Source organism: Magnolia sinica, chromosome 1 (genome assembly GCF_029962835.1).
Source record: "Magnolia sinica isolate HGM2019 chromosome 1, MsV1, whole genome shotgun sequence".
Lineage (NCBI taxonomy): Eukaryota > Viridiplantae > Streptophyta > Magnoliopsida > Magnoliales > Magnoliaceae > Magnolia > Magnolia sinica.
Window position 1 is genome coordinate 110647404 of NC_080573.1, and position 72089 is coordinate 110719492.

The following is a 72089-nucleotide window of genomic DNA, read 5'->3' on the forward strand; positions in this document are numbered from 1 at the left end:
TGGAAGTAGGAAGTTGGGTTACTAGACCTGGGACGATGGAAGCCTAGCCGAGAAGTACCACCAAGCCTTATCCGACCTATCATATTTGGCCATGTACAAAAACATGAACTTATCTGGCGTTAGCCTTTGATTCCTTGCCCAATGCCAAAGGACAAAAGTGGAGGCGAGGATCATCCAGGACTTCGAAACCAGCTGCCCCGACACGATTCTTAGTTGTGTGGTCAACTCGTGCAAGAATGGATGGATGGGGAATTATAGCCCGCACTGAAGGGCACAGATGAAGATAGCGATCTCCCCCTCAGCTAGAGAGCCCGATTGGTTCGTGGGGGCTGGGGCTCAGATATGCACCAAGTCAGAAATTTGATAATCTTCACGGAGCTAGGCCATCTTGGACTCGACTAGGATCGAGCCCTCATAAACTAAGGGTTTCGACCTTCCTCCCGAGGGACCTGCCTTCGATTGCCTCGCAGGATCTCTGAGAGCCCTCTTCGGTCTCTTGCCTTGACTTTTGCCCCTCTGACTCGCGGTTCTTTGGACCGGGGCCGAAGTGCTAAGGGGTATAGCCTTAAAAGGACCCTCAGACTCTCCGGGTCCCGAGGTGGTAGTCTCTGGTTCGGACTTTGAACCGGCTCTTTGGACCTCTTCCACTTCGTCAAAATTACTCGACATAATGCAAGGAAATAGGCATTAAGTGTTGGAAAACTCACAGCGTTGCAGGCGATCTCCTCCGGCAGAAGTTTTCTTAACTCCGATGACTTCCTCTGAGCAGAATCCCATCTTCAATGGTCGGAAACCCTTTAGCCAGCAATGAAAATCCTTTTTCCGGTAGAGGGAAATTTTCGGCAGAGGGTGATTTTCGGCGAAGGGCGATTTCCAGCAGAGGGTGGTTCGAAAGGAAAAAAAAGAGCATGAGGAGCGAGTGAGTGTGAGAAGTGTGAGAGTGAGGACGGGAGGGGTTTATATAACCGCCTCATTACTCGGTGCCATCATTGCAAGCGGTCGTTCCCGAAGCCAAGGCGACTCGGTACTAGCACCAAGGGACACGTGGAAGAGAGTCATACGTCCGAACCCATGCTTCGAGGTCAGAGTCTTCTCAGCATTTAATACCATTAATGATGTGAGCGAATCCTCACCCTTCCACATACACGTGGCACTGTTCCTTCACTCCGCCGATTGCGAATCCCAACCGTCGCCACATGCTGTTCGCCGAAAGGATAAAAATCAAAGGGTTGTGGCAGTCGTACAGCATGCAGGATCTGAGGCATATGTATCACATTAATGGTGCCCCGATCATCCCAATCGTCATCATGAGCAAAGGCGCGGAGACGTCGTTTCATTTCTCCAGGCGTTTACTCTCTAAGTTCGGGCTCGGACCAAGAGAGTAGGGGGCTTCTGTTGTGGGGAAATCCAACTCGACAAAGTCAAGCCAGCTATGGACCTCAGAGCTCGGAGGGGAGACCTCGGGAATGTATGAAGGAGAAGCAAGGCCGAGTCCTTTCTCGGTCCACCCCGACTCCAAGTAGTCATCATTTAAAAACTTAACGGTCAATCTACTTTCTAGTCTTAGTCCGAGACGTGGTGCCAAGGTCATCTTAGTCCAAGGCCATGAGCTGAAGCAAAGGCTATGCTACCAGCCCCAACTTCTAATACTCGGTCTTAACTTAGACACGACCGAGGCTGAGGCCAGATGTGGCTACCCCGAGTGTCAAACCAGGAAGCTACCCAAACGCAGATGTGACTGAAGATCTCGCCCAAGGATACTTGCCCTTAAGACACGTTACGCTACATGAATCCATGAATTACGGATAATATCTCCACGATCACGATATCTTGCTTATTAAGCAAATCATGCCGATATTAACGGACGTGGGTCGTCCAACCCACAAGTATAAATACCAGGGGACCTCATTTCTACAGGTATGCAATATCTCACACCCTCTCTCGACATTCAACTTAGACCTACATTCCCTAGCCTGACTTAGACATCAGAGGGTCCCCCGGCTGAGCCAGGGTCTTCTTTGCTCACCCTTTTGTGCAGGACCAGGGTTCGTTGAAGGTTAAAGGCATTGAGTGGAGGGTGGTCCAGATTTTGACCTTAATAGATATCATTCCAATAGCTCTAATTTATACCATTGAACACATGTGCGCGTGGGTGCCGAGTCCGCGTGCGCGTTAGGACAGGCTGCGCGCGGGCGCTGAGTCTGAGTCCGCCTGCTCGTCACGATGGGCTGCGCGTGGGCATGGGCACAGGTGTACTCGTGTGTGTGTGTGTAGGTACTCGCAGGACTTTATTTGCGAGAATGTACGTACACTTGCGCCTTTTTGTTTAAACCAAAGAGATGCGACTATTCAGTTGATCACACTTGTTGGGTTTAAACCCAACTAATATACAAAAATCCTTTCTTCTCTTATAAAACTCTCTCTATATTTTGGTTTACAAATTTTGATTACTGAGTTTGTTGCTGAGTCAACCCAGCACTTTTGGATTAAACCGCAAGTGGTTCGAGCCCGCATACAATGAGTGCACCGCTGGGACCGGGTCATAGTCGTTGTATCCTCAAGGTCGATTGGTCTAGAAACCTGTTACACTTAGGACGCTGTCCAAGAGGAGCAAATTCGATTTCAAGCCGAGTAACTCACGTCACGCCTCGACTCTAATATATAAGTTTTCTATCTCAAATTTAATTTTCTTTTTCTTTTTGGTTCTTGATTTTAAATAGTCTATTCGATTCAACCAAATATTCCAATAATCTTGAAATCGAATTGTTGAATTAAATAGACTATGGCTACTGTAACCGTAAATGCTTTTGCCGAGTTAGCCAAAATTGAACCGTTCGCTAGACGATGCTTTAAATGGTAGAAACAGAAACTTATGTTCACACTAACCACCCTTAAAGTTTCATACATTCTGTCTGAATCATTTACTATATATGCAGCAAACTAAATTGAAGTAGCAAATGAAAATAATTGTAAAAATTATATTCTAAACTCTTTATTTAACGAACTATATGATGTGTATGCTTCTTACGAGTCTACTAAAGATATATGGACCACTTTGGAAAAGAAGTACATTTTGGAATATGCGGGCACTAAGAAACATGCAATCGCTAATTTCCCTCACTATGAAATGAAAGATGATAAACTTGTCACTAATCAAATTCATAATTTTCAAAATCTAGTTCATGAACTATCGTAAGAAGGAATTAAGTTGGATGAAGCATTTTTGTCAGGAATGTTTATAGAAAAGCTACCGCCCTCCTGAAAAGAATATAAGAATAAAATAAAACATAAAAAGAACAGTGTTTCATTGAAAACTACAATCGTACATATACAAATAGAGGAGGCTAATAGAAACAGAGACCAAAAAGAAAATGCAAATGAGATAGATTCAAAGGCGAATATTGTGAAATCAAGATAGGAAAACAATAAGAAGAAAAAAGGTAAATGTCTTAATTGTGGCAAGCTTGAACAGTATGCTAATGAATGTAAGCTTGAAAAGAAGAATGCAAACAATCAATTCAAGAAAAAGAGAAATTGCTACAACTGTGGAAAGCCTGGGTGTAACGCCCTGAAAATTGGGAGTCGCGCATACACTCGACTACCAAGTTCCCAGGTATCACTTATGCTAATGTTTACTAATTTGTGTTTAATCAAGTTTAATTACGCAGCATGGAATTTCTTGGAACATGAAACATAATCACAACTGGTCTACTGAATTGAAAAAGGTCAAATATAAATATACAGGTCCAAAGGAATATAAATGGGTTGCACGAGGCGTTGCCCAACAAAATCACAAAAAGAATCATATGTCTAAAAAAGAATAAGCTGAGCCCACTGCTCAGCGATCCAAATCCTGTCTATCAAGCTGATGGAGAGCCGCCCATCAGCTGAAAATAAGACAGCTCATCCTCCTCGTCAAGACTCGTGCTATCAGGCTCCTCGTACTCTGCGTCACCTGCATCTATGGGAGAGTTTGGTTGGTGTTTTAAAACACCGTCCTAGAGTGGGAGTGAGTGATCAACTCAGTGGGTGCTATTAGTCTTAAGTTGTAACAAGCATCAGTTATATTATGAATTTAATGAAAAATAATCATTCATAAACAACTAACTAATCTTATTAATGTGCATGCATGACGAATGATATGATGCGTACCCTCGCCACAACACTCCCTCGAGCGACTCCATCTAACGATCGCGTATGACCAACACTCCCTCAGAGCGACCTCGACTGTCGAGTTGCCACCCTAGCTAATGCGATGCAATGTGATCGTGTTAGCCGAGTTTTTAGTTAAGTCCATTTATCCAGCAAGTTGGGAATCTGATACACCCCACGTATCAATGCCCTAACTGGTTGCGAGGCCAAGGCCCCCAACGCGTGAGGCCGAGACCCCACGATCCTTGATCCCGTCGGGTTTTTCCTTCCTCGACCTCAAGCACATGGGGGTGCTGAAATATGGGATCGCTCACGGTCACTACGGGGAGGCTCGTCACCCCAGCGTAGGCCAACAGCTCGGACACAGTGTCCCATTCCACCATGCTCGGCTCTCGAGGCAGTGGATCAATTTCAAATGGTTGTCAATGGGCTCCAATGGTTGAAGGGTGTTCCAGGTTCCATACAGACGTGGGCAAATATGGTTAACGAGCATGATTGGTCAGTACTTGGGCTAGACCGTGTGGGTTCAGGCGAGTTCGTGACGAACAACATCGAGTACAAGCAACCCGTGTAGTCCAACTACTGTCGCCCATTTGCACCCGCCAAAATCCACGGGTTTAGCTTCAGGATAGTCCTACCAATGGGACCATCCTCACTCTCCTCAATTTCTGACCAACCTAGGGATTTAGTGACATTCAGTAACACTTCCATAATCCATGGTTTACCATCTAAACTCAAATAAGGTCATGCATTCATACATCAACATAGGAATCCAGATTTTCTATAATTGCAAGTACTAAAAATATTATGAAATAAAGGTGCATGTGTGTTGTGTGGGTTAGTGAGGAAGCCAAGATCTATAAATCCTTCATAGCATGAACATACAATAAGGATTAATACTAGCATAACATACATTGGGGACTTAAGCAAGCACATACATACAACAAGGTTTAAAGTAACATACAAGCTATAAGGGACCACCAACAAGAATCACGCAACAATGAACATGCATTCATCAAACACATACCCAATCATGTGAAAAACAACAAACATTGCATAGCATTCCATGTTGATTGAGAGAATCAAAGGTGAGGTCTTTCCTAGGTTTTCTCTAAATTATTCAATATATCACCCAATCAAGCATAATCATTAGATTCATACAAAAATTGGTGCTAAGCTACCTAAGAATAATAGTCCGCACTTATGAATCATTGAGAGCTCTAGGAAACGATCTAGGGTTGCCAAACTCGCGGTGGATTCGTAGAGATCCTGAGTCAAATGAACTTTGCATGTTAGGATTACATGTAACATCTAGCTCAACACAAGGGATCTCAAGGAGTTGGGTGCTTACCTCTCCAATCGGTTGGAATTCGGATTTTGAGTGGTGGGTGTGGGATCTCTTGAGGAAGAAGGAAGGAGTTGCAAGGATCGACTTCTCTTGGGCCCCACCTTCAACTACGGCCCACTTTCTCTCCCTTCTTCACTCTCCCTTCCCCTCTTCTTCCTTTCTTCTTTCTCCCCTTTCTCTCTTCTCTCTTTCCTTTTTCTAGGGCAAAATCGTATGGGGAGACGGGTGCCCAAATAGGGCTCTTTTATAATGTCAGATTTGGTGTAAATGGCCCCAAGGGCTAGGTTTTTACTATACTAGACCTATGGGAGGGTCTTTCTAAGCTCTAGGGTCCACTATGGGGTATACATATTGATATACACCGTAGGATAGTTAGCCCTATTGATGATCTACGTATGGACATGTTCGGCCCGCCATTTGGATGCGCCAATCGACAGATATGATGAGAAGTCTATTCAATGGTCACCGATAGTCGATCGGGGTTGCAACTATACGGATATGAGTAGGAAAATATCCTTACTCCACGGGTAAAGTTCGGTCATAAACCGACGGTCCGAAATCCTCAACTTTGCATCAGAGTGGACGACCCAATTCACTTAAGTTTCAGTTTATTCTTTTAGGATATTTGCATTTCTCATGCACTCGTCCTTTAGCTCAAGTTGAGCGTTTCTGGACCATACCCAGGTCCGACTCCCACGATGGATGTCAAGCCCAATAAGACGAATATTACTATATAGTTTTGGAATTAGTGGCCCACAAACGAGCGATCTAGAGCTTGTTTGGAAAACCAGGGCATTTCTGGAATGAATTTGGTAGTGAGATTTCTCGTGGGCAATGATTAAGTTTTGGATTAGTTATGTTCATAATGTGGCCTATTTATAACTAGTGAAAGTAGAGATTTGGTCATGATTACTCTAAACCATTGGTTTTAGGCTAAAAGAGTAACGGGGTTGATCTAGTCTATTATTCAAGATCCGGGCCTTATCTGACTCGGCCCAGGCTAGATCTCTAATTTAGTCATAATTGTCTTGATTAGTTAGCAATGGGTCGGTTAGATTTAGGTCCTATGTGAGTAAATCATGAGGCTACACCTGATGTTCAAGTGATCGGGCGGATTCGTTTGCTTCCTACGGTTGATTAATTGAACTTGTGCGGTTCTTTACTGGTTCCACTCATATATAAACTATCACTAAGTGTCAATGGTCAGTGAGTGGTAATATAAGTTAATTACATAAAAAAAAATTAAGAATTTTTGGAAATCCAAAATAGTGAAAATCCAGGATGTTACACTGGGCATCACATTAAAACCTACAGGCTTAAGAAAAATAAAGATAGGCCGCAGGCTAATCTTACAGAAATAGGTAATGAGTCTGGCATAGTAGTAGTTGTGGTGTTAGAAGTCTTCCTTATAAACAACTTATAGCGGGTACTAGACACTGGTGTAATTAGGCACGTGTGAAAGGATCGTAGCATATTTACCTCCTACCAAGTATTAGGAGATGATAAATAAGTGTTCATGGGTAATGCTAGAACATCTCTAGTTGTAGGAAAAGGAAAAGTATTTCTGAAATTCACTTATGCAAAGACTTTGCTATTGAATGATGTCCTACATGTGCCTGACATTAGAAGAAACTTGGTCTCTGGTTCGCCCCTCATTAAGGCTGATGTGAAGTTAGTATTTGATTCAGATAAATTTGTAATAACTAAAAGTGTAACTTTTGTTGGTAAGGGATACTGTAGTGATGGTCTATTCATTATAGATGTATCCAATGATAATAATAAGAAGACATCCAGTTCTGTTTATATCGTTGAACCCTTTTATCTATGTTATAGTAGATTAGGTCATGTGAATTTAATATCTTTGAAGAAAATGAAAAGATTAGGTTTATTACCTAATATATCTAATGAAGAATTCGATAAATGTGCATTAACGTGTAGAATCAAAATTCATTAGAAAACCCTTTAAATGAATAGAACGATCCTCTGTTTTATTAGAGTTGATACACAGTGACTTAGGTGATTTTAGAAATCACATGTCTAAATATGGAAAAAGATATTACATAACTTCTGTAGATGAATACTCTAGGTTCACTAGGGTTTATCTGTTAAGGAACAAAGATGAAACTTTAAATACTTTTTTAAAGTATAAAACTGTAGTTGAAAATCAGTTAAATATACAAATTAAAAGACTTAGAACGGATAGAGGAGGTGAATATGAATCTTCTCAATTTAGAGAATTATGTAAAAAAAAGTGGAATAGTTTACAAAACTACAGTTCCTTATACACCAGAATAAAATGGAATGGCAGAACGTAAAAATAGAACTCTTAAGGAAATGATGAACGCTGTGTTAAATAGTTCGGGCTTATCCTCAAATATGTGGGGAGAAATAATTCTGTTTGCTTGTTATATCATAAATAAGATTCCTTCTAAGTCTTCTGAACAAACGCTTTACAAACTTTGAAAGAATCATGTTTCTAGTTATAAATATATTAAAGTGTGAGGGTGTCTTGCTAAAGTAGGATTGCCTGAAACTAAGAAAAGAAAGTTATGCCCTAAAACGATCAACTGTGTATATACACGCTACGCGCAACACAGTGCAGCCTACAGGTTTCTACTTTTAAAGACTAAGGACAATATTGTAAATCCTAATACAATTATAGAAACTAGGGATGCAGAGTTCTTTGAGAATGTATTCCCTATGAAATCTAAGTCTATAGGAATAGAGGAAGTTAATGAATAAGATATCGCGTCTACTAGTAAGAGTGCTTACGAGAAAGTAGTAAAAGAGATATAACCAAGAAAAAGTACTAGAGTTGGAAGAAAAACTGACCCAGGAGATGCTTATTTCACCTTCTTAGTAGAATATGATCTTACAACCTATACAAAAGCGATTAACTCTCCAGATGCAACTTTCTAGAAGGAAACAATAAATGATAAGTTGAAATATATTATATCAATAACACTTAGGAACTTGTAGACCTACCACCTAAAAATAAACTAATAAGCTATAAATGGGTGTTTAGAAAGAAATTAAAACCAGGTGGAACTATTGATAAGTTTAAGTATAGGTTGGTAGCAAAAGGCTTTAAACAAAAAGGATGAATAAATTATTTTGATACATATTCCCATGTAACTAGGATTACAATTATTAGGGTCTTAATAACGATAACTTCTATATATAAACTGGTGGTACACCGGATGGACATCAAAATGACTTTCCTAAATAGAGATTTAGAATAAATATATATGGAGCAACCTGAGGGATATAAGATATTAAGTAAAGAAAATATAGTGTGTAGACTAATTAAATCATTATATGGTCTAAAACAGGCTCATAAACAATGGCATGAAAAATTTGATAGTGTTTTAAAATCAAATGATTATCATATAAATGATGTACATAGATGTGCATATAGTAAAAAATTTTAAAATAATTGTATTATTATATGCCTTTATGTTGATAACATGCTTATTTTTAGAACTAATATTAAATTAGTTATTGCGACTAAGAAATTCTTGTCATCTAAATTTGACATGAAAGACTTAGGAGAAGCTAGTGTAATCTTGGGTATTGAAGTAACCAGGAAATATGATGTTATTGTATTATCACAATCTCATTATATTGAAAAGTTACTAAGAAAGTTTAACTATTTTGACTATTTACCTGTTAGTACATCTTATGATTACAGTGTGACTCATGAATAATACAGGTAGTAGTATATCTCAATTGGAGTATTCCAGAATAATTGGTAGTCTCATGTATCTAACAAACTGCACTAGATCAAACATAGCTTTTGCAGTAGGAAAACTAAGTAGATATACACATAACTCTGGAAAAGAGCATTGAAATGCTTTGTTTAGGATTTTGAGATACTTAAAAGGTAGTATGGCTTATGGTTTACATTATAATGGTTATCGTACTGTATTAGAAGGATATAGTGATGCTAACTGGATCACTTATTCAAATGAGACAAAATCCACTAGCGGGTATGTCTTCACTTTAGGTGGAGGAGCAGTCTCTTGGAAGTCTACCAAGTAGACATGTATCGCTCGGTCAACTATGGAATCTGAGTTTATTGCCATATAAAAGGCTGGATCAGAAGCCGAGTGGCTTAGAAATCTCTTAGCTGATGTACCATTGTGGCCAAAACTTGTATCGGCCGTGTTTATTCATTATGATTGTCAAGCAGCTATAGTAAAAGCAAAGAGTAAAATATATAATGGAAATAGTAGGCATATTAGACTTAGACACAATATAGTGAAACACATGTTGCATGATGGAGTCATATCTATTGACTTTGTGAGGTCAGAAAAGAATCTAGCAGATTTTCTGACCAAATGACTATTTAAAAGATTAGTCAATATTACATCGAAGGGAATGGGGCTTGGCCTAATATATTAGCTGCCAGTGTCAGGAACCTAACCTATACAAGTGAAAATCCCATGAGACAGGTTCAATGGGTAAACAATAAGACACGAGGTAGACGATTGCACTGAGATATATCGAACCCCTTCTATGGTGTATAGTGCGAGCAACAACGCAGAAAGATAAGTTTTTTAGAACTCTTAATGGATCCATAACAATATATTTGGTGGTGTATACAGTTGCTACATACACTTGATGAAATTAACCTATATGGGTATGGGGTGGGAGGCCGCTTCATATGAGAATCTAAGCGAATTCTCTAGAGCACTCATGAAATCCAGGTAATGGTGTATGATCGAAAAGCACTAAACCGCAGAATCACTTGCAGAGAAAGAGTTGTATGAGTGGCGTGTACTTGCAATTTATACTAAAATGATTTAGGTTCAAGACTATGGTATTACCTAATTCTTGTAGACTTGTCTTGCTTACTCTAATGTTGGTTCAAGTCTATAATGACATCAACACCATTGCACAATTATTACGCTTCAACCCAAAAGACTTTTTATTTTGAAACATATGGGGGATTGTTGTATTTTGTTTCAAAATTAATATTGAAATTTGAATTTCAAATATTTTGGTTTCCCTCAACATTTGAAATTTCTGTTGATTTTAAGTTGTGGGTTTTGTCCCACATCGGATTTTCCAAAGAAAATCATCTTGTATATAAGATAGACTTTTTGCCTTGGGGCTTGAGCCTAATTCAGGGGGCATATGAATTTGGTCATGTGAGGGTTATGCCAATAGCTCTAATATATGTCATTAACCATACACACGCGCGTGCGTTGAGTTCGACTCCGTGTCCGTGTGCACGTGTGCGCACGCGACGGGACGGGACGGGTTGGGCGTGGGCATGGGCGCGGGTGCGAGGGTACTCGCATGGGTGTGTGTATAGGTACTCGCGGGACTTTATTTGCGAGAGTGTACTCGCACTTGCGCTTTTTCATTTTAAAGTAGAGAGATGCAATTGTTCAGTTGATCGCACTTGTTAGGTTTAAACTCAACCAACCTAACCCTTTCTAAAGGGTGCTTAATGCACCACTTTGAAGTCTATAAAAGGATTTCCATTTCAGTTTCAAATATACAAAAATCATTTCTTCTCTTATAAAACTCTCACTCTATTCTAGTTTTTGATTGTTGAGTTTGTCGCCGAGTCAACTCAGCACTTTTAGGTTAAACTGCAAGTGGTTCGAGCCCGCGTACAATGATTGCATCGCTGGGACCGGGTCATAATCGTTGTATCCTGGAGGTCGATTACTCTGGAAACTTGTTGCAGTTGGGACACTGTCTAAGGAGAGCAAATTCAATTACAAGCCGAGTGACTCACGTCATGCCTCGACTCAAATATATAAGTTTTCTATCTCAAATTTAATTTTCTTTTTCTTTTTGGTTCTTGATTTTAAATAGTCTATTGGATTCAACCAAATATTCCAAAATGTTTAACCTTGTTTTTCAGTTTAAGTAGTATTAATCACTAGGGAGTAATGAATGCATTGAATTTTTATTGTGAAGTGGTAGTCTAGCTCCAAGTGGAGGTCATGTTATTGCTGGTCATACATGTAAGCTACGTAATCATTCCGTAACTTATTAACTTAGGTACCGTTTGATAAACTGAAAAATATGCCCTGAAAATTAGGTGGTGAAAATAAGTGTTAAATTGTAATTTTAAAATATTTTAATCAAAAGTGAAAAGAAATTTTAGTGTTCCATCACTTTCACCATTCGGCCTTCAGCACCAAGCAAAAGGAAACGAGCTAAAAAGGACTAATATTTTCAGTGAAGAATAATTTAAGACTCAATAAGATGAATTTGCGAAACGATATAAACCATATAAGCACTAGAAATAAGTTTTATCAGTGTGATTTTTTTATTAGACTAATGGACAATACTCGGGTGACATTACGGATGACACCCAGGTGAAATTACGTAGAAATTGCACACGTAGCATGCAAGTGGTTAAGTTAAACGGCTCAATTTATGATAACAATGTAGATATATCATGAGCAAAGAAAACAGAAAAATTCAAAAAAATTCAAAAAAAAGCTTGGTTGATCATCTGACTATCAAATTGGTCAGCATTCATTCAGTGGTTAGAAATGGAAAGTATACAAGGATCCTATTTCGGCAAACAAATGTCTATGGATTAGAGGTTATGATTGTTCAACCAATCTGATCCTGGGATTGTGACTTGGAGACCCTGGGCTACACAATCAAATTGGTCTTATTTGAGTTAATATGTGCCACGTATACAATATTGTGCCCGCGGATAAAACATCATATCCAGCCTAACTATCACATAACTAGGGGTGACAATGGGCTGAGCTGAGATGCGCTTGGGCTAACCACAAATCTAGTCATCCCAAGCTCAGTTGGGCCCAGTTTTCTGGGCCTGAAATGCTAGCCTAGACCTGATTGGGTCGGGCTGTCTTTGTGGGAGGTGTAAAATGGTTTGCGTGCCATGCCGATTGCGAGCATATGGAATTAGAAAACCTCCACTTAAATGAGAACGGTCTAAGTCGTCTCCGGGTGGGCCCCACATGCAAATTTATGAAATATACGAAGAAGAAAAGAGAGAGAGAGAGAGAGAGAGAGAGAGAGAGAGAGAGAGCTACATAATCACGCTACATAATCACCTCCTTTGAGGATGGCATGAAAAACCCCGACAGCTGGTGCGACAGGAAGAAACAAGAAAGCACATCCTTCACAAAAGAGTGGTTTCTTGCACCGAAGATCATGACATATCATGAAACTATACACAAAATTAGACTGATTAATCATGAAATTTTATGATACTTAGCGCAACCAAACGCACCTAAAGGATAAAAATAATAAAATATACATTCAGGTGCACCTCAACCGATTCATATTATTGTACTCTTTGACTCTAAACCTGGATTCAGCTATCAGTCTAAGAGTCAATCTGCACAATCCACACGGCTCAGTTCGTGTCCCCAGTGGATGAAGCATAAGCATAAAAACCCCACTGATTTGACAAACCCTATGTTATCATCCATACTGCTAGAGCTCCAAATCATTTCATTCACTGTCCATTCAGGCGCTAGCAATTGGTTGGTTAGAACCACCAAATCACCAGACCCATGTGATTTCAAGGTAAGCACATTTCCAAGAGGCCCACTATGGCACATCACCAGTGGTGCGCACTATACTTTTGAATGGGCTAACATGATGTCTGAAGTTCGATTAGCTATTCAGCTAAGAAAGTATATAGTTCTAACCACTTCTGTATTAGTAATATGCCCGTTCCTAACTTGTATGGGCCATTCGACAATGACACAATGATAAAGACATTCTGGGTCCACTGCTAACCACTTCTGTATTAGTAATCTGCTCGTTCCCAACTTGTATGGGCCATACGATAGTGACACACTGATAAAGACAATCTGGGTCCACTGCAGGTCTTTCCGCATGTAACCGTGGTGGACGACTTTTTCTGACCATCCATTCATCACCCTACAAAGCCCCCCAATAAATGGCTAGGGCATTGGACCCATCATTTTTGAGAGTTCGAGTGCTCTCAGTTCAGTATCTGATTTGTGGCCTATTGGGCCACATGATAATTTATGAATTCCTTGTGGTGGATGGCCCACCAGAGTAGCTTGCTGCTAGGCCATTGCATGTCTGTGTCGCCCATCTTTTGGATGGATGCATCAGCCCAACTTCAATGTTCCACAGTGAGCACCAAGAGTCTGCAAGTTACCTTCCAATGTTAAAAGATGATTAGTAAGAATCTTGTGGGCATTCCAAAATATGAATTTTAACTGTCATTTGAGATGCATGTGAAGATTCATATGCTGTCCATTATTGGATGGTGTGAGATTTGTTCGTAACGACTTCCAGTTGATTGTGTACACAAGCTTTTCCCCGGGAAAATAGAAAGGAAACAAAAATGGAGGTAAAATCGGATGGATAAAATTACACCTTAAGCACTAAACAAACCACGTATACATGATTTTACATATATTGGCTAAATTTCTGATACATAATTTTACAAACATAAAAATAGAAAATAGAAATAGAAATGCTCTATAAGAATTTTAGAAAAACACTAACTTGGAGAGAGAAAATGAACCCGTGCCAGCGCATACTCTTTTCCGGCAATCCAAACACCAGTTTGCGACCACTGGACATCTTCCCAGTAAAGATTCTCCTCCAATACCTGGAAAGTCCCGATAGAAGCAGACAGTTAATTACAAAAAAAAAAAAAGAAGAAGAAGAAGAAGCTAATATTGAGTTCTACAAAAAAATTATTCAAATGCGATAGTCATACATGGAAACAGGGTGCATATACCATTTGTAGACAGGGTAAATTACAAAATTATTGAACATAATTAATAAAATGTAATGGTCATACGTTGAAACTCTTTTCTTTTTCTACTTTTTGTAATGGAAACTGAAATTTTATCAAGCAAGAGTAACAACAAAATATAACCATAAATCGAAACTGGATGCATAAACCATCCTCCTTGTCAGATAGCTACAACATGAAAATGGCAGGGGTTGAATGTTCTTGACCATCCCATGACTATTCCGCTCCAGGATGGGTGGCAGAAGTCATGGGTCCATTGATCATATAGCTAGGGTAATCAATCTCAATATCGTCAGATCATGATCAACCCAATAGGTGGCCCATCATCTGGATGGTTCAAGTGATGGGCATGTACACTGATTTGCTGGTAGGATTCTGCACACCAATTTCCAGTGCATATAACATGAGATCTTAAATTGAATCACAATAATAAAATCCCTGAAAATGCCCTTACTTTTCTCCTTTCGTTTCTTTACCATCCGATCAATAATCTTTGACCATCTAATTGATAATCTTCCCAGGACAGTTAACACAAGCATGACCTTGATTCTGTAAAATTTTCAGACCATGACCCATGGAAGAGGTGGCTCATCATCAGGACATTCCAGGTGAATGGGCATTGCATTTATTTGCAGAGAGGGATGGTTTACAGAACAAGTTTCCCAGTATAATTTATACATGGGATCTTGAACCACAATAGAAGCCCTGAAAATGCCCCAACTCTTTTCCTTTCGTTTCTTTGCCGAAGGATCTCTCACTAAAATAGAATGTTTTACAAACAAACAGCACGAGTCTTGTCATTTCTTTAAATTGGGATTGGGATGAATTCGCCTTTTACAAGAGAAAATCGCAGAATAGTAGAAAAGAAGTCTGAAATGTTATAATCAATAAGTCCACACAGGCAAAACATCCATTACAATCTGAAAGACTTCAATGTAAATCTTCAAATTTCCAGAGAGGTGTTTAGAGATGTATATGACCATGTCTGTCAATTTTATGAAATTAGGGATATTTGTCATTTAGGAATCAACGAAAGTACCTCTAAATGTTCGACAGGCAATGGGATTCCGATGGAATGCATGACTTTCTGGGGAAGGGGCTTCTTACAACGGGACCATCGGAAAACGTCGATGAGGTTCTCCCAATCTGTTTGATTTCTATCACCTATTTGGGTAGCATGTGAACTATGATTTTGAAGCTTTTCTGACTCTGATTCTGCTGCGTGAGCCATTGTGCCATTGCTTACAGCCTTCTCTCCATTAAAACAGAGCTCATACCTATAGAGAAAAAAGAAAGAATAAAAAAAAAAAAAAAGAGAGCACCAGTTGAGAATTTGGGCTATTGATTATTTTTTGGTATAAGGACCAAACTCCACTTGCCTATGTTTCCGAGACCACCCGCTCCCTCCTATTTTTATTCCAGCCTACTCCCCACATTCAATAAACAACCTCATATACTCCCTAGTAGTAATAGTGTTAATTCCTTCTTCTTTTTTTGACAAAGAGATAAAAGTGTTAATTCCAATTTGTTTTGATTTTTATGGAAAATGCTTGTGTGACTTTGTTAGTTACTCCACAGTCACATGCAGCATGACTTGCTGAAGTGGATGGAGCATCTAGATGTGTATGAGATTCACCGTCCTTCAGGCGTGCCACCATGTTTGGACCAGGCCCAAATATCAGGCCAATACAAAACTCAGGTGGTATATACCATGGGAACGGCTGAGGACACCTACCATTAAAATCATCCAAATTGTGTGTGTGGTGTCCACCCTGGTGTATATATGCCATCCAATCTATTTAACTGACGTGCCCCATCAGGATTAAGGGATGCCTAAAAAATCAGGAAATTTCAACACTCAAGTGAGCCACACACAGACCTGTACCCTCCATCTCAAACCCTCTATTCCATGCGGTGAGGCCCATCTGAGATTCGGATCTGTTTGATTTTTGACATCAGGGCCTAAGATCAAGGATAAAAACCGATGGACGGTGGATTTTACATTTACAACATGGTTGGCCCCACAGAGTTGGTTGTTTCGTGCACTGCGTAAAACCGGTGTTGCAGAGGATTCCAGTCCATTAACACCATGTTGCTGCTGGACCAGAGTCCTCTATAACACCTGTTTTACAGAGCATGTAAAACACCACACTCTATGGGGCCCAGCAGTTGTATATGTAAAATCCACTCCATCCATCAGGTTCCATCCACGATTCTAGAAGCTAGGAAAAAAATCAGCCAGATCCACAACTTAGGTGAGCTACATGACAAGGAGCAATGGGGATGGAATGCAAACCACAGGTTTGTGTGCGGGGCCAATGTGGTGTGTTTCTTTTATCAAACTTGTTAATCACTTCACTCAGCAGGATTAAGCGAAGATAGAAAAGCAACCTGGTCCAATGCTCAGGCGGGCCAGACCACGTGAACTTATAGGCTTTAAGGGCATTTTTACGTTCTTCCCATGGTATGGCCCATTGAAGTTTTTTAATGGGCTGATCTATTTTATCAAGGGGCATACCTTCAAATAAACCATAGGTCATCAAGTCTTTTCTTGCTACCTCCACCCATGTCCTTTTGGGCATTCACCTCACCCTTTTAGAGCCTTCAACTTGTACTAATTCACTCCTAACTCGGACGGTTCTTATTAAACAGTTATACTAGCTACCTACCCAATTTATTGTAGAAATTTCTGGGATCAATAATTGGACCATGCAAAATAGAAATACCTTTACTTGGGTAAAGGAATAGATGACTCGATTCATTTCCGTATTGATCATGATATATGTCATAACTTGTAGATCTATTTCAAACGCATATCCCATCTTTGCACATCTTTTACTTACTGTTCACTTGAAATAAGGGTTCTCACCTGATGGATGAGGTGGATTTACATATAAAACATTGTTGGCCCTACACAGCTTTGGTGTTTTACATTGCTGCGTGAAACAGGTATTGTAGATGGTCAATTCCCGGTTGTCATTTACATTAAAGTAGGGGGTGGATGAGGTTACTTATTAAACTCAGTACTAGGTTAGAAAGAAATAAAAGGAAAGGATCAGCCTGAGAAATATAATTAAGGAGGTATTAGGTCATTATCCCTTATTTTCTTCTTGATGATACGCTTCTATTTTATCATCAAGTGTTGGGACTTGAAGCAATTCACCCTCAAGCCATCGAGGTCTACACGAGAAATAACTTCAGGAATTGGTTCTGTATATGCTTCTGACAAAGATATGAAATTCATGCATTGCCCCAAAGCAAAATCACATAAGATAGTTTCCAATCAAGGTTTTCTAAGCAAGCCATGGACTCAAGGTTTGGTCATCTCCAATATCTCCACTGTACATGTGGCACACTTTAGGACAAAGGAACCATTGATCTGGTGGACGCTGTGTGAAGGGGCTATAGGTCAGTGCCTCTGATTGCCCTAGCCAGGTGCCACTTGACAGTGGCGATGATGAGGACAAGGAAGCCTACCCATAGTCAGCAAAACAGCATATGTCAGAAACATTACGGGAAACATTCCTGTTCAATTTTGTCTTGATCTTTAAAAAGATGATCAAATTTTGGTCAAAGAAACAGAAATACCAAAATTTTAGAGAATGAATATATACATGCACATACATGTGTGTGTATCATATATAAATAAGATTAAAATAAGACAACTTCAAATAAAATAATTAGAGTTTTTCTATGTATGAGCAATAAGCCATATGGTGTTCTTTACCACTTTTGAATCCTTTCTTTTCAAGTAAACCTTGTATAAATTGATCCATCTCCACTATTTCTTTTTATAAAAAAAAAAAAAAAAAAAAACATTCTACTCAATTACATCAATGAGTGGCAACCACTATATCTATGTTTTAAATCATCCCTAAAAGTTTTTTTTTTTTTTTTTTAAATAAAAAGCTTTAAAAGAAAAGGAAGGAAAAAAAAGTTTAACTCTGTTTGTTTAAAAAACGATTTTATTTATTTATTAATTATTATTATTGCATGCCTTCTGAAATATACAGAGTTTTAAATGCTTGTATCATATTCAAGCTTTTTTTATTAAAAAAATATGAAGTTCGAAAAAGAGTTTTGCTATCTATGAACCAGCGTAAATCTCCAAGGACATTGGTGAGCTTCTATATCTTTTCACCCCTTCCTATTATCATCGAACATTCAAATGAGTATTGGACTTAACAGAATACAAATGATCATGTAAACATTTATATCAATAAAGAGCATACCTATTTGAATGTGTTTCTAAGTACAGAACTTCCCCCTTCTTCAAGCGAGCAGACGTGTAAAGGGGTTTCTTCAGTCCCTTATCAGCAACTATGCTTAAACTATATTTAACCCTGAAGCAAATTTCCAAGCAACAGTTGGTATTAAATCATCTCATAGATGCACTGTAATTAAAGAAAACCTCACAAAGAAACAAATGAAAACCATCTAATAAAACAAGCGATCCAAATTTGAAGAGTCATGCCTAGGACAGTTTTTGATATATTCTCAGCTAGCTGCTATTAAAATTTTCTCTAGCACCTAGAACTCCTGGTTTCCAGGAATTTAAAACAGTAACAAGAATAGATACTGGTTTCAGTGGCAAGTGTGCCTATGAGTTCTTTCTTTTCAGGCCACATGTTCCAATACCTATACAGCTCAGAATTTATTTAGGTCCATATGGATAATCAATTTCATGGTTTCATCTCTTTATTTAAATTCTTCCAATTTCTCATCTTCAAACTAGTAGATTTTAAACCGAGTTTTCTTGCCCTATCTGGGTTGACCCTGGATGCAAGCGAGAACCAATGAAAAACTTGGGCATGTGAATAGCTACTAAGTAACCATAACAATCAGGAACAAAGAGTTTGAAAGATGCCACAGAAGATAACACAGAGAACAGAAGAAGTACAGAACCATGAACACAGAACACATGTTCTAGTACCCTGTGACGAGTCCTCTTCCTCTTTTTTATGGACCCTGTAAGTAGCCTACTAAATTATGAAATGTTAAAATTTAAAATGCTGCTTCTTACTATATCAATTTCTGGTAACAGTGAGGGCAATGAAAAAAGTGCAAGTTACTTGCAGAAAATATAATACGCATAAATGTGATGGTTAGCTCATACTAAGATCCAGCTGTAACTAAATAATATTTTCACCTCCAAACAAATACTACACATGCCACTTATAGCGTGAATAACTGAAAAGTGAAAGGGACGAGCGATGATTGGCTTAAACAGGGATAGAGGTTAAAGAATAGGAAATTCAACTGGAAATATCAATTATTCTTAGAATTGATCTAGGAAAAAATCAATTATATTGAATGATTAAGTTCTTCCACAACAAAAGGGTAACACAACTAGTGAGAAATATCTAGAGCAGAACATACAAGGTCATTTGGACTGGGCGCATTTGGATGCCCAGATATTTCAATTATCAGGTCTTGTAATTGCTGACAATCATAATTTCTTTGTTTAACCTCCTGTAGTAGGCCACTGTGATTCTCATAAACTATAATGCCCATTTTTGGTTGGCTTACAAGTTAAGAATCACATGCAGTGCACTGTTTATTTATTTAAAAGCGTCCAAATTAAATTAACAAGTGTAGCCCAGTCTATCATGTGGACAACTACAACTCTTGAGAAATTGGATTGTGTACTGAGTAACTCAGTACGCTTTTATTGTACTGAGCAAACTCTGTTGGGCCCATCCATTTTTCCAGCTCATTTAGGGGTTGAGTCCAAAATTGAAGCATATCCAAGGGCTTGTTTGGCATCTCTACTCTAATTCAATAAGAGCTGCTCCAATAAGCTCCTTTTGTTCTAGCTCGTTTGGTAAAATTACTTTTTCAAGTCTAAAAAAGCTCTTATTTGAAATAAGAACATTTGGTAAAACATTCAGAGCTTTTTTTAGGGGTAGTAGACGTCATTTTTAAAGATTACAACAACTCTATTATAAGAGCAATCCAAATGGTTGTTTTGGTGGATCTCACCATAGATGAACCATGCCCCAAATGACAAAAGAATGGATGAGTACAATCTTCATATTTTAAGACAATTGGGCAATCCATTATGTCGTACATTAGATGTGGATCAACCATCAAATGGAGCCCACCTTAGATGTGGACCGTCCATTGTGTGAGCCAAACCTTCAAAGTAGGCCATCTATCATACAAGGCCCGTCTTGTATGTGGACCATTCATCATTAGGGGCCCACCTTGATGTAGGTCATCCATCATGTGCGGCCAACCATCAATGCTAATTATCCTTTATGTGGGGCCCCTCAATGTCCACTACCCATCACCCATCACGTGGAGTCCACATTTGATGTGTCCATAGTGTGGGCCCTACCTTTGAAGTGGATTCTCTATCATGTGGGACCCACTTTTGATATCCACCATTTATCGTGTGGGGCACACCTTCCATGTGAATCATCAATCATGTGGCCCACTTTGGATCCATCATGCAAGACCTTGGATGTGGACCGTCCATTAGGTGGGGCCTACTTGATGTGGACCATCCATTATGAGGGGCCACACTTTGATGTGGGCCATCCATCATGTGAAGCCAATCTGCCCATTATGTAGGCCCGCCTTCATGTGGACCATTCATTGTGTGGGGCCCCACCTTCAATATGAGACGGTCATCATGTGGGCCCACCTTCATGGACCATCATCCATCATATGGGTCCCACCTTTGATGTGGACTGCCTGTCAAATGGGACCCACTTGATGTGCATGTTCCGTCATGCCGGGCCATACTTTGATGTAGACTATCTATCATGTGGGGCCCACCTTTGATGTGAACTGTTCACTACGTGGACCCACCTTGATATGGGCCCCCCGTTCAATACGAGTCATTCATCATGAGGGACCCACCTTTGACGCCCACCATCCATCATGTAGGTCCCACCTTTGTTGTAGACCGTCCATCAGGTGGGGCCCAACCTTGAATATGGGTCATTCATCATGTGGGCCCACCTCTAATGTCAACTTTCCATTATGTGGTCCCACATTCAATGTCCGCCACCCATCATGTGGGTCCCACTTTTGATGTGGACCATCCATTAAGTAGGGCCTGATGTGGATTGTCCATCATATGTGGCCACACTTTGATGCAGGCCATCCATCATGTGGGGTTCACCTTTGATGTGGTCCATTCATCATGTGGGGCCCACCTTCAATATGGGTCGTTCATCATGTGGGCCTACCTTGAAGAAATTATAAAGCGAAGAGAAGAGGGGAAGATGGGAATTACTTGGACAGTTTTAAGGACAAACTTGTCTAAAATGTCTACCCGCTTAAGCCAAATAAGCTTTGTTTCAAAAAAGTAACCCCTTCCCAACTTATAAAATCGGAGCTTATTTGCTACTTTCTAAACAAATAAGCACTTTGATTAGACTTTTACCAAACAGTCTAAAAGCTTATTCTTTTAGAAATACGCCAATAAGCTCTTATTTGTAGAGATGACAAACGCCCCATAAATCTCAAGTGGACCACACCACAAGAAACAATGGGAATAATGATTTCCACCGTTGAAACCTTCCTAGGGCCCACAATGATGTTTCTTTGTCATCCAACATGTCCACAAGATCACACAAACATGGATGAAGGGAAAACACAAATATCAGCTTGATCCAAAACTTCTGTGGCCCCCAAGAAATTTTCAATGGTAGAAGTTCAATTCACATTGTTTCCTGTGGTGTAGTTGATGCAGGACAATTAACCACTTGCTCTAAAAGCTCGAACTAATAAAGCATGTTGAATTAATCCCTTTATCGCATAGCCCAGGCCCCACATCGCATGAATTAAGACCTTGTACAAACCCCCCTCGTGGGCCCCACTTCACATGGGTTCCACCTCACACGAGCCACCTGCCTCACACGGACAGCCAACCCCGAGTGTGCCCTTGCATCCCACAGGCAATCCGACTCGAGCCCGGTGTGAAAATGCCCCTGCATTAGCGGTCCGCTTAAGCTTAGAGATGCTTCATTTTTGGGCTCAAGTCCTAAAATTATTTGGTAAAATGGATGGACAGAGTGGATAAATTGCATAAATCACGATGGGACCCACGGAGTTTACTCAATACATAACTTTAGGGCTTGAGAGCCATTCTTCTTAAATTTGGGTGGGTGTTTGGATTTTAATTTGTAATCCAAATACTTCCTAATTTCCTCTGAACTCCCTTCTAATTTCCTTCTCTTGTTTTCTTTTGGATCAAAGGCCGAGGTTCCTCGATTTGTTGACATCGTCAGTCCCACCCTTGATTGTCCATCCCTCCCAGAAAAATCACTTTATGTGAATATCCAAATCTTCCAATCAATGGCTAGGGGCAATTGATGATCCATATTGATCATGCTATAAATGTTTTAATCATTGATCTATGACATCCATCATGCGAGTCCCACACTTGATTGCCCATCCCTCTCAAAAAATCACCACAGTAGTACGGTTTGATGATCCTGACCTCCAATCAATGCCTAGGAAAATGAACAGTGCATTTGATCATACTAAAAATGGTCCCATCATTGATCTAGACAACCATTATGTGGTCCCAACTTTGATTGCCCATTCCTCTCAAAAAATCACTTTGGACGGGCGATCCTAGCCTTCAAATCAATGGCAAGGGAAACGATGGTTCATATTGACCATACAACAAATGGTGCCATAATTGATTTTGACTTTCCATCATGTGGGTCCTACATCTTTAACTGCCCATACTTCTCAAAAAATCACTTTGGTCCAATGATCCTAAGGCAAGTTTGGGAAATCCTTAATGGGTATTGGAGTGAAATTTCATTAGCTTTTCAAGAATCAAAAGTGCACATTTTTTGGGTGTTGCAATAACCGGCAGACATTTAAATTGCTGTGATTTTTTATGCCCATCATCCTCCCAACGTTAGAATTGTGAGGGTAGCGTATATTAGAATTCCCAAGCTTTCGAATTCCCCCAATCCAAACAACCCACAATGAGCAGTACAAGAATAACAACAACCACAACAAATGAAAACAATGGCTATAATATAAACTACCCTTCATTGCACATAAATTTCCATTTTTCTTTATTGAATTCAGGCCTAAAGGGAACTATTTGAAATAACCCCAGAAACACTTTATGAGCACTAAATGGTTTTGGTTAGTGTAACTCTGCATGGACACGAGAATACATCACCACAAAATACTGAATGGGAGCATCATCACGCTCAACTGATTGGAGTTTTCACACTCAAATGAAGAATCAAGGCATTCATAAACATAATAGATCCACAAGGTACTAGTTTATTGACAGTTTGTGCTCATTGGTGTCATCAAGACAACATGAATCATCAAAATACAGCTCGAGGGAAGGTTGGAAGTATACCATGGCTCATTGCATAGGTTGTATTGTATGGTGACTTCACGTACAAATCTCTGCTGCCGCAATGCATTCTGAGGAACAAAAGCCATCAAGTTTTTCAATTTTCATTATTATTTTGGATGATACAAGAAAGAAAGTAGACATTGGCAAAGGATGAAAAATCTGGAAGACAGCAATTAAAAGGTCTTGACTTCCTTTTCTATATAAAAGAAAGTGCAAGATAATTCATATTCAAATTTTCAAATCTATCAATTATGTTCTAGTCCATGTAAGATGGAATTGTAGCTAACCCTTGGTACTTCAGAGGAAAATATAATACTGCAACATTTATGACCAAATTATAGTTCAAAGAAGAACGTAAAGACAGCTAAACAAAATAGACTTGCAGCCTTGCAGGCAACTCAATAATTGGCTTGAAAAGTGACAAACTTTAAGAGGCATAAACAGAGGTACCCATATACAATGACATCATTCAACTGCAATTCTTATCTGTTTTACACCATTGTTGTTAAGCTCCATAGATCTATTCCCTCTATTATAATAGTCCCATAGTAGCATTATATGAACAGGGAAGCATATACCTTCCCAATTCAAACTCGTTCTTTTTTTCTTTTTCTTCTTCTTTTTTCCTTTTACTTCTAATGCCATCCGCATTTCAATTGAGGCACATGGCTATTCAAATTTTGCAGATATGTCCAAGGAAGTGGCTCGAATCTTATTGAATGGGGTGAAATTCAAGATTTGTGATGGTGATTTTTATTTTTTTTTGAAAGATGATTTTATTGGGCAAGAAGCCAAAAAAGAGAAAACAAAACAGAAGGAAAAAACACAAAAGCGGAAAGAAAAAAAAACAAACAAACAAACAAACAAACCAAGACCCTAAAACCATCCAAGAATAACTACAAAACAGCCCCGACTACGAAGGGGACAAACCCTCGTCATTAGATAGCCCAATCCCTAACAAAACCTGCTACTCTGTCGATGACTCTCCCTCCTGACTCCTTCATATTATAGAAACAGCAATTGTTACGCTCTAACCATATAGCCCAAAACAAAGCCAGAAGCACCAATCTCCACTTTTTCCTACTTAAACCTCCTCCTTGATCAAAGTGCCAAGAAAGAATAAGATCAGAGACCGAAACTCACACCAGTGTTGTTAAATCACATATGCGATCATGTGCGATTGCATATGCCTATACGCATATGTAATTGCACAATCACATATGCAACCACATATTAAATTATTATTTTTTCGAAAAATTAAAAAAAATAAAAATTAAAAAAATATGAGAAAAATAAAGAAATGTAAAAAATATATATAAGAAATTAGGGAAGACTTTTCTAAGTTAATAAACAACTAATTTTACATATTTAAAATACATTTGAGAGAAATAAAATCAATTAAACAATGAATTAAACACCAAGTCATCAACATTCAACAATATAGTTAACAAGTAAGAAGTAACAACACAATCAACAAGCTATTTATTTATTATTGTAGAAATTTGAAATATAATTTACAAGTTATACACTAACAAATTAATACTAAACACTAATAGTCTAAATGTCTAATGTTATATACATTGATCTATTTTCCATTGTGGCATTTGATCACCACAATTGTCATTATCATCGTCGTCATCAAAGTCATCTCCTTCTTCCACATATACTTCATCTTCTTATGTTTGTTCATCATTTGTACATATTAATACTTCATCAACATTCAATGGTTGATCTTCCGCTTGATTATCATCTCCTCCTTCTATCTCCTCATTCTCTTCCACCGACTATCTGTCATTGCTCACCCCCCATCCCTTTCCTCTGCATTCAAGTGGAAGTACCTTCTCCAGGTGTCGATTCGTAAGCGACATCTTCAACTTAGGCCCATGTAAGTTACTCGCCAGAAAAGACCGGGTCCTCCATCTCTATGAGCCACTCATTATCTTTATCCAGCTCATCTAAGCAGATAGGGTAATAGAAACTAGGCTTTACTTGCAAAGCCTGGAATCGTTATTGCAACTTCCGATTGTATTGGACGAAGACCAAGTCATTGAGCTTCTTTTGTTCAATACGATTCATTTTCTTGGTGTGAATTTGCATGAAAGAAAATGCATTAGGCATTAGCTTACTTTACTAAGACTTGATATTTGATCCCATCCAGATCTGTTTACAGGTAAGATAATTGTCTCTTCAACATTGCTGCATCTCTTTTCGAGAGATGATTGAGTTTTCTCATCTTTTGTTCCACTCTCAACTCCCTGAACTTCTCTAGTGGACCCATGGTGTGTCGTAAAGGCCGTTACTTAAAGGCAACGGTGGCAACTGTTACACGTTACGGGGTCGTAACGGCTGTAATAGTCATTATGGAAAAAAAGACCCATAATTGCCATTAACGGCATGTTACGTCCCCTATAAAGGCCATAACAGCTCCGTAATTGTCTGTTGTGGGGGCAGATACAGGTTTTCCGTACTTTTTAATCAACATTACGGGGCAAATACATGTTTTTTAGGATTTTTTTTTCAATTTAAAAAAAAAAGGGAAAAAAGAGAGAGAGAGAGAGAAACCCGTTACAACCCATATCGTAAAGGTAACGATAGTGGCCGTTACGGCCACCGTTACTGTTACAGAACACCTTGATTGAACTTCTCAGTAGGATTCGAACCTAGATGAAGTTTTAACCATCTGTCAGAGAAAAAAGAACTTTTTTTTATGATGACAAAATGTCCCCATCCCTTTTTAAGGCGAGATTATTCCCTGCGGATGCATGCAATCACCCGCCAACCATGTGCATCATGTAATCCACGGGGAGAGGAATCAAACTCGTGTCAGTCCCTCCACTTTAGAAATCTTGGGTTGGTTCTCTATTCTCATAAGAGCGAGAATAATCTTTCTACCATCTTTAACAAATATAAATATATTATCTTGATCTCTATGCATAACATCAACGTGATACTACCATGGTCGACCAAGTAGTATATGACAAGCATCCATATCAACCACGTCACACATTACTTCGTCCAATAATATTTACTAATGGAGAAGGGAATACGACATTGTTTAAATACCTTTGTTTTGCTGACCTCCTTAATCCATCCAATCATGTACGGAGAGGGGTGATTTTCTATATTCAGTTACAGCTTTTCCAGCATAGTCTTCGACACGAGATTCTCGTTGCTCCTGGAATCTATGATCACATCACAGACCCTTTGGTTCATGATGCACCTCGTTCAAAAGATGTTGTGCCGTTGTATATCTATCTCTTCCTTTGGCATGTACAATAGATTCCTCACAATCGGAGTAATGGCCTGTGATTCACCATTATTGGGTGATGGCCTACGATTCATCACCGATGTCACACCATGAACATGATAACTACGAGCTCTATCATCGATCTCATGTTGCTCATTATTACGAACACGGGTCTATCCTAAGGCCTTCATCAAATGGTTGATTGATGCCCTCAGTCCTTGCATGGCTTGCAGATTCTCCTGATAAAAAGCTTCAAATGTCATCGTTGTTATAGTATTGTTCCCTGGAGCACCGTCCATGGAATTGTTGCCCGCACCATCGTTAGATGTCATTGAACCAAATAAAAGCCTCGCTATGATACTAACTAACACAATGGAGAGCGTAAAAAAGTGAAGAGAAAGATAACCATCATTCTCAAGTGATTAAAACCTTGAATCCACAAGAAAAAAAAATGATATAAAACTTAAATATTTTTATTGAATAATGCCTCTTTTTTTGTATAATTTCTCGATTACATTTACACCATTAATGAAGGAAAAATAAAACCCTAATTCAAAATTATTCAAAATAGCAAAATTCTAACCCTAATAGAAGTCCTAATTTAACTAAAATTGGACTTACCACAAATAGTAAGTTTTCCAAAATTAAAAAGTCTTAATTTAACCCCACTGGAAGATTCCCAGCATAATTACAATCAATATCTAAAAAGATGAAAAATCTAAAACTCTAAAAATAAGGAAATACGACAAAAATCAGAATTACTAAAAATAGTAAAACTTCCCTAAAATCTCGTTTTTGAACTGGAAGTGTGTGTTTTCCCACAAAACGGACAGACGCAACCCACTCTATGGGTCGGTTGACCCCGGATGGCCCGTTGCGGTAAATATTGATAGGTTGTGCATTCCGTAATGATACCTATATCAAAAGTTATGGTCGATTTACTATTCACACTTAAAACGGCAATTTCTGTATCCAGATTGAATTTTTTCGAACCGGACACACCTGGGGCTCAATTACGTTACGACTTACATAGGACTGGGCCCGGATCTGATAGACTACTTCCACTTCCATTTGGCCTTCTTTTGGCCCAGCGATGCTAGGAATGTATCTGTGCCGCGCCCTACATCTGAAGATTTCTTTGGACTATATGCAAAAGGCTTCTAGAGGGAACATGATTGCTCAACTAGAACTAGTGTGCTCCCCCATCTATATATTATTTATATTTATTTTTATACAGATAAGGCAAGGCATCTTTATTTTTATACACATAGGCAAGGCATCCCCCTAGCTTGATTTCTTTATTCTGCGTGGAACATGAGGGAAAACACTAACACAACACCGTGGTTCAAAAGACAATCAGAATGTAAAGAAAATGCTATACCAATCACAAAAGGAAGAAAGAAAACTTAACGTAGGCAAGGAAGAGGCTAAAGAGTAGGACACTGGCATAAGTATGAAACAATATCTACAGTAAAACAGCTCCTAATTTCTCTAAAATCAGAAAACAGCAAACTGAGAGTAGAAACAAAAGGCAAAGAAAATCTTTAAGAAAATACCGAAGCGGCGGCTCTTGTAGTCATTGTGCGTTCAACAGCCACTGGAGCAAGAGTGGGCTCCACTGCTGACGTATGTGCCAGACAAGGCTCAAGATCAATAGTCCCACCTCCTTTCTGCAGAACAGAACCAAGTTAGCCAGAAGCAGTTCATGGAATGTTGCAGAAAAGGAGGATCTACCTTCCTAATCCAGTCAATTTCAAGCATAGAGTATTGAGAAATGCTGCTCGAAATTGATAAAACGTCCATTAAGAGAACCGAGATGCAATATAAGTTTTTTAATTAATCCGGTCCACAGTTCAGATAAAGTAAACAGGGAACAATCTCCAATTGAAATGTTTGTGTACTGGTATCCCATACAATTTAGTTGTCAATCAAAATACACGACACCTAAAGAATAGGAAAGAAAAGAAATGCCCCTCACCTTCACTATGCAGCACCGTTCAACACGATAACTACAGCCAATTGCAGCTCCCCAAGCACGGGAACGGACATTATTTCTCAATGTTGAAGTGTAGCCTACATAAACATAATGCTCGAGTTCAGCATCAATATAATACAATTTGTAATAAAAACTTACCTTTCATATACAATCCCCACATAGTGTTATCAGATTAGCAGTAAACACTTTCACCCATTCAAATACATCATTCATGTCAAACGCCAAAATGGTCATTAAATTCAAACTTATTCTCATGCTAGAAAGAGAAGAAATCTTAAATACACACACACATACACACATGGAGAGCAATTAACTAGTCTAGAAGCTCACTATTAGTCCAAAAGGAAAGATAGAGAACTCCCAGACTTGAGAATGGACAATGAGGCAAATGAACTTCAACCATTAGGTCCAAGATGAGAACTTGCTTCACCTAACTTCAAAACATTGGGAATGAACTGGACAAAATGTACGGTGTAAAGACTGACTTACAATCTTGTGGTGGAAGCACTCGAATGGTAGCACGTAACTCATGGATGGCAGGCGGAGGAGGAGATGCCGTTGGGCGGCAATAGCCAGTGTGCATGAGAACTGACAAATAAGATCCACATCAGAAAATAATTACTGATTTCATGAGGGGAGGCAGCAGAGTGAGTTGTAGATGTGAAAACATCAGCACGTAGTTTTATAGAGAATTACTCACCAGCTACAAGATCTGAATCATCTGTATATATATCCGTTCCCCACAGCTGGCCACCTCTGACCTGCACAGAAAGCACCGAAGTAACCTTAAGAATGTATAGAATGATATGATGCCTTAAAAAAAGAGCATAGAAGTATCAGTCAGAATCCTAGATTTGATGCGACACACATTAACACACACACAAAAGAAAAAAAACAAAAACAAAAAAAAAAAAAGCCGGCAACTGTCATAACTCATAAGATTAGAAGTAATTGCAATTTAGAAAAAATCAAAACATAAACAGAAGAAAAGGTGAATGGGTAGATTAAACAGTCCGGTGCAGTTCCTAAACACTAGTGACACTTGGCTATCCAAATGAAGTCACAAGATTATTCAATCCTGGAATTCAAAATGTTGGACAAAGGATGACCTCATTCTATAGACTATTACATATTTATTCAAAATAATCAACACCTTATCTCAATTCTAAATATTCTTAAAGATGTTCTCAAACATTTCAACATGCGAGTTGCTAGTAATGAGCAGTGTTTTAAATAGTGGTAGCATGTGGCGTAGCATTCAACCCTCTGTAGCGTGTAGCATAAGCTACACAATACTTCTATTTTTAAAATAATAATAATAATAATAAAATTAAAAATTAAAAATAGAAAAAAAATAGGATAAATAGTGAGAATATATATATATATATATAGAGAGAGAGAGAGAGAGAGAGAGAGAGAGAGAGAGTAATGCTCACACACAACTAGTTGGACCATCCAACTATTTGTCTTAATTAATGCTAATTAATGTTAATGAATAATGCCATTGCAAAAGAGACTTTAAAGAGGAAAAGAAACTATTGGCTTGGGATGGCCCCACCATGGTGTTCATGTAAAATCCACCTCAGCCATTAGCTAAGTTACCCAATGTTACAGGAAGGTCCCTTAAATCAGCATCATCAGTGAATTAGATAGACCACACAATTAAAAACAATCTACAAGGAATGCTTACACTAGAGATTGTTTCCCTTGGTATGGTCCCACTTGAATAATTTATGAGCCTTCATTTTAGCCATCAGGCTTAGAATCTGGTGTGGAATCTAGTGGTTGGAATGGATTTCACATGCTCATCACGGTGAGACTGGTAATAATCAAGGGTGGATGTCTCTCTCAACTATTTCTATTAGTATGGCCCACTTGAATCACATATCAGCCCGATTTTTTGGCTCTGGACCCTCCACAGGATTACACATCCAATGATAGGAGTAGCTATCCTAGCACGCATCACGCAAACATAAAAATTAGGGGCGCAGAGTAGATACTAACAAGGTCAGTAGCCAAATCGCTACTGAAGTGATGTCACCAAGCTCTGTGGACCCCACCATGATGCATGTGTTGTATCCATACCATCCAACCATTTGTAGAGATCGTTTTATGACATTAGAAAAAGAATGATATAGATCTAAAGTTCAAGTGGACCCACCACAGAAAACCGTGGGATCAGTCATACCCACTGTTGAAACATTTATAAGGCCCACCATGATGTATTTTTTAGATCCAACCTATTCATAAATTAACATAGCGATGGATGAAGTGAAAACAAAAATATAAGCTTGATTGGAAACTTCTGTGGCCCCTAATAAGTTTTGAATGGTGGATGTCACTGTCCCCACTGTTTTCTATGGTGGGGTCCACTTGAACTTTAGATCTATCTCATTATTTTTATCATGCCATAATACGATCTCTCCAAATGGATGGATAGTATGGATATAACACATGCATCATGGTGGGGCCCACAGAGCTTGGTGACGTCACTTCAGTAGTGATTTGGATACTGACCATGTCAATATCTAATCCGCGCCCAAAAGGTGGACCTCTTGGATGGTTGGTTCCTAGAAATGTCGGACATTCCCAAGATTAGTGGGGGAGTGAATCAGTGTTACCTGGTAACAAAGCAGTAGAGTGATTACCTCACCGTGTGACCCACCTTCATGTATACTCCTAATATCCACGCCATCCATCAGTTTTTATACATCATTCCAGTATATGATCCCAAAAATAAAGTAGATTCAAATTTTAAGTGGACCACACCACATAAAAGAGTAGACATTGAATACCCACCATTAAAAATTTTCCCAGGGCCTATCGTAATGTTTTTTTAGCCCTCCAACCAGTTGATAAGGTCACACTGACATGGATAAAGGGAAAACACAAATATCAGCTTGATCTAAAACTTTTATGGCCCCTAAGAAGTTTATAAAAGTCAATCACCACTATTTACAGTGATGTGGTCCACTTTTATTTCCCTTATTCCATGTATTTGTTAACTTATAAACAGGTTGGATCTCAAATAGACATCATGGTGGGCCCCGTGAAGTTTCAACAGTGGGCGTCATTGTCCCCACTGTTTTCTGTGGTGGGGTTCACTTGGGCTTTGGATCTACCTCATCCTTTGGCTCATGCCCTAAAATGATCTCTCCAAATGGATGAACGGTGCGGATAAAACACATACAGTGGGGCCCACAAAACGTGTTGATATCACTTCATTAGCGAGTTACTGTCGGGTTCAGCAGCTAATCTACGACCTCCAGCATCATGAGCGTTAACTGCCACCTTAAATTACGCCTGATAGAGGTGTTTAGGATGTTTTGGAAACAGGTATCACATGGACTCTCACTCCTGATTGTTTTTGAGCCTACTCTAATATATGTGTGAGATCTACTCTGATCATTAGATGTGTAATCAAGTAATAAGCCTATAGCTAATAAATCAGGCTAACCCATGATTCAGATGGGCCACACCAATAAGAATAATTAGGAGAAAGACATCCACCCTTGATTTTTACAGGCTCCATCATGATGAAACTGTGAAATCTATTCCAACCAGTAGATGACACACCAAAAGTAAGCCTAGATTCCAAAAATCAGGTTCTATCTATGATACATTTGAGCCACTTAAAGGGAAACTGTTTGGAGGGTGAACCTTTCCATGTACTCTAGTTTCCAATCGTGTTGTCCTCTTGAACTACTGGTGGGGATAAATTTTGAGACCTTGATCTAAGACGGAGTGACATACTTGATGGTTGGGGTTGATTTTACATTAACACCATGGGACCCACCTAAGCCGTGGCCACTTTTCCATGCTAAAATGAAATTAATCTGCAGTGAAAGCATTTACTTTACATTAATTAAAAAGAAAGTTTTGGATGAAAATGTAATGGCCAACTAGTTGTGTGTGAGCATTACTCATATATATATATATATATATATATAAGATGATTCATTTTTTTTTTTCAAGTATAAGCATGTTCAAACAAGTTATTAAGTATAATTTATCAAAAGGCAATCTACATATATAAACCAAATCAAATCATTATCACATCAATAACTTTCTAAGCAAACCATTTTAATCAATAATGTCTAATTGAAACCACAAGTCACAAGTATGAAAAGAAATTAAAATCACACGGGTTAGAGAGTATTAAGTACAAAATGCAAAATACAATAATCATTTATTATAAATTTAAAAAAAAAAAAAGCATAGTGTACGCTATGACGCCACATACGCTACAACCCCTGTAGCAGATTTACGCCATTTACTAACGCTACGGGTGCTATTCAAAACAATGACTAACGAGTAACAAGTAGACTACGCATACTCCTGCAATGTATATATAACCTTACACTGACAATATATAATAGTTATTAGGGGATGAGGAGTAAAGATTTTTAGAGAAGTCATCTTTCTGGTCATATATTCCATTGTCGGCACTAGTCTGAAATGAAATAATGATTTGAGAACAGATAAGTAGCAAGTAGATGCAGTTCCAGTTCAGGTAATATCACCATACATATGGAAACTATGAAATTTGATAACCAAAAAAAGTGAAAGAATAGTGCACCAGGTGAATACAGAAAGAAAATTACAAAAAAAAAGAAGGTGAAAGAATAGTGCATCAGGTGAATACAGAAAGAAAATTACAACACTCATTTCAAATGCAGAACCATGAATCCAAAAGTTTTTAGGAAATGGAATTTGTTTTTGAGCTCACTTGACGATTTGTGGCAGTAACATATTCAGCAGGTACCCGGATTTCCAAAGTTGGACCATTGTGAGAGCTTTCACCATTTTTGTTATCTTCGGATGCTTCAAATTCTTTCCACAATTTTATCAGCTCTTGCATGCATTCCCCCGCCTTATAAACTACAGTGGAGACTTCAGGTCTTCCTGCAAATAGAAACAGACCAGATTAAAAGGTATCAAAATTCAAAGGTGCAACTAAAAGTCTAAAAGCCAAAGATAAAACAACCAAATCCAAAGATCATTCTTCTTTTCAGTCATTAAGTACCAGACCTTCATCTTGTTTTAATAATTTGAAAGGTTAAAAAATGCTTGTGTGCTTTCTATAACCTACAATCCACCTCATTCTTTTTTCCCTGATCATCCTTTCATCATCATTGTCATAGTCATAGACTTTTCCCAGCTATTTGGGGTCAGCTTAATTGTCATGATTGCTGGGCAAAAGTTCCACAACTGGCTGCCTACCTCATATCAACTCTCCTTTCCTTGGGTCAGGGACCAGGTGGCACATCACCACACCATAAATTCTTTTTAGCAACGCAAGTGGTTAACTGCAGAATATCAACTCATTACACAGGCACATCATCCAAGCAGCCAACTAATGCCTACACATTGGCAAACAAGCGATTTGGAGTACCCACTAGTGGTGTGTCCTTGTTAAGCCAACAAATCCACCATGGCATCTCTCCATGTAAACGTGTCACAGAGGTCACTATAAGCCTCCTGGGTTTCACCAGAATCTAGACAAACCTTGATAGGATTTTACCTCAAACTTCCGTAGAGGAGAAGACTAAAATATACATCTACCAAGTCATAGCTAAGAAAGCTGGGTTTAAAAGTTCATCCTGCAATAGTGACAAGTTTTTTGAACAGGTAGCATACCACAAGTAGCATATCCATTCCCATAAGGACTCTCCGGCATTTCCAGGCATTCTTGACCAAAGCATCTCTAAAAATCTCCCCTCTCCCGAAAAAAAAAAAAACTCCATCTCCAAATTTTGAACGTCACAACTCACACAAGAATTTGATTGCTTGTACCTGCTGTTAGAGTTTATTCGAGAATTTACAGGTCCACCCCCAAAGGAAAGACCGTACGGTTCCAAAGAATCCTAGTACTCAAGCCAAAAAAGGAGAAATTTGGCAACCAAGAGAATGAAACTGCACTTTCATGACTCAGCGCTGGAGTTCAAATGGATAAAATATCAATCCATGTGGACTCTGTTAACAGGTGTGATTCAACATGATGTAACAAAAGTTTCTCAGCACAAAGCACCAAATAATTAAAAACCCTAGGCTTGCATAAGCAAAAGGTTGAGCAAGACGGCGAATCTTAATTTCCAAAAGCAACACGAAACAGAAGTGAGGACAAGAATAACAAGAAATAGGACAAAATAATTTATATTAGGACCAACAAAGCGTCATAGAATCATGAGATTCTGAAGCAAATGTAGTACCCTAAGTAGAAGACTCATGCAAGTGTGTTGGACTCAGGGAAAGGGAAGCAGTACAATTGAGCATTGCTTCTATTAGGAAAAAAGTAAAAGAGATGAGAGGGTAAAAATGGCAAAATTTATGAGAAAATTTCAGTGGTGCAGAAATACAACCTAAGAAAACTATATAAATACATTATGTTAAGCACTGGATCCATAAATTAACAAAAAAGTGACTTCTGCGTGATTAATCCTTCATTCATCCACAGATAAAAATCAGCTGTAATGTTTATAGGAGCAATATTAAACTTGTATCAGTGAAGAAAAGAAGTTACATCGATGGGAGGGATTACCACTTTCACAAGAACTAGAGCAGACTGATTAGCCACCCTCAGAATTAAGGAAAACTAAATGTTTATCCTCCTCACAAATCCCTAATTTCTTCCTAAATGAATCCAATTTCCAAGGTTCCAAGCCTTGCATGCAAACTAACACACTCCTCTATCTCCTCTTCGATATTTCTACAGAATAAAATATTCACACAATCTTTCCTCCCTTCTCCTCAAAATAATCCCTTATCCAGACTTCCTTACATCTCACCAACCAATAAGTACAAGGAAAGACCAACTCCAAAGGACCATTTCCCAACAAAGTATCCTCAAGAACCTTACTTTGTCTCCTTCCCCCCAGAGTCTAAAACCCGCACCCTTTATGAATGTGATCCCTGTCTTAGAAGAATCTTTTGATTCCCCACCCTTCTCCCCACTACACCATGTTCTTCCACACCCTTGATTCCCCATGGGCTCGCATCCCCTGTGCACCTACCTCTCTCCTTTCCAAGGTATTCAAAATCGGTTACATAACAGCCGTAACGGCCGTTATAGATTCTTAAACCTTAATGCGTTACGGGGTCAAAATGGCTGTAACGGCTATTATAGAAAAAACAGGTCATAAAGGCCCCGTAATAGCCTCGTAACAGCCCTGTAATGGCCTTGTAACAGACCGTAATGGACCAAACGGTCTCATAACAGTTTTTTCATAAAATAAAAAAGGGTCGTAACGGCCGACACGGGGTAAGTAATGGCCATCACGGCCTGTATCATAACAGTAACGGCCACCATTACTGTTTTGGAACACCTTGCTCCTTTCCTCCACATTTATTCCTCATTATTTTTATCCAAGTACCTCAATTTCACAACCAAAATTCTGCCACCATTTAGAGGAGGCTGAATTCCTCTCCCCGATCCCCAATCTTTGGCTTTTGAACATTGCCGCATTTTATCAAATGATACCAATGCCATTCTCCCCTACCTTGCCATAGAAGTTCCTTCATATTCTTAAACCTTTTGTCCATTGTGGACAGGGTTTTGAAGGAAGGAGATTAGTAGACTGGAAGATTAACAAGAAAAGAATTTATGAGAGTGAAAAGAAAAAAGACTACATTTCCATTATTGATAAGAAAAACCTAAGTTTCCATGATGACAATCTCTTTTTAACATTTTTTAACAATGGGGTTCCATCAAGAGGGCAAGCACAGATTGGTTCCAAATGGGAGGCCCACATGTAGAATGGGACATTTTCCAATTTTGCACCCAAGAATGGATGAGAGAACACCATCAAGATCCACGTTGATTTCCACGCCCATCAGAGCACTTTTCCCAGGGTTGACTCTCAAGCCCAGTAAGTCATTTCAAACCATCTAAGGATCGACTTAGGATTCACCGCTTGGTGTTCAAACTTCAAACCTTCACAACATAATGTGTTATTCGCAAGTTGCAAACTAGAAATAGATATCGGGAATCACAGATTATGGAAATGGAGACAATGCCACATTCTTCCACCTTGAGAAACATTTTGCTTCAACGTCCAACCTGTTAGAGTAGATCTCTCTTAGGATATGCAGGATATCCATCCTTAGCATAGAGATATGTATTGACAGCTGTATATACGGCTATATAGATCTCTTAGGATAGTATTCTACTTGTATAAACAAAATATTATCAATGGATTATTAAACCTTGAGATACCCAGCCCGACTAGAGAATTAACCTTTAGATTCAATGGGGATATTAATATTGGATTAACCATCCAATATTACCCGACTGGATGTCCAATCTGGCTCGATTTCTAACTGGGTCTAAGATGGTGGACCTATCACCTATGCAACCCTTATTTTTAAACAGGTCTGGAATTTGATCCGCAAACCTGTTAACAGCCTTGCTCTATAACATCAAAATCAAGGCTGTCAATGACTCCCAAGATATGGGAACTAGACTACCAGTTGTAAGTTCTAATTAAATACCCAGAAAATGCAGCTACCAAAGACTAGTAGAAAAGGAACTAGAAGGATACACCATAACAGGAAAGAAAAAGGTTAAGAATCTAGCTAACTTGAAGTTCTGCAAACTAGAAAAGCTCATTGTTTCTGACAGTGAAAGGAAGCTTTGCCACAATGAGAGACGTTGCTGATGGTCCCATGTTGCAAGAAAAAAAATCAGAACCAACAAAAATTGGTTAAGGAGAGTATCTTGGCTAACCTTGAGATCTGCAAAAAAAAAAAACAAAAAAAGAAGAAGATAAAGACATATAATCAGCTTCTGTTTAGCCCTACAGAAGACAAATGCAAAAGAACAGTGACAAAAATTGATTCACAGACTGCTAATAAAACCAAGCCAGTAGTCCAGGAAGAGGCCCAGTATAGTAGTCCTGTGTCCAGGACGAGGCCCAGTACAGTAGTCCTCACAGGAGCACACTGCACCCTGACACTTTTCAAGGAAAGAGCTTTCTACCCACCATTTGCAATTTTATATATATATATATATATATATATATATATATATATATATATATATATATATATATATATATATATATATATTGCATTCAAGTCTTTGGGCAAATTACCAGTCTACCAGCTATTGATCGATCAGTGAACAGTCGATCAGTGAACAGTATACAATTGATAACCCTCTTTAGCATAATCAGATATGCTTGAACAAAAATAAGAGATACAGCAATGCATACCCTTCACTATCACGTGCGCGAGACCGAAAACGCGGCTCCCGGTTAGCCACTTGAGACATGCCCCTTGGTCGTAGCATCCTCCTACGCTGCTGAACCCCATACCCAAAACCTTCTCTATCCCTTTCTGCAATTCCATCTGCTTCCATGCATCCATCATCTGATTCCTTGTCGTAACACCTACCACGTTTTTCATGTCGGTCACCTTCGACATCTACATCCTTCTCTTTTTTCCTGTCTTTAGCATCCCTGTCAATAGCTTTCCAGCTATCAAATTCTTTAAATTTCTTCTGTTCTAGTGCTGGACTTTCCTGCTCAGCAATTTTGACTGATCCATCCACTAGTTCCTTCTCATTGTGCAAACTCTCTTTCTCATTTATGTTCGACGTTTCTCTCTTAACATGATCCTTCTCCCTCTCCTTTGGTCGTTCCTTGTCTTTCAGAGAATCCTTTTTCTCCCTCTCCCATCCCTCTGGTTCTCTGTTCGTAAGCTGCAGATTGTTTCGCCGATCATTCCGATCCTTCTCCCTCTCTCCCCAATCCCTATGTTTCTCATCCTTCTTTTTTCTTTCCTTCTCTCTGAATTTGTCATCACTCTTCAAGTCAACTTTGTTTTCTCCAACAGCCTCATGTACCTCTAAATATGCCCGCTCTTCAGTGGCGAAAGCTTCCCTTCCAATTTCATTTGAACTGTGTAAATTATTACGTGGAAATCTCCATGGATCCACACCATCACTCGGTGATTCAGAATATCTTTTTCCTCTATAGTGTTCTTTTAGTTCATTCCCGTTCAAGTGAGAATTCCCTGCAGTGTAACCATCCTTTTCAATCTTAGTTTCACCCCTAAAATCTGTGTTAGACTCTCTATCAGATTTTATTTCTTTATCATCGCCCCTATTCTCTGACCGTATTATATCTTTCTCACCTTTAGAAGCTTGAGAATCCATCCTTGTTTCAGTGTGTAGTTCCCTCGTCTCTGCCTTCATGTCTCTATTCTCAATCTTTGCACCTCTATTGTCTTTGGATTCTCTCAATTCTGCCCTGTTCTCAGAAGTAACTGGCTGGTCTAAATATGAATCAGAAGATGAAGGCATTCGATAAAGAGGAAGCAGAGGTGATCTTTTATCAACATCACGGGGTTCGGTCCTTTGGACTTTGGAGAACCGTCCATCATGCCCATGTTCAAAGGGTTGATGGTATTCATTAGCAACTGACTGAGTGAATTTCCCAGCAAGTTGTGTAAATATGGGAATGTTCTCAAGTGGGCGTTTTGAGGTTGTAGGATGGCTTCCTTCCTCATGTAATCTTTTGGGAGCACCACTCATGATGCTTCAGGTGTTACAACTTACCAATTTCCTGACAACAATAAAAATATGACAGTCATTTGTGACTTCCAGTAACAGTAACATTTGCTGAGCACCACCTGGAAGCAGAAGTTTGAATACCAATATAAAGTCATAATGAGACCCACCATGAACTGCTGAAAGAAAAGTGAATCTGGTAAATACAAGAACTACAAGGAATGCGACATCAATAAATATAAACCAAAAGCTAATGGACAAAAGAAATAAAATCTAGGATGTAAATCAGAAATACAAATATGACCGCAACATTATCAACTTGTGTTCACAAAATCTTTGTGACGATGGTTCAACGAGCCAGCAATATATTTCAATTATGACAGTTTTTATGAGATGGAAGAAAAGGACCATGCTTGCCAATTAAAGCAGTTATGTTGCAGGCAAAAGGTATTAAAAAGTAATAATCAGTAGTTTTGGTAAAATTGAGAAACAACATGAGGCTTTTCTTGAGAAGCATTCCCAACCAGTACATAAAACATAACATATATCCATCTTTGAGAGACATAAAAGATTACATATATCCAGGGTTCCTCATCAGCTGTTCCTCTGTTCTTTTGCTTGTTTAGTGTCTTTCCTTTCTTTTCTTTTCTTTTCTTTTCTTTTCTTTTTTTTCCTTTGCTTTTAACAAATTGCATTTACCATCCCAAAAGAAGAAGAAGAAATACTGGGAAGCATCAAGAAGCATTAAAACACATGAGGTGCCACCAAGAAATGTCAAAAGGCCCCTTAGTAGACTGGTGTTTTGTTTCTCTTTAGTAAGTTGTAAATATTTTCGAAGAAAATTTTCAGGTGGGCATTTCTACGATAGCATGCTGAAAAGCAGTGGAAATAAAATCCAAATTGAAATATCTCTAGGGATGTCACCATTCATACACACAGTGATGCAAAAGCTATTTCAGCTTGAGAGTACAGAAACATGGTTAATTGCCACCATGCGAATGTTAGGGTCTTGTGGGACATTTGGGGACAACAAATTTTTGTGACTTTTCTAAGGTTTGATCCAAGCCTGGTATGTGATTGTCGCATCAGCTTGGATGCTTCTGAGAGGAGAAAAAAAATGCAGCTAAGCTTCAGTGAGGTAATGTTGCATGATTATCCATAGTCTGGGCTAACATCTCTTTGAACTAAAATCCAACAGACCAAGTAACATGTTTGTAGATCCGACAAAGTGAGGGCTACAGTGAAATTTAATGGACAGAGCAAATGCAGTGGTGGTCAAGAAGAATGGGGAGCTACCATTTCAAACGAAGAAGGCACGAGTATGGTTGCCTATGAGGGCAATCAGGAAAATCGATGGTAGGAAGAATACATTAGTGTTGTGAACTTGTATCAGATTCCTTGCCAAGGTTACTGGGGCAATCATGTGATCTATTGTTCATAACAAACAACATAGCTGGTGGCTTTCTGGCACAAGATAAAATATCTGTGTTGGAGCAAGTATGGGAAGGCTCCTGAACTGATATATATCTCAGTACCCATCAAACAATGCGCTATGTGTGTCGTGAATCCTTTTGATGAAACCGCAATCAAACATTAAGAATGTCACTTGGGCACCCAATTTTGCACAAAAGCATTCCTCTTTTTAGTGGGTAATCTGGGCTACAACATGATATCTCAATGTTGGGTTTAACTTTAGGTACAGGAGTAGTGCTATATTAGGTGTTTTTCTTATTTGATTATGGACAATTGAGGCAAATTTAATTAAGATTTTAGCAGTGTTGTCATTAGCTAATTGATAAAGGCAGTTCCTTAATTGGTTGGTTTCCTAGATAGATTAGAATTCGGATTTCTATGAGTCTGCTTATACTTTATATTTGGTTTGGTAGTTATGTAAATAAAAGATCGAATGCAGCTGGTTTCCTTATAGCCTAGATGAAACCAATTTATTTTGCCAGTGAATTATGGAATTCTTGGTTGAAATATTGATGGTAGGATTCACAAAGGGGACTCCAACTAGCTGTCATAAGGATGATCTATATTATCCATTTAGTCAGGACTATTCTTTGTTTTTTCAATGAGTTTGGTCAAGACCATCTTTAGAGGCCATTTGCAAAATCACACCAATTGGATGTTCCTACGCATCCAAATGTTTCCTTTTTGTTCTAATTGCCAGTCAATCGGATGGCTAGCATTGTTTGAGTAATGTGATCATTTGAACCCACATGCAATCCAAGGCAGGACCCAGCAAATGGATGCCCAAATGGATGGTTGAGATTGATGATTCAATCTATTTTCTCATAAATGAACTTGACCATCCAATTAGCAGGCTATCAATATGGTGGTTGAGCCATCTGACCAGTGTGATTTTTTGCACGGTGGCCAGTGAAATGTGGACTGGATCAAATGGGCACACCAGAATCCATATTGACAATCGGACTGTCCAAGCGCAACTTGTTGTGATGCATCCTCTAATGCAAATAGTTGCACCGAATCTTTCCGTTATGTGAATTCATTGTTCATTGTTTCAGTAGAATTCCGTTTGCTGTGAATTTCTACTTTCTACGTAAACCCTAGAAATCAAGAAATGTCTCCTAAAACACAGTCTTGGTATCCTATCATATAGACAAGATTTACAAATACGTGTACTGTTAGGGACAAGACTATAATATGCTTCATATTAGAAAAGGATTTAGCCATGCTTATGGAGAGATTTCTATTTACACTTTGTAGTTGTTGTGCACTTACTTAATAATTGATCCAAGAAATGTGAACATGTGACTACTCTCTTCCAATAATATTTTATCAATTCTTCATGAAAAACAACGTTAGGTTAGAAAATAGAATTCTACATTGAAGAAGAATTACTCCCAAATATTGAAATTAAAATAACCAAAATTCTTCCTTGACAAGCGAGATTTTTTTTTTTTTGCCAGTAAATTTCACATTTCATGTTTCCTTCGCATTTCTTACATTGAAATCTTATCAATGCCTCAGATAAAATCTACATCTTTCTTTCCATTAAGATCAGAAGTACAAATTGGAGAGATTATAACCAGAAATCAGAAGGCACCAAACACAGCTAAAAATTCACATGTAAAACAAAGAACACGCAAACGATGAAGCCGAATGACAGATACCATTTCAAATAACGGAAACAGATAGATTTCCATAAACTAAAATCGGCAATACAAAATTCTCGGCATGGATGCGAAATCAAGCAATGGATGTAACTACACCGAACAAAGGATTCGAATTATGTGAATTTCCGATCTTACAACGCTGCTGAATGAGGGAACGGAGAGATAGGGTTTTCAAAGGGAGCGAAAATGAAAGCTTTGAAATGAGAAAACAGGAAACAGAGAGAAAGGAGCAGATAAATACCTTATAATAGTCTCTCAGCCGTTCGATGATAATCTCTGCAACTGAATTCTAATTTCCCTCTCTCGCATTCTTCCTTCGTCTTCTCTCAACTATACATGTGCATAACTATTCGCTCCAAAGCGCCTTCCTTTGCTTCCCCATCTCCGATGTACACGTGGCCGAGTGTGCTGATCCAGACCGTCCGTGCGTGGGCTCTGTCGAGGATGGGAAATAGCTTAGTGACCGCATCGATCCTGGACCGTCCGATAAGTGGCATGCAAGCAGCTTATTAAAAGCGAGGGTGCCTTGGTATAAATAATCCATCGATTGGGAGGATTGGATGCTCACACTCGGTATTTTTTAGGTGTGGCCCACCAGAATCGGATGGAGGGTCTAGATCTATGTGCGTGGTGACACACGTCTGGGATGATGTTCATAAATTACCAAAAAGAAGCAAAGATAGGAAAAACATGTGAAGTGCGGTTCTTTTTTCAAGCTGGCTGGCCTCACACGTGTCCAGTATCAGAGCCATTCATCATGAAATCCGCACGTTGTGTAAATGCCTTGTCTCAAAAGGCATGCCGATTCCATCGTCGAATCGTTGGGTGGGCTACGTGAGTAAATGAAGAGGTGGTTAATGTCCATATGTTTTGTTCACGTGCGGCACGTGTTATGATAAGATCAGCAAGATTTTTTTTTGAACAACGCATTCTCTCGTTAGGGTCACCTGATGAGCGGTTCAGATCTGGCATGCTTAGTTTGCCACGGTTAAGGTCAGCTCCAAGAGACTTTTCCCCCATGGCGATGCACTTAGCAATACGAGTGCGTGGCGCACATATCAAATCGGAATGCCAAGTGTTTTAGGGCATCTAGGCCGTCCAAATTATGGGCCACCATGAGATCACCTGCTGTGAGAACGAAGCAGGTCCATTCATTGGGCTAATGTTATTTTAGACCATCAGCCGTCCATCAATTTTGCCGATGTGGGCCAACCAGTGAGTGGGCATGCTGATTCTGTCACAGGTAATCCTCATGGTGTGGTCCACGTTTCACGGCTATGATGTGCTACATAAGCGGCACGTTGGCGAGCAAATACAAGGAACCGTATTCGTTGAGGCTGGGAAACGGACGCCTAGTGGGTGCTAACCCCGCCTGTCCCCGGCTCGGTATAGCACGGGCTCTGACGGGCAACGGTGATGTATGGTTTATCTAGACCGTCTATTTATTTTACCATATATTATTTTAAGGTATAAGTTCAAAAATAAAATAAATCCAAATCCCAGGAGAAGCACACTGCATGAAATGTACCCATTTTACCATATCATTTTCCGGTATATGCTCAAAAATAAAATAAATCAAAATCTTAAGAGAGGCACACTGCATTAAACAGCAGTTATAATGATACTATCTGTGACTTATCAGAATGCTTATCTGTCATACGACCTGTTCATAAAGTTATAAAGACCCGGCAGACCCAATGGCCTGTAATATGCTTTTAACTATCATTGTGTTTCATTTGAATCATTTTTAAGCTTTTCTTAATATGACACAAAAAATAAATAAACCGTGTGGATAAAACCTATAGATTGAGGTGGCTTATCAAAGGTCCTGCACTCCTGCTTATTCTAAGCTCAGGACAAGGGGAGGCTAGTATTCAAGTGAGTTGCTGGGAAGTACCAACTTCGGTAAACATTAAGTGGCTGATCAAATAACTTAACCAAATAGCTTTTAAATTTCTAATGATAACACATGTTTCAATCAAACTTAGCCATTTCAGGTTTCACTGTGTTATAATATGAGACTCTGACAATGCACAACACGTTAGGATTTAATTAGATGGCATGTTATTCTTAACGATAATTTTAATATTAAATTAAATCTTTCAAACATATTTTGTGTTGAAATTTTTTTATTCATAATTTACTATCTAATCAAATTCTACCAGGTCATATCTTGTTATACTTAGATTGTAAAATCAAATGCTTTAATCACATGTTTACTCTTTTCTTTATAGAAAGCCTTACTTATCTAAGATTATAACTGATGATAAGCATTTACTTAGAAATTGCACAAGTGACGTGCCAAAAAGCTGGATTAAGCGGTCAAAAAATCATGGTTCCCTTGAATGGTTAAAATGAAAACCAAACAAATGTCGATGGGATCGTTCCACCGATCTAATTTTGGTGCCTTCATTTAGCAACAGCTGGTAATACGATTCAGTCGGTCGAAGTTAATGTATGGCACGTGGCAATTCTTGAGTGCCTGTGTAATACACTGCCTGAGTATCGTATCACACCCAATTTTGTTCGAGGATTCGTGGCTTGGTAATGCTCTCGTCGCGATGCCTGCGCGGACCATAATTCAGTGATCGGAGCCGTTCATCTCGTGTCCACTCGGTGGATGGAGGATCATTCTAAATTACCCGATAAGATCCTAATACTGGGTAATAAGATCTGATAAGTCGATTAGTAGGAATAACAGAGATCTAATCTTCTTCCAATTTCAAAGATTTTTGGCCTTTTGTCCAACACAGTAGGGCCCATCAGATTAATGATCCAGATCACCCTATCATAACATCTACAAGGGGTTTTAAAAAAATAATAAAAAGCGACCCTGTAATTCCTTTGCAGGATACATGGATAGGTGGACCGGTGAAGGGAGAGCCACTCTTACAACCGCCGACGCGCTCGCACGGACCAGGCCGGCACCACACATACACGGGACGCGGATTGCATACTCACTCTGCCAGTAGCAAGTAGCATCTGGTCTAAGCTCTGTAGGCCCCACCATGCTATATGTGTTTTATCCATGCCTTCCATCCATTTTAACAAGCATATTTTCAGGCATGAGCCCAAAAATAGGCCGGTTCAAATAATAGGTGGACCACATCATAGGAAAATAGCGGTGATTGAACGGTCACCATTAAAAGCTTCCCATGGCCCATAGTAATGTCAATTTTCCATCCAACCTGTTGATTAGGTCACACATACGTGGATGAATGGGTAACACAAATATCAACTTGATCCAAAACTTTTGTGGCCTGGGAAGTTTTTAATGGTGGATGTTCAATCAACACTTTTTCCTTTGGTGTGGACCACATGAGAATTGGATCTGCTTCATTTTTTGTCTAATATTCTAAAATGAGCTGGAAAAATGGATGGACGGCGTGGATAACACACATATATCATGGTGGCACCCACAGAACACCGACCAGTGGCGAGGTTACTGGTAGTGTCAGTATGCAATCCGCGCCCCACCACACGTGTCTGTGTGGTGGATCCGGCCGTTCATCACATGGTCCTGTCAATTAATCTGTCTATACTAAAAGCTGGATGACCATGGATAGCACTTGCACACTGCATGCAGATGGCTGTTTACCATTGTTTCGACCGTACATTTCTTTGCACACAAGCAGCCCACCAGATAAAAAGATTTTTAGGACAGGATCCATCCGTGGGGCCAACAGACCAATGGTCAGAATCACTCAACCACGGGCCAACTCTCCAATTTTAAAAACCAAATACCCAGTAGCCAGGGCCTAGTGTCCTATGGTTCCTCTTGATGACCCTCTATAGATTAACGACACATGAGCCTATACGAGTGTGATCCATGGATCGTGGACGCTTGATGCAACAAAACCTACCGTGCATCTATTATTCCTAAACATTTCAACTGATCTAATAAACTGACCGTTTAACTGGTCTTGTGTAAGTAGCCTGTCTTGTGTAAATAGACTAAGGTCAAAGAATAGAAATGGACCATGATCAATGAAAAAATTAAGGGCAAAGGACCGATGACATCATGGCCCACAGGACCAATGCTCTAGATCAATGGAACTTGGACGCTTTTTTACAACCTCAAGGCTCGGGGAAATATCCAAAGGCCAAGAATGTGTTGGAAGTATTTCAAATACACACACACACACGGAAACGCTCACCTGTGAACCAGTTCGTACTGAGTACATACGAACTTTTTTGATAACTCATCATGTGTGATGAGTTTCGAAAATCTGAACGGTCCACATGAAGCAGAACCTCATGAAACCCGTTGTTACGAATTTTTACTTTGAACAAAAACTTTGGTGAGCCATGAAAAATGCAAACAGTTTCTTCCCTTAATTTGAATTTCTCTTTGATATGGCCCACCAGAATCTTAGATCATGGGAAAATTCACCCTTAAAGGTTTCATGGGATTCCGCATCTTATGGGCCGTTCGGATTCGACACCCATGACACGTGTGCAAAGGTGCGCACGTGCGTAGGTGCGTAGGTGAGCATGCCTCATATATATATATATATATATATATATATATATATATATATATATATATATATATATATATATATATGGAAACGCTCACCTGCGAACCAGTTCGTACGTATGTAGTACCAACTTTTTTGAGAACCCATCATACATGATGTGGATCCAAAATCTGAATCGTTCATGTGAAGCAGCACCTCGTGAAACCTCCTGGGACCAAGTTTTACTTTAATCTAAAACTTTGATGGGCCATGAAAAATGAAAACAGTTTCCTCCTTTGATTTGCATTTCTATTTGCTATGGCCCACCAGAATTTTAGATCAGGGTGAAAATTTGTCATATGCAAATGGTGGTGGAGATCTGATCATTCCATTGTGTGGGTTACACTGTTTAGATATTCTGCCCTATAAATCAGGACATTTCACACCTTATCTATGAGAAATCTACGACCGTGGACCCCACCTTTTATCCATTGGATATTCTTGAAACAATACAAACTTAAAATACTCACTTAGACCTCCTCGTACGGACGACAAATTCTAGGACGAAAAAACCCCTCCTTTTCACAGAAACGGATTGGCTACTCCGCCTGTCAACCGCCCATGGCAGATCGTCGTGGTCCGTGGGCCTCACCATAATTTATGCTTTTCATCCATGCCGTCCATATATTTTTCCGGATCATTTTATGGTATGAGACAAAAAATGAGGTATATCCAAATCTTAAGTGTACCACATTACATGAAACAGTGTTGAATGAGCATCAACCATTAGAAATCCTCCCCCGTCTAAGTTGGGGCCCACTATGATGTTTGTGAGAAATCCTCCCCGTATAAGTTCATTCATAGGGTCACAAAGACCTGGATGAAGAGGAAAAACAAATTTCATAATAATCCAAAACTTTTGTAACCCCTAAAAGGGTTTCAATGGTAGACGTTCAATTCCCCACTGCCTTTTATAGTGTGGTCCACTTGATAGCTAGATCTGTCTTATTTTTCACCTCAAGCCTTAATACGAGTTCGCCAAATAGATGGATGGTTTGGATATAACACATACCTCATAGGACCCACAAAAATCGATAGAGATTACAATAGAAAAAGAAAAGAAAAGAAAAAAAACAAAAACGAAAACAAAGCCAGCGAGTTGGGGTCGACTAGGTCAAAGAACAAAAAATAAAAATAAAAAATGCAGCCAGCCATCTGGCTGTAATGGCCATTAACCCGGTCGACCGGGTCAGAGCTTGGCCTATCGCTACGGATTATAACCATAGCCATAACTGTAGTGCTATGCACTTTTTTCTCTTTTTTATTTTTATTATTTTTATTTTTATTTTTTATATGGAGAACATTTCCCCCCTTACATTTTTCTATAATACATAATTATGTAAATATGTATATATAAGTATATAAAAATATTTTTCTATCTTTTAATTCATTTCTTTGTATATTTATTCAACAAGCATATCTCCTAAACTAGAATGATTTACTTAAGTTACCATATGTGATTTTGGGGTAGGAGATGCTAATTTAGCCAACCAACCTAGTTATTTTCCAAGATTCCATCGGGTCGATGGTCGAAAATCTTATTTCATTCAGTTCGTGGTCAATTTCAATCACTTCGCAGTCGGGTTGGTTCGGGTTGAAAGTCGGGTGGGTTGGTTCGGGTTGGTGCTCAACCCTAACCCAACCCAAGTTTCCTATACCTAAACCTTGACCCAACCCAACCCAATCTTGGGTTGGGAATTCTCAACCCAAGCCCAACCCAAGAGGGCTCGAGGGGTTGATTGAGTTGGTCGGGTGTATACGTGCTAATATTTTCGTTATTACATTAGTTTATTATATTTCAATAAAAGACTTATTTTTTGTATCTATGATTTTATTAATTATATACGTGATTATTCATCATAAAGAACTTCATTTTTTTTCTTTTAAAAACCAAGCTAAAATATGGGACTACTCCTTTAAAAAGTCATGTAACATAGCACGCAATCTATTTTGGAGAGAGAAATCCAGCATATCTTGTTAGCGTGAGTCCTTGGAAATGACGTGGACAATTGAGACCCGACATCACTAGTGTACCTTCTACATAAACAATCCACACTCAATTATAATTTATAAGTAACTAATATATTGATCGGGTTCGAGTTGGGTCGGGCAACCTGAGACCTTAACCCAAGCCCAGCCTAAATTTTATTGGGTTGGTGTTTGTATAGCCCAAGCTTGAGATCGGACCCGATATATCCTGCCCGAGCCCAACCCAATGTCGGGTCGGTCACAGGTCGGTCGGGTTGAACCTGCACAACTTTCAGTCGTACATGAAATTGAGTGGAGAAAATTAGAAAATCAGCGGGGCAAACTAGGAAATCAGCGGGGCAAACTAGAAAATCAGCGGGGCAAACTAGAAAATCAGCAAGGGAAACTAGGAAATTAGAAAGGGAAACTAGAAAATCAGCGGGGTAAACTAGAAAATCAGCGGAGCAAACATGAATTTGAGCGGGGCAAACTAGAAAATCAATGGGGCAAACTAGAATATCAGCAGGGTAAACTAAGAAATCAGCGAGGCAAACTAGAAAATCAGCTAGGCAAACTAGGAAATCGACGGGGCAAACATGAAATTCAGAGGGGCAAACTAGACAATCAGCGGGGCAAACTTAACAGATAATTTTATATCTTGAGCCGATAAATCTAAACGTATCCAATGTTCAAATGGACCACACTCATTTTCATGTTTACCCCGCTCATTTTCATGTTTGCCCGGCTCTTTTTCATGCTTGCCCCGCTCTTTTTCATGTTTGCCCCGCTTATTTTCATGCTTACCCCGCTCATTTTCATGTTTGCCCCGTTCATTTTCATATTTGCCCCGCTCATTTTCATGTTTGCCCCCCTCTTTTTCATGCTTGCCCCGCTCTTTTTCATGTTTGCCCCGCACTTTTTCATGCTTGTCCCGCTCTTTTTCATGCTTGCCCCGCTCATAATTCAGTTTGTCCCGCTGTTTTTCTAGTTTGCCCCGCTGTTTTTCTAATTTGCCCCGCTCATAATTCAGTTTGCCCCGCTGTTTTTCTAGTTTGCCCCACTCATAATTCAGTTTTCCCTGCTATTTTTCTAATTTGCTCCGCTCATAATTCAGTTTCCTCCGCTATTTTTCTAGTTTACCCTAGTTTTTTTCTAGTTTGCCCCGCTTATAATTCAGTTTGCCCTGCTCATACTTAAGTTTGCCCCGTTGTTTTTCTAGTTTGCCCCGCTCATATTTCAGTTTGCCCCGCTGTTTTTTAAGTTTGCCTCGCTCATATTTCAGTTTGCCCCGCTGTTTTTCTAGTTTGCCCCGCTCATATTTCAGTTTGCCCCGCTTGGGTGGTAGACTCTTAGGAGTTTCAACACCCGGTCAAGCATTCGAGTATCCGTAGGTGGTGAAATTCCACTAGTGTGAGTGTGTGGGGGTATGTGTTCATGTTTCCCCTACTAAATTTCTTGTTTCCCTCGATCAAATTTCTAATTTGCCCCACTCAATGTTTTCTCAAAGTGATCGTTTTTTATATATCGCAATAGAGAATTCCATCGTTTATAGTTGAAAAGAAGAGTCAAAAGAGATTTTCCAATCCGATGGAATATTGGAAAATAACTAGGTTGGTTGGCTAAATTAGCTTCTCCTACCCCAAAATCATATGTGGTAAGTAAATCATTCTAATTTATGAGATATGCTTGTTAAATAAATAGACAAAGAAATGAATTAAAAGTTAGAAAAATATTTTTATATACTTGTATATACATATTTACATAATTATGTATTAGAGAAAAATGTAAGGGGGAAGAAGTTATCCATGTAAAATATATATATATATATATATATATATATATATATATATAAAATGATATAAGACAAAAAATGAGACAAATCTAAAAAAATGAATTGACTACTCTCATTATGAGATAAGACAAAAAATTAGACAAATCTAAAAAAACAAGTGGGCAAGACAACAGACCCGGTCGACCCCAACTAGCTGATCCAGTTTATCAGGTCCCTGGACCAAGGTACTTATGGCTACGGATTCGCGGTACCTATGGCTACGGTTATAATCCGTAGCCATAGAGGCCGCTAAATCCGTAGCCATAGGCTGCCTTACTTAAAAACAAAACCAGTGAGTTGGGGTCGACCGGGTTAGAGCTTGGCCTATGGCTACGGATTATAACCATAGCCATAACTGTAGTGCTATATACTTTTTTCTCTTTTTTATTTTTATTTTTATTTATTTTTATTTTTTACATGGAGAACATTTTCCCCCTTACATTTTTCTATAATACATAATTATATAAATATGTATATATAAGTATATAAAAATATTTTTCTATCTTTTAATTCATTTCTTTGTCTATTTATTTAACAAGCATATCTCCTAAATTAGAATGATTTACTTAACTTACCACATAAGATTTTGGGGGTAGGAGTAGCTAATTTAGCTAACCAACCTAGTTATTTTCCAAGATTCCATCGGGTGGATGGTCGAAAATCCATTTCATTTAGTTTGTGGTCAATTTCCCTTAGGCAATGTTTGGCCCTAGTGATATGGCAACCCCCAAATACGGGTTGATTCAAATTGAATTTTGACGGCTCAGTCAATGTCTCAAACAATCATTACAAAATGGGAGATTTAGTCACAAATAGCTTGGAAGCCTGTATTGCAGCATTTAGGAAGCACCTCAGTGTCTCTATAATTGTGGTGGCAGAGGCCATGGGTCTTCTTATCTGTCAAAGACTGGTGATGAAATTGGAAATTCAGAACATTGAAATTAAAGAAGACTTCGGACCTTGTCAGGCTCTGTTTTGATGCAATCTCAAAAGGGGCTTTTGACGCCTAGAATATCAGCGGGGGTTACTAGAAAATCAGCGGGGCAAACTAGAAAATCAGTGGGGGATACTAGAAAATTAGCGGGGCAAACTAGAAAATCAGCGGGGCAAGCATGAAAATCAGTGGGGTAAACTAGAAAATCAGCGGGGGAAACATGAAAATCAGCGGGGCAAACTAGAAAATCAGTGGGGGATTCTAGAAAATCAGCGGGGCAAACTAGAAAATCAACGGGGAAAACTGAAAAATCAGCGGGGCAAACTAGAAAATCAGCGGGGCAAACTAGAAAATCAGCGAGGTAAACTAGAATATCAGCGGGGGATACTAGAAAATCAGTGGGGCAAACTACAAAATCAGCGGGGGAAACTGAAAAATCATCGGGCCAAACTAGAAAATCAACGGGGCAAACTACAAAATTAGTAAAGCAAACAGTGATTTTGAAGGGGACATGTAACTAGGTATGAATCATATATATCTAGAGAATGTCATTGAAAATTCTTAATATGTTATTTTCTTTCTAACTAAAGGGCCGCGATCATTGGCAGATGAAATGACGAACAATGATTTTGATGGGGACATGTGCTGGGTGTCAAGAAATCGAGGGGTTCGTTTGTGAGATGGCTACCACTATACTCGGTTTGAATTGTAAAAATATAAATATAAAACAGCGGGACAAACTAAAAAATCAGCAGGCCAATCTCAAGCATTGAGTTCCATGTACATTGAATTTGATCGACGAGCATAGCGAGGCAAACGGAAAATATAGTCGGACAAAGTATAAAGTTCATTTCATCATCCACAAAAATTATAAAGTATGTTATACATCATAACTTACAATTTCGACGAATATGCAAACAATTTTCAAAGTATGCTATCCACCAAAATTACGAAGTATGCTATACATCAAACTAGAAAAACAGCGGGGCAAACTAGAGAAACAACGGGGCAAACTGAATTATGAGCAGGGCAAACTAGAAAAACAGCGAGGCAAACTAAAATATGAGCAGGGTTTATTGGGAATGCTGTTGTAACAGCTTGTGCAAGTGCAAAGGTGGTGGATTTGAATAAGGAGTCTTTGGGATTTTATGTTGAAAAGGTGAAAGAAGCAATAGAGATGGTGACAGATGAGTATGTGAAATCAGTAGTGGATTGGTTAGAGGTTTATAGAGGGGTCCCTTCCATTTTAGATGAGAATTTTTATGTGTCAACTTAGTGGAAGCTGCCCTTCCATGAGTTGGATTTTGGGTATGGGAGGCCCACCTATGGTGGCCCAGTTGTGAGTGGAATGGATGAGTTTGTGTTGTTGCTCTCTGATGGTATTGGGGTGAGGAGAGGTGGAGGTGACAATGTATGGATGACCTTAGAATAAGAGAAGATAGAGAAATTCATGATGCATGTGTTCGAGATGTAGTCCTTTCCTTATATATTAGATGTTGGTATACACGTGAAATAGGTAGTGTCCTTATCATGTGTATGAGTTGTACTGTAGTGAAAAGAGTACAAACTATTGTGTTTGACTATCCACTTTGTTGGTGTCCTTGTACAATGGTTTGATTACAGTGGTCCACATCTTTGTACAAAATGCATAGTTTTTAATTTTCACAAGTGGGAGACATTTTTGGGTGATGCAGAACAATTCATTGGTCGGTTGACTTTCACTGAGGATGTATCAAGGCACAAAGCGACATATATTCACTATAAAAGAATAAAATTACAGGAGATAGAGATTACCCGATTCGAACAAGTCTTGAATTACCTAAGCTATAAGCTTGAAACCCTACGAACGAATTAGAAAGCTCTTGATACCCCATATTCTTGATTACACCCATATATATATATATGCATGACATCTAGGTGAATCACAATCGAAATAGGAAATAAATCCTGCACGATCGTTCGATGAAACATTCGATGACACTTCGATGGCATCGAACATCTTCAATGTTATCGAACTAACCAAAATGTTCTAGCGACTAAACATGTATTTTTCGGATTTTCTTGATGGGACTTTGATGTCATCGACGGTTCGTCGATGGCATTGAACCTCTTTTAATAGCTTTGAGCAGGACACCAAAAGTGTCCAATAACAAATCGTGAGATTTTCGTATTTTAGTCAGTATTGCACTAAAAAAGAAGAGAAAATGGGCTTTATTCTTACACACTGTCAGCATGGCGATCCATATGTAGGTGTAGCAATTATATATGACACAGGCAAATAGCAAAATTGTGTTTGCAAAAATGACAATTCATATGCTTGACCCGCTCATTTTCATGCTTGACCCACTCATTTTCATGCTTGCCCCGCTGATTTTCATGTTTGCCCCGCTGATTTTCTAGTTTGTCCCACTCATTTTCATGCTTGCCCCGCTCATTTTCATGCTTGCCCCGCTGATTTTCTAGTTTCCCCCGCTCATTTTCATGTTTCCCCCGCTGATTTTCTTGTTTCCCCCGCTGATTTTCATGTTTGCCTCGCTGATTTTCTAGTTTGCCCCGCTCATATTTCAGTTTGTCCCGCTATTTTTCTAGTTTGCCCCGCTCATATTTCAGTTTGCCCTGCTGTTTTTCTAGTTTGCCCCGCTCATACTTCAGTTTGCCCCGCTGTTTTTCTAGTTTGTCCCGCTGTTTTTCTAGTTTGCCCCGCTCATATTTCAGTTTGCCCCGCTCATTTTCATGTTTGCTCTGCTAATTTTCATGGGTGATTTCGTCATGTATAAACCACACAGTTTCCTTGTTTGTATGAAACTTTTGTTTTGGAGTTTTTTGGGTCTGAATCTTTCTTTCTGCTCCCAATTGAAATAGGGTTTAAGAACACAAAAAATAACGCGTTCACAGCTTTTACTCGTAATCTTCATATGGTTAACTCTACTTGATAATCTCATAATCACTTTCATGACAAACTACATAAATAATTGTGTTCTTTAATTTTCTTCATTGCTTTCACATTTTTAATTAACCGTATGATTGTGAGTTCATAATGGTTTCCTACCTATTCAAATAAACATGAAAATCAAAGCCAACAGTAAAACTTGGAGATGAATGATATGATCGTTGACAAGATAATATGAATAGTACTCTCGGGTCTTGAGTTTATTCAACTGTGATGCATGGTTTGGTGATCCAGGCCAGTCGTCCAATGGGTCGCACCATGAACTAAATTTTTCCCAAAATTTTCCCTGTAAGTAAATCATTCTAGTTTAGGATTCTTACTCTTGCTCGGGTGGTAGACTCTTATGAGTTTCAACACCCGGTCAAGTATTCGAGTATCCATACGTGGTGAAATTCCACTAGTGTGAGTGCATGGGGGTGTATGTGCATGTGTAAAAAAAAAAAAGAAAAAAAGAAAAAAAACATTCTAGTTTAGGAAATATGCTTGTTAAATAAATAGACAAAGAAATGAATTAAAAGATAGAAAAATATTTTTATATACTTATATATACATATTTACATAATTATGTAATAGAGAAAAATGAAAGGGAGAAAAAGTGCTTCATGCAAAAAATAAAAATAAAATAAAATAAAAATAAAAAAGAGAAAAAGGTGCATAGCATTACAGCTATGGCTACGGTTATAATCCGTAGCCATAGCCCAGCTCTGACCCGGTCGACCAAGTCCCAACCCGGTCGACCCCAACTCACTGGTCCCTCTTTTTTTTTTTTTTTCCTTTCTTCCCAGTTTTAATCCCCACTGATTTTTGTGGGTCCCATTATAAGGTATGTGTTATATCCAAACCGTCCATCTATTTGGAGAACTCGTATTAATGCTTGAGATGAAAAATAAGACAAATCTAGCTATCAAGTGGACCACACTATAAATGGCAGTGGGTAATTGAACGTCTACCATTGAAACCCATTTAGGGGTTACAAAAGTTTTGGATTATTATGAAATTTGTTTTTCCTCTTCACCCAGGTCTTTGTGACCCTATGAATGAACTTAGATGGGAAGGATTTCTCACAAACATCACAGTGGGCCCCACCTGAGTTCCCATCGCCCAGACCGTCCGTCAGCGCTCGTCTCTGCACGCCAGCCAGAGGAAGGCAGGGGTATTTTCGTCCTCAAATTCGGTGGCCGTACGAGGAGGTCCAAGTGCGTATTCTAATTTAGTATTGCTCCAAAAAAACCGCTGGATAAAAGGTGGGGTCCACAGTCATAAATTTCTCTCTCTCTCTCTATATATATATATATATAAGTTTTTGTAACTTGCGTTAATGGTTTGATTTTTCAAAAGCAAAATCGACGTGGCATACCATGTACAAATCACTCATGGGTTGCAATCATTGGAATTCCTGATTTGAAAGCCTTTAATCGAGCTTGTGCACACTTGCGTGTTCTCGTATGCTAGATTTTACTAAAATTTATTTTTTTAAGTTGTTGGATAAGGCATACTCATCATCGGCCATTTCCATTATGTGAAAAGTGCCATACACCAAACATGTGCATTAGTTTTGGTTTTAAAGAATGCGACGGTTTTATAAACAGATATTTTTTTATATATGAAAGAAAAGTTTTACAGAGAAACTAAAATATACGGAAAAAGAAAACCTAACTCTAGATCTTTTCTTTGAAAATCGTCACCGTTTTCATTGGACAATCGAAGGTTAACTGTGGTCATTTTTTGTGTTGGAATCTCTTCAGCCCGTGGAACAACAGAAACAACAGATTACTTTAGGTATCGACCTACAATCACCAATTAGGTGTGGGGTTCCAGTCAAATTGCTATTCATTTATTTTCTGCCTTGTTTACTACAATTATTCAATAAAATGTGCCCTTGAATCCGTCCTACTTCTAGGCACGAATCTCCTGTGCTCTTTTTACAGGAACCCAGGTATTCAAAAGCTATTTAGGTCCACTACCATGCATGTGCAGCATCCACTTAGAGGTGGCAATGAGCAGAGTTGAGGTTGGCCCTAGCCCTGGCCCAACTCTAGACCCTTAAGATCTGCCTTGGCACCATCATCATGTTACAAAGGCCTCAGTCGGAGCATTGATCCTACAATGTCAGACTGAGCAAGGGCCAACTCTCTACTCTGAATCTAAGATGTCTTTTATGGCATGCATCCTCTCCATCCATAACAAGTCTTGTGGAATAAATGATTTTAATGATATATATATATAAAGAATATATATCTAAAAAATGCCTTTTATTTATAAATGGAAGTTGAACGGGACACTTAGAAAAGTATCTTCTAGTTATTTATCTCTTTGTATAACAATGACCTACTTAATTATTAGTCCAAGCTGGCTACTAGGTACTGGACCTCACTAAGCCTGAACAATGGGCTTAGATTACAAGTCCAAGCCTGACCGTCAACTTAGGTTTAGGAGTCCAAGCCCTAAACCTTATAAGGTTTGGTTGCTTGTCCCATTGCTATCTTTGCATTTAATATTTGTAATGTTGTAATCAATTAATATAATGATAATTGATTTACCTTACATGTATTAGTATCTTTTAATTTACTATTCATTTATATTATTTACTTCACCCATTAATTTTTCCAACTCATATTAAGATGTGAGCTACAAAATGAGGCAGACCGAAATTCAAGTGGGTCATACCACATAAAGGAGTGGAATGAAAATGCCCTCCATTGAAACCTTCCGTGGAGTACCATGGTGAAGGGGAATCACACATATCAGCCTGATCTAAAACTTCTGTCCCAAGAAGATTTCAATGGTATTATGGTAGTAATTCAATGCCCACTGGATCTTTTGATGTAGCACACCTGAGCTCTGGATCTTCCACTTTTGGGCTCATGTCTTGGGAAGGGTTGGTGGAATGAATGGATAGAGTAGATATGACGTGGACACCATGGTGGCCCTACATAGCTATTGGTTACATGGCCATGGTGTCCAACATGTAGGTGGACTACCCTCAAAGCATCTTAGTACCCTCACAAGTGGGTACCATGGTTCAGTAGTCCCTCGGTGGAAGGGTCATGCCCAAAAAAAGTCTCTCTGATTGGAAGATTGCTGCCATCCAAACTTGCATGGTTTTATTTAGGGGGTGTCTGGATCTCAAAATGCTTAATATAAGTTACTTATATATGCCTCAAGTAACTTATTTTGGTTTCTACTTACCAAGCTGAAGTAATTAAGGGCCTGTTTGGATTGTATGTTGCTTAAGATAAACTACTTATGTCATAATTAACTTATCTTAGTTTCTACTTATTAAGAAGATAAATATGTTTGGCAAACAACATACCTATTAGTTTCTCTTCTTTTTTATCTCTCCTAAACCTCTCTTTAGCAACTTATGAAAACTAGAAAAGCAAAAAAATTTAGCTGAAGTGATTAAGTACTTTTAAGTAAAAAATTTACTCATAACTAATCATAAACCAAACATGTTTATCTAAAATAACTTACTCTAAAAAGTAACTCATTTGGTGATATCCAAACAAGCCTTAAATAACTTTTAAGTAAAAAAGTTACTTATAATTGATCTGAAACCAAACTTACTTATCCCAAATAATCTATTTATCTACTGCTATAAGTAGAAAAAGTAACTTATTAGTGGTATCTAAAAGGGGGTATTTGGATCATAAGTTACTTTAGGGAAGCTACCTATACTATAAGTAGCTTATTTTGATTTCTGCTTAATCAACAAATAAGTAAATATGTTTGGTAAACAATACTTATTTTTCAAAAAGTAGAAAAATATTTTTAGTTTCCAACATCATAAGTAATTATTCTGAAAATATGTTTGGTCCCCTCACTTCTACCATCTATCATGTAGAGACAACCTTAGATGTAGATTGTTCTTTGTGTGGGCCCCACATTTGATTTGGGTCGTCTATCATGTACAACCCACCTTAGTTATGGGTCATTCATCATTAGGGGCCGACTTTTAATGTGCACAGTTCATTAGGTAGGGCCCACCTTTGAGGTTAGACATCCATCATGAGGGACCCACCATCAATGTTATTGTCCATCATGTAGGGCCATCTTCAATATCCACTGCCCATCATGTGGAGCTCACCTTAAATGTGGACCATCCATCATGTAGGCCCACCTACGATGTAGGCCATCCATCACGCGGGACCCGCCTTGGATATGAGCCACATCATTAGGCCAACGTTTTATGTGGTTTGTCCATCATGTGGGGCCCACAATTATTAATTGCCCATCATGTGGAGAACACCTTTGATGTGGGTTGCCTATCATGCTGAGCTCGCCTTGGATGTGGGTCATTCATCATTAAGGGTAGACCTTTGATGTGAATCGTCTATCATGTGTGGCCATCTTGATATGTGCCATCATCATGTGTCACCAATGATATGAAAATGAAGAAAATAAGTTACTTTTGAAAGTTAAAAAATAATAAAAATAATTTAAAAAATTAAATTACATTTTCTAAAAAGTTATTTATTTAAGTTTAATAACCAAACTAACTTATTTAAGAAAAACAACTTAACTTACATTACTTTAAAAAGCTACTTATTTGGTAGTATCCAAATGACTCTTAATATAAGCTCTTTATAACCAACCTTCTTCTTCTCTCTTGAATTCTCACTAGGTAAGAGGAAGATTGGGGCCTTATGAAGGAGAAATCATGAATTGTGAAGTTTGGGAAGAGATCTTGTTGTAAAGGTCTTGTGCTATCAAGAGGATTGCTTATCTTGCCAATTAGCTTTGGCTAGTCCTCAAGTCTCAAATATTGATACCTAAACTTGAGGTAATTCATCTAAACATAAATGAATGAAGGCTAATTTAATTTGTGTGATTGCTTCATCTAACTTATAATGTTTGGATTGCAATTAGGAGAATTAGATTATCCCCAAATCCTAATCTCTAGAAGCACCAAAATCGAGTGAATTGAGAACTAAGCTGAGGACTATTCTTTTCAAATTAACATAATCAATCCTTAAGATTGTTCATACATATTTCTGCCAATTCTTACAAAAACCAATCAGGAAAGGTGGTGTGTAATTAGAATGGAATTGCGTGGTGCATTCGAAGATCTTTAGAGATATATGCAGAGAGGATTTTGCAGCAATACAGTTGGTGTTTATCGAGCAGTGCCACGTCATCCATTAAGAGAGAGTGGTCATGCCAAAGCAACTATTAGGGCAGATGGCATGCTTAGAAGCAAGGAAGGCAAATAGTGTTAAGACAGTCATAGTAACCATCAAAATGTGAGAAGAATCTAGATGGTCAAGTTAGGCTATAAATTACAAAGGAGCCCAGCAAAAGAATCGTCTAATACCAACCAAACCAACCAAATTTATCTTTCAATTATCAATCATTTATATTCCTGAGACAGTCGTGCTGAAGCAGTTATTAGGCCAGATGGCATGTTTAGAAGCAAGGAAGGCAAGTAGTGTTGAGACGATCATAGCAATCATCAGAATATGAGAAGAATCTAAATGGTCAAGTTAATTCTATAAATAGCAAATGAACTCAACAAAAGAAATCGTTTTATACTAACCAAACCAAACCAAATTTATCTTTCAATTATCCTTTCAATTATCAATCATTTATATTCCTTATTGTAATCATTATTTTTATCAATTATTTACATTTCTTAGTGTAATCTTTACATTTACTTGCTATTTACATTCCTTAATGTAATTCATAGCAGTAATCAAGTAGATGTTAACTTTCATTGTAATTTGAGTTTTTTCTCTTATGTTGTATTCAATTCGAGTATCAAGGAAGTTATCTATCTAAAGAGGCATTCTCTAGTTATTTTCCACGGCTGACAACAAGAATTTTATTTTTGTTTTATCTATATTGAGGAAAAAAAGTCTTTTCGCATGAAAGGTAGAGGTGTGCCCCATTTTCAGATGATGAATCTCATCCTCTGACCATCGCCTGATCATCTTAAGCAATGTTATGCAAATGGCTGAATATGCAATTGATCTTATTAGAGCTCAGTCATATGCGGTCGATTTTTAATGTATCTACTTATCTTAGCTCTTGGGGTCCTAACAGTTCAGTTTAAATTGAACTGCACATTCAATTCTGGTATGTCCGCACTAATTACGTGATCGTGAGTGAAATAGTAGCAACAAATAGCTATAGTTAATGACTTGAAATGTTTGATGAGGTTACCCATGCTTTGAATAAGTAAAATTATAATGTTGGTATTCTATTTATATGAATGTTCTTGAAATGATAACATGTTTGATGAATTTCCTTAATTATATAATCAGATGGTGGTGGAATCTTCCTTTATTATGCGTTGAGTAATATTGGCCTATGTTTGACATTGATTGTTGATGAATTGTTTATGATTAAAGATTAAATGATTTATTGGAGTGTTAGTAATGAAATGGTTCGTGAATCAACGTTATATAGAAAAACTTATCATTAAATGTTCCGGAATAAGATTGAAAAATGTAATAGGAAGTAATTGCTTGCTTTTAGTTAACAATCTCATACTTGGTCGATTAAGATAGAATGCAATCGACCAACCATGACTGAGATCACATGGGTTGTCTGAACTCTCAATATTAGTTGACCGAGGTTCCTTAGGTCCACTGATTGAGCCTCACTCTAGCTTTTTGTTTAATTGATGAGATATTCTGATTAATGCAACATATTCCCTTAGATCTAGTGTACCATGACTCCATTTGCCTTGTAGTTGACATTATACCCATTAGTAAACGATATAATTATTTTACAACAGCTTATAAGTTAAGAATGGCGGTATGAGAAACTATACCTGAATTGTCGGCCTATGTTGGGTAGTGAGCCTCCCATAGTGATCAGTGAGCAATTGATGAAGGTAACGAGCACGCTATTCATTTGTTGATCTAGGTGACGGCCCTTATCTTACTAATTTGATTATGTGACATTAACATATTCCTTTGGTATTTTCTATCTATGATTCGATATTAGGTGACAAATCCTGAGTTTGGATTATGGGACACTGACGATACAAACATGTGATCCTGATTATTGGACTCTTTATACAATCGTGGTATTCTACTTTTTTCAATTTGGTTGTTTGTAAATTTGGAATGACAATAGATTGACTAATACATGCATATCATGGCATTTGTGAGAAATTTTGATAATGAACCATATTGCTGTCAGCTTGGATCGCATTGCGATAATGTTGGTGATGAGCCACATTACTGTCGTGGCTTATTTATTATTGTTTATGGGTGATGTTGTTGACAAGTCACTCATTGTTGACATTGATACTATTATTTAGTAATATTGGTGACAAGGCATATCCCTTTTGGTTACTTTATTTATTGGGACATGCATATGCATATAATGGCATCAATGCATCTAATTCAACCAGATTAGGAACTTGTTTACTACTATCATTACTTATGTGTTATGATATTGATTGATGTATAATTTGAGAGAATGGTAATACTAAATTGATCGCTCACTCTTTTTTTAGGACAGTGTTCTAAGACATTAACCCAGATATCTGTGGCGTAGGTATCATGGAGTCCTGGAGGATGCATATGTAGATCGACCTATCGAGGAAGTACCCTACTTCCGGCTGCATGAGGAGCAAGAGTAGTGGTCATGATCTACCGTTATTAGTATAGTGCTAGATTTTTTTAAGCTTTTAGATGTTAGACTTATATTTTCTAGACATGTACTCGGGTCCCCAGCTGAGTGGACTTTTATTATCTTATTTGGTTGATGGTATAGTTTGCTTAGTTATGTGTTGTTATCAAACTTACTAAAACTATAGATGGATTACATGTTTTGGGTTATTTCTCAACCGTTGGGCTGATTATTGTTTAATTGTGACTTAAATCACACTTCCGCATCATAAGTTAACGCTCGAGATATTTAAGATCGAGGATGTATTCGACCTCCAACATTTGGGGTGTTATAATTAGTCATTAATCACATTTATATAATTTATGTGGAACTTTAATTCAAATTAATCTGATCACTTTTGAATTCATCTCCACCAAATTCAGGTGAGTGATCCCAACATGTTTCTTCTCCATTAAAGTTAAAGCAATTTAGTTGATTGATATGTTTGTATGCTTACTTTGATATTGTTGTTATGTTCTCTTACTTAATTTGATAGGACATATGATTTGATTTCTGTATTAGTGTAGAAGTAACAATGACTGGATTCATAATTTGATTTAATGTCACGCCCCAAACTCGGAGATCGAACTCGTAGGAATCCCGATCGCCGAAATCTGGTGCCGACAGCTTCCATAGTACCCCATTCTCGGCTCCCAGCACCTATACGCTAGATTCCGATCCTGGGATCTTACAAGGAGGATTTTTCAACATACATTTATCTCGTAAGAAGCATAACCATGAGTTTACCCAAATCACAAAGGCAACATCATCATCACATATCCACTAATATAATCATTTGAATACAATGCTGAAAGGGAAATACATATGTCGAAAATTAAAGCTCCAGAGGTCCGCTGCATGCTCCAAGCTTAACGCTGCTGCAACCTAACGCTACATGCATGCATCTATCGTGCATAAGCTTATAGAAAGCTTAGTGGGTGGTGAAAGTGTGTGCACAAGGTAAGTGCCAAGTAAGCAATATCAGAGTAAGCGAAAGTACTGACAAGTCCATGAGTCATACAATATCAGGGTACACAATGTAAATCAACTGTGCAAATGAGTAGTCAAAGAGAGCTAAATATTAGATGTCGAGGATACAATCCCATGAATCATACAATATTGAAATAAGCAGAAATATACTGATAAGTCTATGAGTATCATCAGCTGTACCAAGGCTATGTGATGCAAGGCATGAATGCTAACGGCCATATCAATGCAGAAACATGGCAACCCAAAATGTTAAGTACTGGGGATGCAATGTAATATGCGGTGCGAATGAAATGACCAAGCTAGAGTGAAGTTGGGATGATAGTACGTAGTATCGCAAGCTATGGGGTCCATCACAAGGGACTTCTATCCAAACCAGTCTCATACCTAAATTTGGATAGCTAGACTCAATGTAGTAGACTCTTGATCTCAGGTTAGTCACGCGCCCAACCAAAATCCTGGCCATGCGAAGGTACACAACAGTTAGTTGCACACCACCAGCCCGAGTGGATAGTGAATGAATGAATGAATGAGTATGCAATCCCTGCCCAATAAGTCCACATATCAGTATGGTTCCTCTCTGAAAAATCACCGGGGTCTATTACACTCCAAACCAGATTGCCGCCCCATCGCGCGCAACAAGGTGAGTGGAAGAGACCTCACTATCTGTCTGTCAATATCAGGCCCGGCTCGTCGATAGCGGACCCATTCCTCGAGCTGGTCAGACTCAACCTAGCATTGCCCCCTCCTCTCGGGCAAGTAAGGCCATACCCCCTTCCAACCGACCACAACATAGTGGGAGACGCGGCCTAATGGTATACGGCTCTCATGTGCTCATGTATCCACTCGATGTAGACGTTGGAGCAACCTCTGAAACCAAGAGGGTTTAGGAACTTTCACTCAGGGATATCTATAGCACCCCATGTAGAACAGATTTTCGGTGTCGACCATCCACGAAATACCTGTGGAGGCTATGACCTTGATATCGCTAGGGCGTACAGTAATCACAACACACAATGCAAGATACATGAGTCATACAATCCAGTCATGCATCAATCCTGCGCATACCGTGTATTTTTGTGAGACAATCTCCGCCTATCAGGGAGTCTCATAACAACCTGCCCAATGACATATGTAATGGTTAACCACACCTCATATCAAACATACAGATGATGCATATGGGCATGTATCATGATGCTATGCTGTCATATACTCATAATCGGTATCAATAACTAGCATCGATAATCGATCTCGACAATGTGGGCATTTAACCAGCATTGCCCTCAAGGAATGACTCACATAAAGCCTAATATATAGTAGACTCATGGCCTCACACAAGGACCTAATATACAATACCATGGGCCTTACTCAAGGGCCACATATACATAACAGGTGGGCCCTACTCATGGGCTTCAAATACATGACATGTGGGCCCTACACATGGGTCACGAATACATCAAATGCGTCATACATCCTGGGCCTAATACATATCACAATAGCCTTGCCCATAGGCCATGAATACACCACAATGGGCCTTGCCCATGGGCCATGAATACATCACAGTAGGCCTCAACTACAGTTTTCATATACATCATATAGGTCTCGACAATCGGAATCGACTTCGATACTCGGCCTCGACAATCGGGATCGATCGATAATCGAAATCGGTAAATCGGTCACGATAATCAGCCTCGATCGCTAATTAGAATCGGCAAATCGATCACGACAATCGGATCGACCGATAATCAGAATCGGTAAATCGGTCATGACAATCGGAATCGATCGATAATCAAAGTCGGCAAATCGGTCACGACAATCAAATCAATCGATAATTAGAATAGACAAATCGATCATGACAATCGGATCAATCAATAATCAGAATCGGCAAATCGGTTACGACAATCGGATCAATCGATCGATAATCAGAATCGGTAAATCGGTCACGATAATCGGATCAATTGATAATCAGAATCGGCAAATCGGTCACGACAATCGGATCAATCGATCGATAATCAGAATCGACAAATCGATCACGACAATCGGGATCGATTGATAATCAGAGTCGGTAAATCGGTCACGACAATCGATCAATCGATAATCAGAATTGGCAAATCGGTCACGACAATCGGATTAATCAATAATCAGAATCAGCAAATCGATGATGACAATCGGATCAATCGATCGATAATCAGAATCGACAAATCGGTCACGACAATCGAATCAATCGATAATCAGAATCGGCAAATCGGTCAAGACAATCGAATCAATCGATCGATAATTAGAATCGACCTAACAAATAGCCTAAGGGAAGGTCACAGTGAGGACTTTCAACCATCATTGCCCATCAATGTGGACATTTAACCAACATTGCTCCCAAGGAGTGGCCCACATAAACATCATTACATACATCATGGCAAAATCACATATCTCAACGGGCCTTGAATATATAACAGGTGGGCCTTGCACCTGGGCCTCAAATACATCACATTGGCCCCTCATCACATGGGCCTCAAATACACAACAGGTGGGCCCTGCACCTGGGCCTATATTCATCACAGGTGGGCCTTGCACATGTGCCTCATATGCATCGAATGGGCCACGCGACATGGGCCTAATATATACCACAATGGGCCGCACGATATGGGCCTAATACACATCATAATGGGCCTCGTGTACATCAAGCCGGGCCTCATCATATGGTCCTCATATACCCCAAGTGGGCCGCATCAATGGGCCTCATAGATGGGCCACAAATACATCAAGGTGGGCCTCTTGAATGGGCCACAAACTACATCAAAGTGGGCCTCATGGATGGGCCATACACGTCAAAGGTGGGCCTCCTCAAATGGGCCTTATGTATATACCAAGGTGGGCCTCATATACGTGGGCCTCATACATTCCCAAAAAAAAGGAATCATATTGAAGGATCTGGACCATTCCACAAATAGCAGTGGAGATAATGATTTTCACCGTTTACAATTCCAAGGCCCACCATCAAATTTATTTCCCATCTAGTCTGTTAGTAAAGTCACAAATACTTGGTTGAGAGGAAAAGTAAATAGTAATTTAATCCAAGACTACTATGGTCCAAAAAAGGACTTCAATGGTAAGCGTTCATCTCTCCATTGTTTTCTGTGGTGTGGTCCACCTGATAAATCAGCATCATTCTTAGTCTTAAGCCTAAGATGGCTTGCCAATTAGATGGATGGTTTGGATGCAACACATGCGTCAAAGAGGGTCCCACACATGGGGTGCACACGTCACCAAGGTGGGCTCCACAGAACCTACTGCTTCAACAGCAGCTATAGGCTAGAGTGTGGTACACCTGCCAATCTAATCCCATCACAGGTGGGTCCCAAGTGGGCCCCATCATAACGTTTATTTTCCTTCCAGCTGTTGATAAGGTCACATAAACCCAATAAAAATAAATAAATAAATATTATATTTGTCCAAAACTTCTGGACTAAGAAAGTTTCAATGACAGACGTCCAACCCCACTGATTTTGCTGTGTGGTCCTCTTGATGGGCAGATCTGCCTCATTTTTGAACTCAAGTCCTTAAAATAAGCTTTCAAAATAATCGGACAAATTGGATGCAACACATGCATCATGGTGGGGGCCCACATGAACTATGGATCTCACTCGTTCTTTAGCTCATGTCAAAAAAATGAGCTTTCAAGATGGATGGATGGTTTGGATGCAGCACATGCATCATGGTGGGTCCCACTGTCCAGGTGTGGACGGTGTGGATAATATACATCAACCATGGTGGGCTCCACCGTCCACAGTGTCTAAAACACATACATCACTGTAGGTTCCACCGTCCATGGTCAGTGGACGGTGTCAATAAAACACATACATCACTGTGGTCCCACGTGGGGCCCATCATAATGCTTGTTTGCAATCCAACCCGTTGGTAAGGTCACACGGACTTGGATGAAAAGGAAAAACAAATTTCATAATGATCCAAAACTTCTGTGACACTAAAAAAAGATTTCAATTGTAGACTTTCAATCCCACTATTGTTGATGGTGTGGACCACCTGAGTGCTGTGACCGGCTGATTTTCGGGGTGGCCTACATGTGGAAGGGGGCCAACCAAATGGACAGTGTTGATGTTCAAACACAACACAGTGGGGGTCCACAGCTGGGGCCGTGGGTCCCATCCTGCCCAGCGTCCACGCAGACGCTACTGCGTCGTCAGAGGCAGCAGCATGCTGCCTCATTGTTATTATTATATATATATATTTTGTTTTTTGAGTTTTCTTGGGGTTTTTCATAGGTAGGGTCAACATCAGCAAAATCCACCCCACCCATTGGTCTTTATTACTCAAGACAGACCAAACGACCCCAATATTTGCTATATTTTGGTGCATCAAAACATCAGGATGAATTTCAATGGTAGACACACTGTTTACTATGCTATGGCCGGCCTTAGAGTCAGATTAACCTCATTTTTCGGTTCAACGCCTAAAATGATGTAAGAAATAGGATGGACGGTGTGGATTAAACTTATACATCGAGGTGGGGCCTGCATGGACAACCCTTCTCAAAAGCCTTGAATCCAAAGCTAGTATTTGTGTTTTTCAGTGAATGCCCAGCATCCAGGGACGCTGGACGGTTTGGGTCATAAGGTGGGCCCTGCTCAGGTGGGCCACCAAATGGTGGATGGTGTGAATACAACACCTATATAAAGTGGGCCCCACTTACAACTGGCTTGGGATCAATTACATGCTTCATGGTGGGGTCCATCCGGGTGGCCACACAGCCACATCTTCACACAAGATGATAGAGAGAGGGAGAGAGAGGGAGAGAAAGAAGCACCCACCTATCCTTCTTCTTCCTCCCTAGCCTTCCAATGCTCCAAAAGTACTCCTTCAACGGTGGAGATGATGATCCAAGGGTGGAGATGGGAGATAGGGTAGTAGGGAGTGGGCCACACATGGCTCTCCTCATGGAGAGCTTGGACGTGGGTTGCTTAGGAGGAAAAAATGAGAGAGAATGAAAGAGAGAGAGATGATGGGAGAGGAGTGATGGGGTGTGTAAGAGATGGGATGAAAAGGTTGACTTTGGGGATGGTGTAGTGTACTTGGGGGATGAGATAGGGTACTTGACTTGATGGGTGTACTTTGACAAGTGAAGTGATTGATGTGATGGATTCTCTACGGATTTGCAACACGTGATATTTTTTTCGAACTGAACACGGGCTTACATCTCCTGGCTTGGGTATCGCCTCACTGCGCGAGATGCGACGTCGGAACCGCGATGATGGTACGGTCGCACTGGTATAAGTCTTGGGTCGAGCCGACTCTGGAATACGGGATATGACTCGAAGTCGCATGCAACTGCCGATAAAAGATCGCGGGTCACCGGAATTCGACTAGGAGGACCGCAGAAGCCTACGGAACGGTACAGGCTAGGATACAGGTCTTACATTTAATGTATTGATATAATTCATAATCTGACTTACTAAATTGATGCAACTCATAATCTAATTGGTTATAAGGATGTAACATATGAACTGATTACTGAACTGATGTTACCAAATAGTATAAAAATTATATTGATTCTAATATAAGACTCAGAGTGATATATGCAATCCATGACTTACAACTGTGTTGCTATAATTGTGCATTCATTTCTTGCATGCACATTTCGTGCTTGAATTCCTGAGGGATCTCCCGAGATAGTTTACTTGCTAGAATCGTTACTAGATGCTCACTATACTATTGGAAGCCTACTTGATGAGTAGATGCGAGCCTTGCCCATGCATACCAAAATGGTATAAGCTTGCCAATGGGCAGATGTGGCTTGATGGGTTTCCAACTCAAGTAAGTAGACGGTTTCCAACTTCATTCATTTACGCATTTATGCATTTGCATAACATTCACATTCTACACTTATATTGTTATATTGTTGCTTGTTGATCTATTTAATTTTGGTGCGATGAATCATGCTGGGTTTTCTCACTAGGCTTGGCTAGCTTACCCTGTATTGATAAAAAATCATATATATGTGACCAAGGTTGAACCTTTGGCTCAAGAAGAGGAGGACGTGATTGAGCCAGAAAATGACCTACGAGACACATGACCTTATCCGTTAGAGGAAGAATTAGCTACTTTGGACCAGGCATAAATATTATTTCCACTTTACATTTGATATCTTAGAATTTTATCTGATTGTTGTAAGTGCATTGAATATGACTTATTTAATTGTTAGATTGATTCATTGTCAGTTATTTAAATAAAACTTAAATGAGTGAGTCCTTAGCTGAATTGATAATAGCTGGTTAGAATAAATGTTGTATGAAGTGTGGTTGTGGTAAATGAGAATTTAGATTTTACAAAAATAATGTTAATTGTGAGTCTCTGTGCAAATGTATTAAATAAGTTGAGACCACTTAGCATACGAGTTGCGACACGGATCTTAGGTCTGGCATGTGTGCTCGTACTTGAAATTCGAGTTGTGACAACCATAATCAACAACATCAATATCCTGAGTATTGTCCAATAAATCATCAGTAGTAGAGAACCATTTAAACACCCCCTTCCATTTCACTACCATTCATAAACTTCCTTGGAATTAGAGCTACTTGAAGGGAAAGCCCCAGAGGAGGAAAGGGGAAAATTGATCGAGTTGAGGAAAGAAGTGCTAATTCTAAAAATTTATGTGCAATTAGGTGTAAAAAGGGAGATAAGAGAGGTAAACTTTGGCGTATTGTGCTTAAAGTCTGTCCAATTATTTAGGTCCAAGACGATGCTAGGGTGGATGATCTGGGACCATTAAAAAAATTCACTTATTTGAGGGTCCCATAGTAGACCTTATATGTCATCAAATTTGATCATATTATAAATTTGACAAGACACCAGACTCATTATACTCTTAAAAGGACTAGGTAGGTCATGTTATAAGAAACAATTAGGACGAGAATGCCCACCATTTAAAAAATATGATTATTTGTGAGGCCCACGAACTATACATGCTAACTAATCAAGTTAAATAATTCAAGTGATCGGAATGATTGACATGCAAAAAGGCATGACATTTCAATACTCAGCTGGGCTGCACTAGAAGAACCAATTATTGTGACAGGTACACCCCACTATTAAAACGGTCCAGATTGTTAGTGTGGCCCACTAGATTTTGATATTGGACTTAAATGAGCACCTAATGATAGAAAAATGGAGACTTAAATATAGATGGATTGGATGACCTACACAATGATGGTGGGTCCTACAAACAATGCGTGAGCACCATATTTTTTTACCACTGTAAAGGCATTGCACTTTTCATTCTTCTTCTCTTCTAATTGAAAAATGTGGAACACCATTCAATGCTTTGAAAAAAAATCCTAAGACTTGTGGGCATTAGTGACAGCCAGTGGTACATGAAGGGTTTTCTGATCGCAGGGGGCAAGAAAAGAGGAGAGAGAGAGAGAGAGAGAGAGAGATGTTACTGCTACTACTCTCTAATTAGAGAGAGAGAGATGTTACTGCTGCTACTCTTCAATTAGAGAGAGAGGTGGGTTTCCACCCTTTTCCCCTCTTTTTGAAAAATAGGAACGTTGGCATGTAAGTGAAGTGACTTCTCAATTCCAGTTCGTAAAATATTTTTATACAAGTGATTTATAGGTGGTGAGTTACATATGAATTTCTTTCCTCAAACATTGATTTATAGGTTGTGATTGAAATTGCGGTTTTACCGCTACAAGCGAAGCTTGAAGATATGGCTAATGTCTTAGAAGGGGTGAATATGTCTTTTTAAAATTTAATTAAATAATTAACATGCACTTACTTCTAAATACTTATGTAAATGAATACAAACAAGAATAAGTGCAAAAGCAAAGTGTACTTAGTGAAAGCAGTATTCAGGTATTTTGTCAAACATGTTTGCTGTAATAAATAAATCAAGTTATTGTTCAACAAAATATAACATATAAAGATTTAAATCATTCAGCCCATTGTACAAGATATATAGTGGGGTTCAGCTACGTGCCTACTCCACTCTTGGTTGACGCACTCTCTCCTAGAGTGTGCCGGATTTTACTATTCAAATGGTTTTAAATCAGGTTCACCATAAACTTTTATAACATATAAAAGGTCTACGTTTTTATCTGTCGATGGCGTACACAAAGTTTTACGAAGTCCTACACAAGGACAACAAAAACGTACTCTCCCGTCGGAGGCCTACGTACACAAGGTACTGTTGAGTTTGGTAGTTTAAACTCTGAAACCCAATTCTACATAAGGAATGATTTTCAGATACTATGGACTTAAAAATACTTTCTTACCTAAAGTGGATGAGTCCCATTAAGCACCTTGATGGAGATCTTCTTAAATCATGAAGCATCTTTAGATTCCTTGTACTGCAACCGTACGATGCCGTTGAAGATATCGAGGTTTTGGGTTAAGGGTTTGGTGAATCATAATTTGATATTGATGAGTCTTTATGAGCTAGTTAAGAATCTCATGGTTGAGAATTTAATGCAATGTAGCATAAAGATTTTCTAATAAGTGTGGTTGCTAGAGCATTAATGAATATTGGAGTTCATTCTTTAATCCAAGCTTTGAATACTTAAATGTATGTCTTTAATTAAAACATTAATTGAATAATGAATTCTATGAGGAAAGAGAGCATTGGGAAGTAGAGGATTAACTATGGTTACTCACACACATAAGACTCTCTCTATTTCTCACCAAATTACCAAGAAACTTCTCTTTTAGATTTGCAATAGTAAAAAATGGGCATAAATTTGTCAGGTTCGATGGTAGCAAAGTATCTCTT

The 72089-nt window shown here is 38.9% G+C and overlaps 1 protein-coding gene across 5 annotated transcripts; it reads right to left on the bottom strand.

Annotated features, from left to right (window-relative positions):
• Positions 1–13833: 13833 nt before the first annotated feature.
• Positions 13834–42988, bottom strand: LOC131253823 (uncharacterized). Of its 5 annotated transcripts, XM_058254985.1 has the most exons (12): positions 42736–42987; positions 38979–39530; positions 38045–38858; positions 33574–33745; positions 29545–29605; positions 29334–29432; positions 28827–28921; positions 28405–28518; positions 23602–23669; positions 18485–18595; positions 15292–15529; positions 13834–14102 (listed from the first exon to the last, which is right to left on the bottom strand). In XM_058254985.1, exons 2-12 carry the CDS (start codon positions 39376–39378, stop codon positions 13992–13994), a joined length of 2283 nt encoding a protein of 760 aa, XP_058110968.1. In that variant the 5' UTR covers positions 39379–39530; positions 42736–42987; the 3' UTR covers positions 13834–13991. The 5 variants fall into 5 exon arrangements, with proteins under 5 accessions (XP_058110968.1, XP_058110956.1, XP_058110946.1 ...); XM_058254973.1 differs by having other exon boundaries at positions 38045–39476; positions 42736–42986; XM_058254963.1 differs by having other exon boundaries at positions 38045–39530; positions 42736–42986.
• Positions 42989–72089: the final 29101 nt, after the last annotated feature.

Bases quoted from the DNA above. Each gene is read 5' to 3' on its own strand.
- LOC131253823 (XM_058254973.1), bottom strand. From the start codon at position 39,378: ATGAGTGGTGCTCCCAAAAGATTACATGAGGAAGGAAGCCATCCTACA. The intron at 28,922-29,333 runs GTAAGTCAGTCT...ATGTTTATGTAG, and splicing joins AGTGCTTCCACCACAAGATT to GCTACACTTCAACATTGAGA. The intron at 15,530-18,484 runs GTATGCTCTTTA...TTTTCTCTATAG, and splicing joins TTAGAAACACATTCAAATAG to GTATGAGCTCTGTTTTAATG.